At 48.1% G+C, this 71,367-nt stretch overlaps 1 protein-coding gene across 2 annotated transcripts; it reads left to right on the plus strand.

Annotated features, from left to right (window-relative positions):
- Window positions 1-5,876: 5,876 nt before the first annotated feature.
- Window positions 5,877-35,926, plus strand: OLFM1 (olfactomedin 1; the record flags this gene model as incomplete). Of its 2 annotated transcripts, none has more annotated exons than XM_080356079.1 (6): window positions 5,877-6,687; window positions 18,576-18,725; window positions 24,057-24,212; window positions 26,547-26,766; window positions 32,438-32,544; window positions 35,049-35,926. In XM_080356079.1, 6 exons carry the CDS (start codon window positions 6,622-6,624, stop codon window positions 35,721-35,723), a joined length of 1,374 nt encoding a protein of 457 aa, XP_080212205.1. In that variant the 3' UTR covers window positions 35,724-35,926. The 2 variants fall into 2 exon arrangements, with proteins under 2 accessions (XP_080212205.1, XP_080212204.1); XM_080356078.1 differs by lacking the exon at window positions 5,877-6,687 and adding an exon at window positions 16,625-16,774.
- Window positions 35,927-71,367: the final 35,441 nt, after the last annotated feature.

Consider the following 71,367-nt stretch of genomic DNA (forward strand, 5'->3'; position numbering starts at 1 on the left):
TCCATAAAATGAAATGTGTGTGTCACCATATGTAGGCAGCATAATGTGGACTCAAATTAAATAAAAACATTTCAGGGTATATGGTCCAATATGCAATCTGGGCCCTGGGAAATGCTGAGATTTACTCTAAAGTTCTTAGCAGTTGGCTAAAACGCTGAACCCAAAACACTGCAAACTTGTTTTTTTAGCAACATAAGCTGTTGTCTGCACTTCCCTCCCTATGAGCCAATATTACTTCTGAAAATTCAGGAATGTATTTTCTTTTAATATTTCTTTTTTAATGCTCTGGTTTTGGTGGGTTTTTTCTTGGTCTGAGGCTTTTTGCATCTTTCCAGCAATTACAAAATGTCTGAGAGGGCAGAACCCCAAACAGCAGCAAATACTGTTTGCCATCTAATAGCTACCCTCCAGAAATACCATGGAAACTCTTGGAGAGCACACCAAAGCCCCCTAAACCACTCCAATAGCCTGTTAAAATAATAAAAAGAAAGAGGTAAGCTCTGCAAAATTATTCTCACCTTTTCCAACTATTTTTTGACCACTGAAATCTCTCCCAAACAAGGGGCTTCTCAAGCAAGGATGCGCAATTCAGTGCTATTTTAACAGAGCTCAGGCTGCTGAACTGCACAAGGCAATTTTCCCTGTGTGATGGGGGCTCGTCGAGTCTCCGATGTTGGTTGTTATCTTCCTTGGCCCCATTTGTTAATAGGAAAATGTGATTTAAAGCGTGGAGTCCCTCCAGGTGACAGAAACACCAGGAATATGCTGGAGGTTTTGCCTGCTTGGGTAGTGGCTGAGTTTTGTTATCATGAAGCATTGATCCTTGTGTGAGCTCAGGGCTGCTGGGAAGCTTGCAAGCCCTTGAAAATCTGCTAATGTGGATTTTGTTTTCTTTCAAAGAGAATATATCAAGTGCAAAAAAACCCTACTTTAAAGTACCGGGAAGGAGGGTGATGTTTGCACAGGAGCACAAATTCTGCCCTTCTGCATCAGGTTTGCCTGGCATGGGGTTTTAATTCTGTTGCTCAGGTCCTTGAATTATTTGGATAAAGAAGAGGCCAGGAAAGGCACCATTCTACTCTTTAAAAGCTGGAAAACAAAATTGCCAACTGTGAAGCTTGGACTGAAGCATTTGATGAGGGGAAAAAATACAACTGTACCAAAAAGCAAAGGAAAACATGATGTGGCTGATGGTACTAGCTGTGCAACCATCTGGAAATTTTGGATACACTGGTAAAGACTTTGGGAAGTCACTGGGGCACAAAGGCAAAATGCCCGTGTGCTGTTTGCACCGGGGAAAGGGAACTCAAGACAAATGACAGGGAGAAGACTGTCACCAATCTGTTCCTGCCTGGGGCACTGCGGTTGACAGCAGACTTTGCCTTGGGGTTGTGTGAGAATTTGTGCGGCAATGGGGAAAGAACTCGGCATCTCCCAGAAATCGGGGGCACGCAGCTGGATGTCACTGAGACTGGATGTCACTGAGACTGGATGTCACTGAGACTGGATGTCACCGAGACTGGATGTCACCGATGCTGCTGTCTCACACATCCACCCACCGCCCCGTCCTCTTCACCTCTGCCAGCCACACGCTGATTCTGTGCACCAAACAAAGCGACGAGCTGCAAAACGTATAGCAAAAAGTCAATCTGAATGAGGTTTGTTTTCTCTCTTGTCATTAGGTCTGTCTTTCCTAATCCCCCCACCACCACTATTTGTCTTCTTCACCTCCCCATTTCTTCAGGGGCTGTGTTATTTCTCCTCTCTGGTGGAAAAGGCTGGTTTTTACCATTCCTCGCGCACGCTGCTGCTTTCTGACCTGTTCTCACTTGGTCTCCCTGAAGCATCAGCGGATGAATTGAAGTCTGGTGGTGTCTGCTCCTCAAGCCACTTCTGAGCAGGAAGGTGAAGAGCTGCAAAGAATGAGAGATATCTTCTCAGGAAAAAAAAAAGTATGCCACATTTTCAGATGTGTGTGTATCTTGCTTTTCTTGTCCTTTGGGTGCATTTTGAACCCTCGGTGCTGAGACAGCAGGTGAAAATGGATGGGAAGTGGCTTTGCCTGACCCCACATCAACAGCTCAAGAGATCAGGTCCTCAGAGAAGGAGGTAAATTCATGAAATTTGCCTGAAATCAGCTGAAATTTGTCTTAGGTCTTCCTGGAGCATCCGTACCTTGGGAGCAAATGCAAAACCCATCAACGTGACTGGGGATGCATTAAAGGGCCAGGTATTGAAGATGCATTCAGCTGGGGCACGGAGCAACGCGAAGAGCAGACTCAGGTGTGGGGACGATGTGGAGAATTCAGATGAAGTCTCCACGCGTGCATTGGCCAAACGCGCTGTATCAATGTGGTGTCTCTGTTGTGAGCGGACACAGCTGCAAATAAGATGTTTCTGGATGTAAACAGTCCATAGGCTCGTGCCAGATCACTTCTCAAAATGGGAAAAAGAATAAACAGCCTGTAAATACTTGTGACCCTGGGGCAACAGGACCATATATCCTGTCAAGGTGTGTGGTTTTTACTGTTCCATGACAATTTGCTTCGCTGTTCATGGGAAAAATATGTTGGTGCCGTTACCTTGGCAACTGCCGCATCGCGTTATGGTGATGCTCTGCCCGAGGTACGTGGAGCCCTGGCTTAAAGCAGCATGTATGGCTTCATGGTGCCTTTCCCGCTGGACAGGGAGCAGGGCTGAGCGCGGCCCCTCGCCAGGGATGCGCCAGAAGTTGGTAAGGAACGAGGAGGAAGCGAGTTAATTTAGATGTACTGCTTGGACCGCAGCGCTGTCTGATCATGGCCCACAGCCACTTTGGACTACACACGGTGTAAACTTGCAAGAAAATGGAGGTGTTTTCCAAAAGTGTTTCCACTTTGTAAGGGGAGGAAAAGGACATTAAGTGACCATGGGCAGGCTGGATCTACTTTGTTCAGGTGACTCCACCCTTCCTGTCCATATTAACATCTTCTACTAGACTGAGCCAATTTTCCAAGAAAGACCAGGATTTGCTGCCTTTTGGGTTGATGCCAGTAAAAACCAGCAATGGAGAAATTCACTTCCAGTATCTATAGCTGGGATCCTGATGCAGTTCCGAAGAGAAGAGGAAAAACTATTGCACAAGCAGCCATGGTGGCATTCCGGCTGCTGGAAGACAGCATCCTGCGTTCATCATCATCTATCTGCATGAAATCCACATGATTGTAAGTGGAAGATCTCTCCCCATCCATGAAGTTTGCTTTCTTTTGTTCTCTTAGCGTATCGGGGCTGCCAGAGTTGACTTGAACCTCGCAGCTCTTCCCAACACCCACCCTGGCTCCTGCGCTTCAGGCTGGGAGAGTCCCCTTCAGTGTGGGGCATCCCTGGACATCCCAGCAAAGAGAAATTAGGCAGTACCAGTATGACTATATGCTGCTTGGGGGGACCAGACAGACAACCCATTTCCCAGGAAGGAATTTGCTTTCCCATGGTTTTCTGCAGGAGGGACCCACCGCAGGGAGCAGCAAACAGCAGGGCAGGGCTTGAGGAGCATTTCGATACCTTCAGTGCAGCATCACCCTGGTACACCCGACATCAAAATTTCAGGGGAAAGCGCGCAAAAAGAGACAGTAAGCTGTTTTCGCTGATTTCGTACAAAAGGCAGGACGATTGAGCATGGAAATAGGTCTTTGGAAAAAAAAAGATGTGTCTGAAATGTGCTTTTCTGTAGGTAACAAAGCACTGTGAAGCTATTTTCACCGCGCCTGGAAGAGTTTTCATCTCAGAGAGGAGGAAAAGAGCAGGACCCCAGCAAACAAGAGGCACTTGGCTCTGGGATTTCAGGTGAGAGGGGACGGCAGAGCCAGGAAAGCTCCAGCCAGGGACACCGTCAGCCTGCTTCTTGAGGAGAAAATAGGGAGTTTTGTTCTTTAAATCCAGATCCCAGTAAAGGGCAGAGAGAACTGGGCCATATGAACTAAGGGCCACCATCTGGCCCTGTGCAGGGAAAGCAATGGATGGGGCCATTTGTTTTCCCTTTCATTTCTCTTGCTTTCTGTGATTTACACCCTGGGAGTGGAGCTCCGTAGGACAGGGCTCTTTCCTGGAGGAAAGACCGTACAGGGGCTCGAATTCAGTAACAAGGTTCTTGATATTAATTAAGAAATACTTAAAAAGATTAATAAATTAAAACAAATCGCAGAGCTGATGCTTTTGTCATTTACCCAGGTGCAAACTGTGAATATTACCATGAAGGTCAATGAAGCCAGATGTGTATAAAAGCAAAGGAGGGGGAGAAAAGAGATCCTGCTTTTGGGGATATGCTGTTGATGACTAGGAAAAGGTGCTGTTTCTGGTACCACTGTGGAAAACACGGGGAGTTTCTTCTGTTCTGAGGTCTGTGACACCCAAGCTGAATTCACCTTCCATGGTCTCAGCAACTTAAGGTGCAGCTGATCTCAGCATTGGTAATTTTTGCATGAAATAAACTCTTACTGCTCATTTTCTGCACCTCTCAAATCTGTGTTGAGCCCTGGGAGCTCCAGCTACACCATGGAGCATCCTGAGCTGCATCAGCCGCCTGTTGCCTTGTGTCACAGGGTTCAGAGGAAGCTGCTCAGGTGGGTTTTGAAGGCACTTTAGACCATGCTCCCAGCAGAGAAATACAGCCGCGTGTAGCTTGCTACTCCTCCCTCCTTCCCCTTATTTTTGGGAAAACTTTTTGTCCGACTGCAACCCCTGCCAGGGAGAAGGTAACACCCATGGTAAAACACAAACAAAACCACACACCACCTCCTAAGGCACCAGAGGCGGCCGTGTTCAAACCCTGTCACACCACTGATGCTTTTGGCCTCGTTGTGCAGCTCTTGATAAAGTCAAAGGGAGCGTAATGCTTTTTAAAGGTCCTCAGCTTTTATGGGCTATAAAGCATTGACCTTAAAGGGAGGTGCTGAGGGAAGTATATTAAAGATAGATGTATGTGGGATAAGAGGACATGCCAGCTTTCCCACAGCTGCCCTCTGGACTGCCTTTTTCTAAGATCTTTTTGAACTAATGTGTTGATTACCTTCCTAGGGAAGAGCTGCCTGAAGCTGCAGGTGCTGCTGAAGCCCATGCTCAGGTTCAGGGCAGCCTTCCCTTGGACATTTGCTGATCGCAACACATGGAAATCTTTTCTTTCCAGTTTGTCCTCAGCCATTTGTCCCCACTGAGCCTCAGCCTGGGGTCACCGTGCTGCAAATTTCCTGATTCTGCTAAATGTTGTGCTTTGGGATCCCAGGACCTGGCAAACGCTCTGGGTCAGCTCATCGCTACAGACATCCCATCTCCCGCTCCAGTAAAAACCAGTACCAGAGGACTTCAGAAGAAACCTTTTGCAATGAGCAATCGAGGGGGAAAATCCTCTTGTGGAGCCTCTGCTAATTTTGAGCATGTGGCAAGTGACTTGTATTAAATCATTCAATAATCGTTAAGAGAAGATCTGCATTACGTTTCTCACCTCTGGAAAAGGCGGATGACGCCATTCACCTGCGTTGCCAGGTACTAAGAAACTTCATAGTATTTACGAGATCCTGGGAAAACGATGGTTTGGGGAGCATTCGAGGAGTGTGTGTGAGACAGGAATGAGGGTAAACAATCCCTATGGATTTGGGAGGAGAAGGGCACAGTGTGGGGTGGGCAGTGTCCGCAGCCCCCCAGCAAAGCCCCCAGAGCAGCAGCAGAACCCTGGCAGGGCGCTGGGAGCAGGTGCAAGGGCGAATGCCCAGCAGAGCCAGGTTTAGCACCGACCTCCTGCCGCCTCCCATTCTTCTGAGCCTGAGCCTTGCAGTGGATGCCCCTCAGAGCCCTGTGTTTGAGAGGGCATCATTGCTTGGAGGTTGGTATTTTAGGGCGGGGGATTAGACACCTCTGACCCCCTCCAGCACCCCTGAAAAAGGGGGGGTGGGGCAGCCTAGCAGGTCCTTGAGCTCCCGGGAGGGAGGGAAGGGGTTAATAACCCCCCAGCCCTGGCCAAACCAGCATCCGCCGGCCCCGCACCGCCGCTCCCGAGGCTGCTTTTCCCCGGCTCCTTTTGCCGTCTGTAGTTAAATTTCCCCCGCCTCGGTTGATGTCACATCCTGTTCCACAGCCATCCCCTGCTAGTAGCCAGCCCTACCAATTCCTTCTTTTTTTTTTTTTGTTAATCCCTATCCTCTCCCCATCACCCCCCCTTTTCAAGGCAAACTTTTGGCAATAGCGGAGATAATCATTTCGTGCTCCGTTGAATTTCTCCTCGCAAATGTCTTCTGATCAAGGGAGCCATTAAAATAAAAAAAACCCAATTGCCAGAGAGCCAGCACCGGGAGCAGAGGAGAGAAACTGGGATCCCAATAAATATGCAAAGTGAAGGCTCTGCTGAGCAGATTTCTTGCATTGCTTCCTGGGGGTGCTGAGAGCCGCCTGGAGAATTATTCTGATTTTTTTGTTGTATTTTTTTTTTATTGCGTTTTCTTGTCTTTTTTATTTTATTTTTTTTTTTAATTTTTAATTAAAAGAATAAGAACAATAAAGGACTGAGGAGGCAGCGAGGCGCTCGGTGATCGGCACAGGGAGGCTCGCCCGGAGGTGATCTGTATGCAAGGTGCCTAGAACTGGGTGCGAGACATGCAACCGGCAAGCAAGCTCCTGACCCTCTGCTTCCTCATCCTGATGGGCACAGAACTCACCCAAGTAGGTTTCTCTCTTGCTTCCCCCCCCCCCCCCCTAACACCTCCCCCCTTTTTTTCTCCCTTTCTCCCCAACGCCATTTTCTATTAAACCTCGAGAGCACAAAAGAAAACTGGAGTGGGAAGCTGCAGCTTTGTGCCCCCATCCCAGGGCACCCCCCGTTTGCTCAGCCCACAGTGCAGGTGGATCCTCGGGGCCTTGGAGGGGGAGAGCAGGTTGGGGGGGGTGCTCAAGAGACCGGACCCCAGAACTGGGGGACAAGGGGCTGCCCCAGTGTGGTCCCCCCGGGGAGTTTTGGGGGGGACACCCCACCTGCCCGCCCCACTTATGGGGCAAGTTGTGATGTGGGGCTGGGGGGCAGTGGGACCCTGGCTGGGGTTCAGCGAAGTTCGGGGCTCCCTGTCCCAGGTCCCCGCAGGGACGCAACGTGCGAGTGCGGTGGCGGGTCCCTCCTCGTCACCCCCCTCCACGCCAGCTCCTCATTTGGGGGTAGCTTTGCTGATTTTAGGTGACATTTAAATGTCCCTTGATGTTTCGATCTGTGACAGGCTTGTGGGAGAGAGGAGCATTTTATTTATCTCCCTCTCCCCCTTCTACTTTTTTTTTTGCTTTTGTTGGATTTTAATGCTTGCAGTGACTGTTCTGACCCCTGGACTGAGTGAGTAGTGGGGCTGGGGTGAGGAAAGGAGGCACACAAAAGCCATCTCTTGCAAGTGGAACTAAAACTCCATTTGACTTCTTTAAGACAATTGGGGAGAGGGAGGCAGGGAGCTTGTCTTTTGCTTTTTGGGTTATTTTTTTTTTCCCCAGCCACTCAGGAAAGGAAGAAAAGTAATTGCAAGAGGATGCTCTAGATTGTGGGGTTAATTGTGATGCTGCCTGGAAGCAAAAAAATAAAGAAAGAAGCTATAAATAGGAGAGAAATGGAGGCTTCTTAGTGTAGGAGCAATTAGCAGCTGGGCTTTCATCCTGGATGCTTTATGTAGATTTTTTTCCTTTCTCCTGCTGATAATGGTCTCTCCTGTCACTGCCCTATTGCTGAAGTTTCAGTAGCTGAAGCCTTTTGGCTTTGCACCCTCAGAGTATTTCTGCTGCCCCCAGCAAGAAATGGCTAAAGAGCTGCCTTAATTGCATGGAGCCCTCTGGAGAAGGGATGAGAAGGTAGTAATTACGGGGAGGAAGGAGGCAATGAAATCCAAGAGCTATGTGGATGAGGAGGGGTGGGAAGGGACCAGAGCTGCGAGTGAGTGCCCAGGAGAAGCCCATTGTGTGTGAGGATGCTCCGGGAAGGCGCATGCGCCGCGCTGGACAAAGCAGCAGCGGCCGCCAGCATTGCTTGGGAATCAGCAGAAAGGGGCTCCTGGCCATGCAGCAGCCCCATGGCCAGCCCAGGGCTGTGGCAGAGTCATGGTGGGGCCAACTGTCACCCCCCGTCCCTCCAGCCTCCACTCCTGCCCAGACCCATGGATTGCACCCATAGCCTGGGGACCCGGGTGGTGTCCCCTTTCCCACGGCTGTCGCCATCCCCATCGGCCTTGTCAGCCTCCATCGCTCTGCATTGGTGGGTTTTTTCAAGGACACAGAGTTATCAGCTCTTGTGCCAAGGATGCTGCTGTGCTTGGCTACTTTGCCTTTTCCTGTATTTTTTTGTTGTGGTTTGGTTTTTTTTTTAGGTGAATGCAGCACTCCAACTTTTCACCCAACTTTAAATCGGGGTGGGGATGGGGAATCAAATCTGCTCTGAACACTGCAGGCTGACTTTGGCAGAGTTACCTCCCAGCCCATCCCTGCCCACTGACCCCAGGTTGGGAGCCCCTGCTCAAGCCCTGGCTTTGCTGAGCTGCCTTCAGCTAGAGCTGGTTTCTGCTTTGCAGTGTTCACCTGGGCTTTGGTGCCAGCAGGTATCCGAGTCCTGCCAGCCATGCAGAGCTCTCCCGCCAGCGTGCCTGCTGCCTCGCTTGGCACTGCAGAGCCCTTTCAGACTTGTAGCATCTCGTTTCGGCAGCACAGCTGCCAGATGCAATCCCCAAATACGCCTTTCAGCCCAGACACCGCCCAGCTCAGTGTCTTCCGTGTTTAATTCCGTGCCGGATTCACATCTCCATCACACGTGGAGTCTCTCCCACTCCCTACAGAGATCTCGTGCTGGGAAAGGAGGGATCGAGGTTCAAGGGAGAGAGGTTGCTGATTTAGGCAGCTTTCCCTGATGATGCAGAAGCTACAGCCGTCCCTCCTTTCCTTCCCTGCAGTGACACTGCCAGGCCAGCACAGGAGAAAAGGAGAAATGGGGAGATGGGCGGCTGTGAAATGGGGCTGCAGGGGGTGAGCACGTGGCTCTTCTTCCAGCTGGGAGCTGGGAAAGCTCTGCTGGTGGAGGTGAGGGAGTTGTCTTCAAGGTGTTGGTACTGCAGCATCCTCTGATGGGCCCCTTTGCAGGGGGGAATGGGTGCTGGTTTTCGACTGGGGGCACAGGGGTGACGCACACACTGTGGGCTGCACCCCCACGCTTGGTCGGGGCTTTGAAACCAGCCTAAAGTGGGTGGTAGTTTTACCTGTGAGAAACAAGGGGGAGCTGCCCCTACATGCCCCCCAACATCCCAGTTCTTTGCAGATTTCCCTCGATCCCCCCAAGTGCTCCCAGGGTGGGGCTGCAGGAGCCCCAGCCCCAAAGCAAGACCTGCACCAGGCTCTGGGATTTCCCCAAGCAGCCAAAGGTTTTCTGATTTGTTTTGTGCCTTGCCTTGGCTCTCCACAGGTCGGTGATCAAAACCCGAAATGACGTGTGGGCTGAGTGGAACGGGCTGGTTTTGGGGTACAGCGGGGTTTTGGGGTGCAGCACCCTCACTCTGGCTCTGCATGCAGCTGGGGGCTGAGGGCTCCCCGGGCAAAGCGCGGGGCTTTCTGGCCTTGTCGTGTTCTGGATGAGACCCAGGACGGCTCCTCTGCAGCCGTGGAGGAGCAGAGCCAACTTCTGCTCTCTAAGGATCTGCCTGTCACGTGCAAAAAGACGGTGCTGCCAGGAGGGCAGAGGATTTGGGCTGCTGTAGTAAAGCCAGGGGTATCGGCAGAGGGGGTCTTGGATGCCATCTACTTGTCTGTCTGTCCGACCTGTCCTTTTGTCATGCTTGGTGCTTGCTGGTGAGCTGCTGGGGTGTGACCAGTGAAAACCTCATTGCTTTCCTTGAAGTTTCCCAGGCGCGGAGCAGGGCAGCCGGTGCTGTGACATCCGCTTACCCGGTAATCATTGGAACCACATGGGAAGAAATACCTTCCTGGAACAGGCAGTTATTAAACATTTAGGGCTTCTAAAATAAATAAATAAAAATTCCATTGATTTTCCTGAAAAAGGACATCAGGTCCCTCTCGGGGCTGTTTTCAGGAGAGCACTCCCCTGCCCCCAGCCCCATCCAGTCTGGCTGTGCTGGTCCCCTCCATGCATGGGGATGTTCCCAGTGCCCCATGTGCTGGCTGGGCTCTTCCCTCCCCTGTCAGGGAGAAACTTGAAGGATTAAGCTGCAAATCTGCAGCCTGTAACAGGAGGCAGCTGCCTCATCTCATAAACCAATTTGTGTCTTGTTTCACTAACTTCAGCTTTAACTAATAAAAAAGAAAGGTAATTTTCAGCCCTGGGTCTTATTTATTACTCAGGTTATCCGGCCTTGTAATCAGTATTAGCATCACTGCGTAAAGTAATACAAAACTAATTACTATCTGAGTGAGTTAGACAGATGAAGGCTGTAGACTGCGTTGACAGTGGAAAAAGCTAATTCTTGAGTTATGAGTGATAAGTGTTGGCTTTGCTGTGGTGAAGCTGTGAACAGAAAGGAGCAAAGCAGGGACACCCAAGGAGTGCTCCTCTGGGGTTTGTTGCCTGTGGGTGCCTTGGTTGGGCTCTTTGGAAGACCCAGGTGGGCAGGGAGACACCTGAGAGGTTGAATCAGTGAAGCAAGTCCCCCAAAAAGCGGATGATGCACTTGGGGAAACTGAGGCACAGGGCCTGAGACATGACTTAGCGCCAGCAAATCCCACTTGTGGGGGAAGAGCACCTCAAAATCTTGATTTTCCTTCTTTTGTAGACTATAGCCATTGCTTGCCACTGCCCTCCCAGCGCTGAGCCCAGGACCCTGCTCTCAGCCTCCAGATGGGTTTTTGTCCTGGGTTTTGGCCCTGGGAACCATTCTCCCGTGCTCAGGACCCAGGTCCTGGCTCCCAGCCTCCAGCATTCAAAACCAGCCAAAATGCAACAGATCTCCTGGAAGGATAAGAGCGGGGGGACGGCTCGTGCCAGCCCTGGGGCCAGGAGCGCAGCAGCGAGCGCCCCTGGAGCGATGCCGTGTTTTCTAGCGAGCAAGATGCGGAACAAGTTTTTCAGTGTAAAGGCACTTTCTGACTGGAGGCGTGTGCGACTGACCCAGGGAAATACGTCAAAAAAATCATCATTCCCAACCAAAACATCCGAGTAACAGGAACCCGCTGACATGCCAACGGAACCTGCGCCGACTTTAATGGGCTCTGATCTTGCCCAGAGGCTCTGACACGGATTGGCACTCGCTGGTAGAGCAGGAGTTTCATGTCAAGAGCAGCTTTAGCTAAACACAGATTTAGCGGAGTGAAGACCTGCAAAGGGGATTATTCTGTTCTAGTGTAACATAAGAAGCGTGCTCCTTTTGCTGCAGCGTTTCCACACACCGTGCGGATGACAAAAGGGAATGTTGCAGAGTGTTTGGGGTGTAGAAGAAGTCCCAGTGTCCATAGTTTGGGGTGAACTTTCCAAAGCGTGTTGAGGTGCCTGACCCTGAAATGAGGCAGCTCCTGGAGCTGAGCTCAGCACCAGGCACAGGTGGTTTCACACCAAGTCCCACCAGGAGCTGGCAGTGACCTGCAGCATCGTGGGCACAGTTTCCAAAGCACTTTGGGGTCTTGAATTGCTGTTTTCTTCCTTATTTTGCTTTCCCCACCTGTCCATAATGGGAGAGGAAGAGTTTGTTCTGCCTTGGTACAGTGCTGAGGTAACAGTGTGCAGCTCCAAGACTGAGGCTTGTGTGAGTGATGGTAGCACAGATAGTGGCAAAAACAGCCAAAAGGACAAGGATATTTGGAGGTTAGAGCCAAAAATCAGGGAAATCTGGTACCATTTATTCCTGTGACAGTCGTGACCTGCTGAGACAAATGCCCCACAGCAACTGCAACAGAAGATTGTCGCATGCTCCAGAGGTGATGGGTACAAAGTGTATGTTCCTTAATGAGATGAAGTTGCCCACACTGCCTTCTGGGGTAGGTGGGGGTGTCTCTGCTGCCTGGCACCATTCACAGCCCCCGGCTGAGTACAGGCTGGTGCAGAGGGATTTCGGATACCTCCTGCCACAAGCCCAGGTAATGAGGAAAGTGAGGGAAGGGGGTGAACGTTTTCTGAGTTGAGAGGGGGATGAGAAATGTCGTCATTCACTCAGGAACGCAGCAGCACCGGGTGATGGGGCAGTAAGAGGGACTGGGGCAGCATTGGTCGGGACTCCAGGAGGGATGAAAGGAGGCAGTGGAGGCAGAGTCCTCCTTCAGAGCCCCTCCATCAACTACAGAAGGGAGATTTGGAGAAGAGTCAGTCTAAGTGAGGAGGATTCCTGAAGTGACACAGAGAGGTCCTTCTGGAAGGGACAAGACCTTTCCCGCAGCCCCTGGCCAGAGGACACGGCACATCTCACGAGGCTCCAGTGCAGAGCGGAGTGGGAAAGAGCTGAGTACGGGCTGTCCCAGGCACCGGAGCAATCCCAGGACTGGCCTGAGTGCCCTGGGAAATTCCTGAGCCCTGTGCTCCCAGGACAGGAGCTGCCGGCCCTGGGAAGGTGCCTGGGGCACTGCCCTCCATCCGACAGCCAGCTGGACGTGTCCTCCTTGCTGGAGATGTCAGGTCAGCTGAGGTGCCTCCAGCGTTTACTGAGCCAACTTGGAGCAACAGCAACATTTGAGGCTGTTAAAATACAGGTGTATATATTTTAAAGCAGGTCTTGTCCTCTCACCATGCATTAAATAGGAGCGCTCTGACTAGGGTCTACAGACACCATCACCACCTAAGCTTGGGAGCAACAGAAACTTCAGCACTTCTTCTCTGAACCAGCCAGGAGAGGGAGACAATGACCGTCGTGTCCTGCGCACACACACAGAGGAGTTGGCCATGTTTGCAAACCTTGACCCTTGTAGGGCTCCTTCAGGCAGACAGTCCCATCTTACCTTATCACTTCTCAGCAGCAGAATTTTCCACCAAGTAGCTATTTTGGAAGACCCTATTATTTGCTTTTACCTCTCATTCCTTCTCATTCTCTGCTCAGAATATATGCACGCAAATAGCATCCTTTGTTCCTTAACAGTTCATCTGTTCCTGCTATTTACTCTCTGCAGGAGAGGCACCGAGAGGGCACATTTGCAGCCCCAGCTCTTGTGGGGAGGGCGACTGTAGCAAATGCATTGGGACAAGAAAATCTCAGTGACATGAGGAGGTTTTTTTGCAAGGCAATGCCCTGGGCATTGATCAGGAGAAAGGTGAATTCAACCAGCTCAGCAAAACTGGTACTGAACAGATTTCTGCAGATGTTACAAGGAAAAGTTGCTCTTTTTAAGGACGGATCCTGCTTCGCTCTGGAAAGGCCCATCAGTGAATGCTCTCATGTCAAACAGTGTCATCTGAGTCTCCTCCTTCTTGATTTTGCTGGCATTTCTTCTGATTTGCTATAGCATGAGTAAGGGCAACATCAAGTTCACGTCCCTTCTGGTTTTTTGCTGCCTATGTTTCATACTGTTGCCACGCTGAGCTTCTACAAGCAGGGAAATCATTAGGGTAGGGAAGAGGTTTCCATGTTTGCACATCACCCACTTCAGGCGCTGAGATGACAGAGGTCATTTTCCTGCTTGATGCCCGTGACCCAGCACAGCACGAGGTGACCGGCAGCATCGCATCGCACAGCAGTCACCAGCACCTCTTCCTGCTGAATAACCCCTCATCCCTAAAAAACTGAAATAGTGGCATTTCTGGGAGCCTCTTTTTTTGTCAAGTCTCTGCTTGGGACCGGCTGATGTGGGCTCAGCTTGTCACGGGCAGCGTGATGTGCTGGGGACGGGCTATGGCTCTGCCAGCACAGGTTGTACCCTACGGGCTCAGGGCCACCCTGCTCCCTGGACAGGTCATTAATGCATCGAGTCACTGAACTTTCTGAACAGGTATGAAAGAACAGTTCATCTCGTGATGTCCCTGCCTTAACTCCCTTTATCTTATCAGCAAAGACTCCCAAAAACGTGCTGCTTTTGCCTATTTCATAGCCACTGGAAGCAAGAGGAGGGAAGAAAATCACCTGGATTTCTCTCTCCCCCGTTGTTACGCCACAGCCCGTCTTTCAGCTGATGTGAAGGGTTTTGCTGCAGGGATGTGGAGCAGCTCTCCTGACTGCTGCTGCCTCCCCCCCACCTGCACGGACCCTCTGCACTGGGCATTGCTAAAATACTCCCAATAACGGGCCCCCTCCTTAGCAGGGACTTGTGGCTGCTGCTCCTCTCTCTGTGCCTCACTGTCCCCGTCTGCAGAAGCTTTAGTCATTGCAAAGCATTTGAAGGGCATATGAATTAAATTAGCTGCGTGCACTGGTAGGAAATGAGTCTTTCGTTAGCCCAGGTGGAATCCAGAGCAAGGCAGAGGAGTGCTTCTTACCCTGCTGAATACCATTTTAAATAACAACGTATCCATAGGTCTAATTGCCTTTGTATGTGTTTGGAGTAGACAAATAGGAGGGACAAACTTTACTTACAAACTCTGTTTCAAAATGAACATTAAGATGATATAAGTGCAGCACTCAAGTGTTTTATATGGCATGAAATCAGAGAAGCAATCAGGGTCTCAGCTGCTACAGTGCTGAGCACAGCAAAAGCAACTGTTAAAGCAGAACGGGCTGAACTGGAACAAAACAGGGAGCTGTGATTTATTCTAAAAGATTGAAGCCATCTGAGGCTTTTGCCTAAAGACCTTGTTCCTACAACCACAGCTGGAACACCTCCTTGGTGCTGACCACCTCCTCAGGCACAACGCAGCACAACCTGATGACAGTTGTGCCATGCAAAGGATGCCTGGGCTGGCTGAAGCAGATTTCATGGGCTTCAGCTACTTTGGGACCCCTGAGCAGAACAGTGTCACATTCAGAGGGCAGGAGTGTTTTCTTAATGATTTCAGCAGCAGATTGACCTGTCAGCTGGCTGACTTAGCCAGATGAGAGCTGGTCTGGCTGGTGCAGGTGGAAAGGGCAGGGGTGATGCTGTTTGAGGGTGCTGGGAAGTGAAGAAAGGGAATGGCATTTCATGGCTGCAGCCTGTGACATGCACCAGCCACTGCCTCGCAGCTGCCAGCATCTGGTTCTGCCACCACCTTGTCGGGGGGACAGGATCCAACCTGGTGTCAGCACTCATACTCAAATTCATCTCTTTTCCTCCACCTGGTGGACTTGCTAAATTTGCTTCCAGTGCTTTAACAGAAAGTCCCCAGCACTCTCTGCAGAACCAGCTCCACTTGGCTGCTACCTGTCCCTGCTCCCTTTGCCCAGAGCAGCAGAGCCGGAGGGTGCTGGGATGATCCGAGGTAGGGCTAAGGTCCTGTTAGGGTTTGCCTCAGAGCTGCAAAAGCCACAGAAAGCCAAGAGGCTTTTTTGAATTCTGGGGTGGGATGCTCTGGCAGTTTTGGATGCTGTCCCATCTCCCCTGTCCATGCAGCCCTGCCAGCTGGGAGCAGGGCAAGAGCAGCTTTAGGGCAGGAATGGGGCAAGAGCAGCTTTGGGGCAAGAACGGGGCTGCCAGCTGCAGTGTAGAGTTTCTGGGTGTTTTGGCAAGTGTATTGCATCCCTCGTGCTGATGGAGAAAGGCTGCAGAATGTGGTGAGGAGGCAAGAGGAGATATGGGCGATGCTCTGATGACCCTCAGCCCGGGAAGACCACAGGCTTGGGGACCACCATGTGCCCCGACCTGGGTCCCACGTCTCGTGGGTTTGTACGGGAGTGGCGCAGCCTTGCGTGCACCGCAGCGGGGAATGCTGCTCCCAAACCCCCTGCCTGGCAGCAGTTCCCTTTGTCCCCCGTTCGCCGCGGCCCCTCCGGACCGAGCATCGATCGCTCCCGCATCGCGCCCGCTCCGCACCGCGCCCGGCGGTGCCGCCAGCAGCCAGCAGGGGGCGCTGCCGTGCCGCGCCGCAGCGGGGGGCCGCCCCCCGCCCCCTTCTCCTCCCTCCCCAAATCTTTGCCGCCTCCTCCCAAATTCTTTTCCTCTCTCCTCAAATCTTTTCCCCACCTCACCAAAATCATCCATCTCCCTAAATCTTTTTCCTTTTCCCCAATTTTTTCCCCTCTCCCCAACTTTACTCTCCCTCCCGCAAAGTCCTTTTTTCCCTCTCCCCAATTCTTTCCCGTCTCTACAGATCTTTTCTCCTCTCTTCCCCTCCGCTCCCCTTCCCCAAATTTTCTCCCTCCAAAAATAAAATCCCTCCCCTAAATTTCTCCTCCCGTCCGTTCCTCCCTCCCCAAATCCCTTCTCTCCCCGCTGCCTCCCACCCGCCCTCCGCAGTCTCTCTGGCTGGGCGCTCCGCGGCGCTCACGCCCCCCCCTCCCGCCCCTCCCTCTTTTCTCCCTCCCGCCCCGGTCCCGTCCCCGTCCCGCCTCCTGCAGCCGCTCGCTCGGCTCCGGCTGGGGCGCGCCCGGCGGGTGCAGGGGAGGCAGCACCGCTCCGGCACCGGCGACACCGGCACAGGCACCGGCAGCACCATCGCCAGCGCCGGGCAGGGCCGCGGCGGGGCGGCGGCGGACGATGGGCCGGCGGCGAGCGGTGGCGGCGGCCGGGCGGCTGGTGCAGCCCGTCCCCAGCGGCATGGAGCCCGGCGCCGGTGCAGAATGAAGGGTGCTTGGCGCTCCCCCCCGCAGACATGTCTGTGCCTTTACTCAAGATTGGAGTCGTCCTCAGCACCATGGCCATGATCACTAACTGGATGTCGCAGACGCTGCCCTCTCTCGTGGGGCTCAACACCACCAAACTCACGGCGGCCACGGGCGGCACCTTGGACCGCAGCACGGGAGTAAGTGCGGGGAGCGGCGGGCGGGGGGCGCCCGGCTGCCCGGAGCATCCCTGCCTACCGGGGCGGCTGCGCCCCGCTCCCCTCCGGCCGCCCGGTCCCTCCTCGCCTGGGTGTCCCCCGGGCTGCCTAAACCCCTTCTTGCTCCCGGGAGCTCCCTGGCAGTCTGGCTCCTTCGCTGCCACCTTCCCCCTCCCGCCGGCAGGCCCTGTAGAATCCCCCTCCGGCTGCAGAGAGAGGCAGAGCCGTCGCTGTTTGGGGTGATGATGGGGGGACATCGCTTGCAAAGTGCCCCCCCCGGGATCGGGGCGGTGCGGGGCTGCAAGAGATATGGGGCTGGGCTGGGGGCGACACGGGTGCCCCCCGGTGTCTTCAGCCAAAGGGTTGCAAAGTTTCCCTCGCCGCTGCTTTGCAATCGCTGGGTAAAGCAGCTTTGGGACAGCAGGTGCGAGATCTCATTCGCGTCCCAGCCTTTAATCAATAGTCGTTAATGGGGTGCGAAATGCAGTGAAGTTGCGGTGTTATTTTGGTCGTGCCGTATGTTTCCTGTCCCTGTTTCGCTGGAGGGCTGGGACGGTGCCTGGGCTTGCCACGTTAGCTGAGAAAAATAATCCGTTCGTCTGTCTTGCCTTAGCAGGGAAAAATGGGCACCTTTTGCCTCCAGGCTGTACGCTTGTGCCTTCTGAAACAGCCAACATATTATAGCTCTGCAGTTTTAAGACGAGTATTTAATGTAGTGGTTCTGCTGGGTATGAATGAAGCTGAAATTTTTTTCCATGTTACAAGGGATTATGAGACCCATTATTTCGCCCCCCGCCCCGGCTTGTTTTAGCTAGAGAATCAAATTGCGTGCCCAGCCGTCTCTGATAGTGCATGTCTGTCAACATGGGTATTTGCAAGGTTATTTGTAATCAATTGAAATAGTGAAGAGAACGTTTCCTTTCTGGTTGGCAAAACAGTGTTACCTTCAAAGCAGTCAGAGGTTGAATTGTGATTAAATTACGTATTTTGCAAAGTGCTGCGAGATCAAAGGAAAATTAAGATCTGAGAGGTCTGGAGAGCACGAGGGGGACTGGGGAACGTGCTGTGCTTGTGGCTGGGCTCCCTTTCTGCGGTCTGTCCTGAAAGCTCAGCCTGAGATGCTGGTCCTACCCTCTGGACCACATCCCTTCCTTGCTGGTGTGCCTGGCTGGGGCTTTCCCTGCCCAGGACCCCAGAACATTGGCAGGGAAATGGTTGTTCAGGTGAAGCTCCCCATCCCCAGGAGAGTCTGGTGGAGAAGGGGGAAATATGACTCCTGATGTACATTTGCTCAGAAAAGCTGGTTTTCCTGCTGCTCCGGGAGAGCTCTGCAGATACGCCGTGATCGCTGCTCAGCCCTCAGCCAGGACACTGTATCCTCACTGGTAGCTTGGGTACATCCTTCTCATGGTGCCAAGGAGAAGTCGAGGGGTTTGCAATGACAGCGGGTTCCCCACCACGAGCGCTCGGTTCCTTACAGCTCACTACAACCCTTGCTACTTCATGGATTTCCTCATGTCCGTACTTTCCCACCGACATTGCCATATTGCTTCGGTTCTTGCTCTCCTTTTCAGACCCTTCTTTTCTTTGTCCCCAATCCATATTTTTGCATTGCAAGTGAATTCCACCAGCTGGGCCCTTGGAGGAGCCTCCCTTTGCTTCCAGCACAGCTCCAGTATCTGCCACATCCCTGCTGCTTCCTCCACTCAGCCCCATTCACCTCCTGCCGCCCTCACCAGGCCTCCCCTCATTTACTTAACCCGTTTTTCCCTGTGTTAATTAGGTGTTGCCTACCAACCCAGAGGAAAGCTGGCAGGTCTACAGCTCTGCCCAAGATAGCGAGGGACGTTGTATATGCACAGTGGTGGCACCTCAACAGACGATGTGCTCGCGTGATGCCAGGACAAAGCAGCTGAGACAACTATTAGAAAAGGTAACGGTTGAACCCTTCTGGGAAAGGTGGTTTGGTTTGGCATGATATTGGGGATAAAAAACTGTGCTGAGCCTTGGTTTGCAGGGCAGACAGACCCCTGGGCCAGCCCCGCTGTGCTGTAGCTGTCCCCATGTAGTGGGAAATAATCCTCTGCAGTTAGGAGGATAAACCTCTAAGTGTTTGCGAGGCACGGAGAAAAAGGGACTGTGGCCTAAGGTCAGGTTAAAACTGCTGAGATCAAAGCAAAAATATTGAACTACATTGCAAAAAAAGATGTAATTTACTATTTACTGCTTTTTTCATTACGCTAACACAAGCAGTTTCAAAGGATGAGCCTCAACAAGATGAGAGAAGATAGAATTAAAAACCCAAAGCCCCTGCATTCCTAGCCAAGCTGATATTAAAAAGGTCAAATAAAACAGTACAAGCTGTCGACATCAAATAGCACAGAAATGACAGTTAGTGGTTTTCTTTCTAATGCTGACATCCACTTGATTAGTTTTTAATAGTCTGCTGTCCAAAGAGATCAAAGAATCTCATTAGGGAAACATTCCCGATAACAAGAAATTTTCCAGATAATAGATTTCATTGAAGAAATGCTGTTTCATGTGAAACGCTGCTCTTCTCTTTAAAATAGGAATGGACTCCTGTGCTTGAGATTTAATTATCCCTCATGCCCTAATGCTGTGTTGGCATGTGTTGTGCATGACAAAATAATTTTTATCCCACTGCTATTGGGAAGTTGATGTATTAGTCACTCATAACAATATTAAACCTACACTTAACTCATTTTCCTATGTGATAAGGACAATAAAGCGAGGCAGGAAATGTTTAGCCCTAAAACAATCCTTCGGTATGTCAGAGGCTTCTATAAATAATCCCACTCAAGCTTTTATTTCTCTAAGCAATAACAGCAATGGGTCCAACAGCACATTTGTCTGAGAGGCAGCAGGAATTGTATCAGCAGCTGACACAGGCGTCCGAGCGCCGTCGTGTTCCCAGAACTACTCGTATGCATTAAACAAGCAGGATCTGACCCAATGCCCTCTGCTAATGGACAGGCGAGCTGGGCACACGAGACCTGGGGTAATATCGCTTCCCGTGCGGAGGCTGAAAGTGCTCAGTGATTTTTTTTTGCCTTCTGCAGCTCTCTGGCTGCCAATAAAGTGAGGGAGGAGCGGAATTTCAAGGCATGTGTTCTGGGGATATGGTACCTGCCTGATAATCCGTCTGCATCTCACTCCTACGCTAACCTATATGAAAACCCCAAAATAAAGAATAGGCTCTTAGTGCCAGACAACTGATCTTGACGAAGGCTGAAATTATAATCCCTATAGGAAAACGCAATAGCAGAGAAGAGCTTCCAGCTTCCCAGGAAGGATTTCAAACCTGAAAACTCCTTTCCTCATCTGGTATTTTAACTCTAGCTTTGAGATGGGAAAACTTGCATCTCCTGATTTCTCTCTCCCAGCAGACAAAGCAGCATGATGTGTCAAAGAGATAATTGTGTTTAGGTTTTTCAAAGGAGGAGACCTGCATTTCATCTATGGAAATAATAAGGTGTTGCTTTTACGAGTGAGAGAGAACCTGCATTTTTATGTGTGTGGTGTGTGTGGGTACACAAACCAATTACAGCATCTTCAGTGGAAAATCTCTGCATGGAGGCTTCAGCAGCTGAATGTACTTGGAGGCTCAAAGCTGCCAAGACCCCGTTGACACTCAACACATGGGCACAGGCACAGAAAGTGCAGCTCATGCTGCTTGCGAGAGAATCCTGGGTACCCCGTCAGTGTCAAGAGCAGGCGGTGGAGGGGACGGGGAGCCAGGGCCACCGCACAGCCGGTGCAGCCCTGGTGTGACACCACGGTGCCTGAGCTCATCCTTGGCTGGAGTGCACAGAGTCCTTCCAGCCTCGTGTGTATCAGGTGCTGAAGCCAGGGCTTGGACCACATTCAAGCCAAGACATCAGCTAAATCCTGGTCATAAACAGATTATGTTTTATCTTCAAACAGTTGGGTTTTGTTTGGGTTTTTTTGTTGGTTTTTTTTTTTTTGGACCTGTTATCTGGAGGGCGTCCTCCTCGGATAGTTTAACCAGTTTTGGTTTCCTGCCAATCCTTGTTCTTTGCCAGCACTGATTTCCAGATTAAACAGTTCTTTTTGTTCCTTTGATATTCACTTTGAGGTGTATATAGGGAGGACACCGACATTTCTTCTCAGGCTTCACTTTGCCTTCTGCAGACCTTATAAGATGAACTTTTCATGTCTTGGTCCATCAGCTGAGTCCGTCTCTCTCCTAATTCTTCCTTTAGACCATGAAAATCTGCCTCAAGATGCCTCATTGTATTGCTCCACCAGTTTGTGTGGATACCCAAAGCTAAAGATTCATCCCAATTCAAACCCCCAAAATGGGCTTAGAACAGCTCTTTTGAGCTGACCCACCGGAAAGCCTGAGCAGGGTTCTAACCATGGCTTTGACCGTCCAGATCTTGTCAAACCAATACTGACTCTCCATTACTCTGGTTTAATTCTGAAACAAGATGACAAGAACAGTACTGGAAGTTTCATTTGTATCAATTTTCTATTTCAAATGCTAAAATTAACTCTTCCCCAAGACAACTGCAGGTATCGCTCTCCCATTAGCTTGATGGAAAATGAGGTTTCATGTTAAGAGTGCACATTCCACCGATGGAGGCAAAAAGCATTTTAGCTGATATTTGAGGATAGCAGTTAATGGATGAAGCTGAGGGAATTTGAGAGACAGTATCCTTCAGTCTTGGTTCATTAGAGCACTTATGTACACGCTTAAGTTTAAGCATGAACAGGCTCATTGAAATTAATCATGTGCCAAAGTACTTTGCTGGATCAAGGGCTTAATGTGCTAATGAAGGAAAACAAGTAGATCTTCAGCTGATGAAGCACGCATTACTGTCAGAGATCAGGAGTGATGGAGACTGACTTTGTACAAGTCTGGCCAGAATCTTGCCTGATTGAAAACAGCATGGGCAACAAATAGCAAGAGCCTGGGCTTGTAAAACACATCCCTGAAATAGCACAGCAGCTAATTTTAGGCGTCTCGGTTTAGAGGAGGCTATTTTCCTCTGCAGGCAGGGGAGAGGGAGGCTCTTCCAGAGGTGATTCAGATCAGAAGCTGGAGTGAGATGCTGTGATTCATTTCCTAGCGGAGTCTGTCTCTCCTTCCCCACCGCCCAAAAGGCAGCGTAAGGAGCCCCTCGTAGCCTCACTCAGCCCCTGCGGGGTCACATACCAGCGTATTGCTACAGAAATGCTCTTTTCTGATTACTTGCAGCTTGACCTTTAATTAGGATTAGGCATTAGTGGAATAAATGTGGCCAATTTTGTACAATCCCTACAAGCCATTGCTATTCCAATCAGTTGGAGCAGTTCTGCTGTGTAGATACTGCTTGATTCAAAGGAAGGTAGGCTGGATTACTAGGATAAAAGTATCTGCAGACAAGTCATGCTTGTCTAAGACTTCTATTCTCCTGCCTCGGGGTAGAGAGAGGTCTTCAAACTCCTCCCCATTCAGCCCAGGTGAATTAGCACCCAACCATGTCTGCTGGGAGCTTCTGAACCCCTGGGATGTTTGCTCTTCTGCTCTTCAAACCAAGAGGGTCTTGTTCTGCTCTTCCCTGCTCCTCACATCTCCCTGAGCAGGTCCTGGGTGGCAGTCAGGATGGGTGCTGGTGCATCTCTGAGTGATGGGTTGGGACTTGGAGACTGAAAATAGCTTCACCTTTGCTGAGGCAGACCATCAGACCCCTGGAGCAGTTGTACTGGTTGTACAAAATGTTTCCTCACTGTTGGCCTTTGAAATATAGGTTGTCCATACATTTTTAATAGTTCCCTGTAATAGTCTTCCTGTCGTTGTGCATGAGCAATGGGCATTTTGATCCCTTCAGAGATGCACACACCAAAGTTGGCATTTGACCTGTGCTGGTTGCAGCGAGTGGTCTCTGAGACCCAGCTGTGTGTGCGTGTCCCACCGTCCCCTCGCTCTGTCACTCCAGGTAAGTCACAGCAGCCCAGTGTCATTTGCTGGAGGCAATATTGCACTTGCACCGTTCTTCCCCCATCCCAGCTTGTCTGCATGTGGCTTTGGCGAGGATGGAGACAAGAGTGGTTGTGGCAGGATGGGCTCTGCGAAGCATCTCGGGGTGGATCTGCAGAGACAGCACTGGCTCACGTTGGGGTTTTGCTCAGACACCCACAGATGAAGAGTCTTGAACCAGGATGCCTTTAGTTGGGGCCATGACGCAGCAGCACACTCAGATGCCTAATTCATTTTAAACACAAACGTCATCCCTCCTGATGCTGACCGTTTTATTTCTGTGGGTATCGCGGCTGTGGCAGGAGCACCAGTTGCAGGCTGAGCCTTGTAATATATAAACCATGGTGCAAACACAACCATTCTTGATGCAAAGACCTTAAATTACACCCATTGCTAAACAGGTGATTAGGTGCTTGCTTAAGTCAGAGCTTCATTTACCTTCTTCTAGCCTGAAAAACCAGAGAAGGGAATATAATAATAAATCAGATGGCAGCCAGCCTTCAAAACCAGGTCAGCCTAGCTATCGTTTCCCTCTCTCCTCACACCTTTTTTCTCACGAGGAGCCCAGCCAACCTTCTTGCATCATTCCTTCGTCAGGGCCAGATGGGCGCTGTGCGGGGAGCCGTGGGGATGCGGTGTCGGTCGGCTGGAAAAGATGCCGACTCGGCAGAAGCGCCCAAGCGGGCAGGTACCGGTGGGACCAGCCGGAGCGGGAGCTCCCGCGGTACTTCCCAGCTTCCAGATACCCTCACCTGCAGCTGCGTTTGTTGTGGCAGATGCTGTATAAACAGTAGGGCTGTTTGGATAATGAAGTTTTTACTAGCTGGGAGTAAAGTTTGCACTTAAGCAATCAGTAAGTGTCACTTACGTGCAGGAAGGAATGATGATGTGCACCTCAGAAGTGTTTCTTGCCATCAGATGTGCTTCTGCTCGACTAAGAGCCTCTCATGCCATCCCAGCCTCTCGGAGTCCATTGAGAGTGATGCATTTTAGCCTTGACTGCAGCCCTTATTTGCATGTGCGGTCTTTAAATTATTCTCTGTAGCACAGCAGAATAAATGTTTAGGAAACCAATTTGCTCTGTTTTAGAACGTGGGGTCATAATACCATGCGATGCTGTTGATTAACTAGTAAATAATGCATAGGCTGATTGCCCTTTAGCTTTGTTGACTGTGTAGGAAAAGGTTAACGTTCAGCATTAGGATGCAAGCGGGGCTGCCAGAGAAACACCTTCTCAATGAGTCCCTTCTCGTTTGATAGGTGCAAAACATGTCCCAGTCGATAGAGGTGTTGGACAGGCGGACTCAGAGAGACCTACAGTACGTCGAGAAGATGGAAAACCAGATGAGGGGACTGGAATCAAAATTTAAACAAGTGGAAGAAAGCCACAAGCAGCACCTGGCAAGGCAGTTTAAGGTATGTCTGCTTTCCAGTCCTCTAACGAAGCTGTGGCCAGGGGTTTGGCATGGTGGACATGACCTTGGTCCCCATCAGCTCACGTAGCTCTTGGTCCGGTCGTACATGGTGCTGGTGGCTGCCCATCCTCCTCCCCAAAGCACGGCCAGATCCTGGTTGTGCCATCGCATCCTCAGCCACAGAACATTGTTCTAGAGGCTAAAAACATAAATCTCTGCATTCCCATCCCCATGAACCACTTGAGTGCCCCACACAGGGCGATGTAGGGTGAGATGGGGTTTGCGGGGAGACCTCGGGGCAGCTGAGGTCAGGGTGGGGGGGGTTCCCTGTTTCTTGGGGAAAAGCCCATCCTTGGGGTGGTTGTAGCAACGGGGCGATCGAGCAAAGAAATCGACTCCCCCGCAAAAAAATATAAACCCAAAAGTACAACCATTGCAACTGTCCTCGGGCTGGCAAACTGCACATCTCAAGGATGTGCAAACGTCCAATTTTGAAGGAATGGTGCTGGCAGCAGAGCCAGCACCTTGTGATGGATTATATGTGTTTTGTCCTGGTGTCATGCAAACGAGAAGTAAAGAGATCAGCCTTTTAAATGAAGCAAGCAATGGTCAAACTTTTAAGAACTTGATTGAGAGCAAGCAAAATTTCCAAAAAGAGGCTGTCAGCAATATTTGGAATGTTACATTTTAGTAGTGCTGTGGGTTAATAGATATTAAAAAAAAAAAACTAGAAGATTTCTAGTGAAATTTGGGGACATTTCTGATCAGCGACGCAGCTGATTCCCATCCTCATCTTCAGGGAGCTGCCCGGTTGGCTGGTATTCTAAAGCAGAATTATTTTAACTGATGTGTTAAATACTGAAATACCAAGATAACATCAGGAAAAGCTGGGAAAGAAGGTTCTCAAAACTTGTCACCAACTCCACCTCCTCCGCTCCCCATCTCCATTTACTGCAGGACCCTAAATTTAGCTCTGCAGTCTGGATGTCAGGACCATCTTTCTGATTTAAACATGAGTTTCTTTTTATTTCTTCTTTATTTCTTTCTTTTCCCCCACCCTCCATCCTGATGAGTTTAATCCTCCCCATTGCCTGCCAGGGAGCTTGCACCAAGAAATGCAAGTCAATAAGAAAATAAATCGATTCCCCACATGCAAACAGCAGGAGGGAAAGCCTCTTGACTTAAATAGGAGGGGATGGGAAGGAAAGAAGTGAGGCTGAGGAACCAATTTCTGATCCCGTTCACCCCCGAGCTGCTTCAGCAAACAAATGTCGCAGCCCTGAGCGCGGTGAACTTGGCCACTGTGCATTGATTTAAGCAGCACCAGGTATCCTGTGTATGCTAACATGCTTCATTAACGGGTAGGTGCATGCATATTTATGTCTACTCATTAGCTGCTGGAGCAAAGCATCTTTAACAAAATGCTGCATACCGTGCCTTTAAATGAGGCCTTCATTTAATTTAAAAAAGAGAGAAAAAAAAAAAGTCTTCGTTTCTGCAAAATAAATTTGATAATTACTTTGATTTTTATGTTCTTTATAGCATGCCTAAAACCAGTAAGGAATTTTTGTCTAATTTGCTGCCAAAGCACCATTTTAAATAACAGCCACAGCATTTTGTTTCTGCTAATGCCAGCATTAAAATGTGAGGGGTTTGGAGCTCTTGTGTCTTCTTTTTTCTCTTTAGTTCCGTAAGAGTATTTGTCTATGAATGGCTATCTATATAAGGCAGGTTAGTGAGCTAGATCCTCAACAGTATTTCATTTTCTTGCTTACAGGGCTAACTTAAAAGCAAGTTTTTTCAATGCTGCAGTGACTGAAGAAGCAGTTCACTCCCATGTAACCATGAAAAGAGGGCCACAGAGCATTTTGCACCATGCATTTATTTTTTTGATTATTTTCCAAATTAGCACCATATCTCACTAAGGAACCTTGAACCACACAGCCGAGATCTTCCTTTGCATGCAATTGTAGATGCATTTCATGAATAGTTTGAAACCCTTGTCAATGCATATATATATTATTTTATTTTATTTTTTTGGAAAGAAAAAAAAAAAGAACTCTTTGTGTATGTGATCTGAAGCATGTAACCCTAAGATGTTGCATTCTAAAAATGACAAATAAAGGCCTTTCCCAAATATTTTGGTGTTCTGCAGCCTGTTTAATATGTTCTTTCCAATACATCATTTGGACCAAAGTAATAACTAAAAATAATTTTAATTATAATAATTGTGGGATATGAACATTGCACTCACATAGGAAGCAACCAAGTCAAGGCAGAGTGTTGCAGATTTTTGCACGCATAGCACTGAACCGAGCTTATTTTAACCTTGCAGGCAATAAAAGCGAAAATGGAGGAACTTAGGCCTTTGATACCAGTGTTGGAAGAGTACAAAGCCGATGCAAAATTGGTATTGCAGTTTAAAGAGGAGGTCCAGAATCTGACGTCAGTTCTAAACGAACTCCAGGAAGAGATTGGCGCCTATGACTACGAAGAGCTTCAGAACAGAGTGTCAAATCTTGAAGAAAGGCTTCGTGCATGCATGCAAAAATTAGGTAGGCTCAGAACAACATGGTGGCACTGCCTAAACACCATCGATGTTAAACCCTGCATCCCGCCTGGAGGCAGAGATGCTAGACTGGACATCTCCTTGGGCCTGGCCTGGCTGGAAGGGATGAGCTCGCCCAGCCAGGTTCGATCCTGTAAACATTTATGCGATAAGTAACATGAATCTTGGGAGTAGTCCTGCTGAGGATTACTGGCATGACCAATGTTGCTTATGGCGTAAATGCTTCAGGATCAGGCCCTTGGCACTAGGCATGTGACATTTTGCAGCGTTTGCATAAGTGGAGGGTGAAACGTGGTGAATTCGTGGCCGATTTGCAAATAACACTTATGCAAAGCAAACACATGCACCCATTTTGCTTATGCATCAATGTCCGATCTTATTTGCTAACTGGACCTGGCGCCTCAGCAAAGGTCACTGTGCATCGCTTTAGGTAGCGGGGGTGGGCGTGCAAGCTGTGACTCGGTTTCCCTTTTTTCCTTTTCTTTTGCATCTTGCAAATCCCTGTTGAGAAGAGCATGGTGTAGCCGGTGTGGGTTTGCGGTTTTGTCCGGATGATGCCATGTGCAGGATATAAATTCCTCCCCATCTCTCCTGATCCCCGAGGGAGCCCCTTCCATCAGGCCAAGTAACCAGCAATGTGAGAATGCAAGAGATTCGTCTGTAATCTCATTCAGAGAGTATTAATTGACTGAAGCCTGTGGGTCTATGGTGGGGAGACACAATTGTAGCTAAACCCAGCATCTGACCCCAAAGCCGGGATGGAGAAGGGGAAGGAGGGCACTGCCCTCCGCAGCTGCAGATCTCCCCACCATTCCTTGGCCTAGTTCTGGCTTGATTTAATTTCTCCTTAAATTATTGACTTTCTTGTTAAGCAATTTAGACAATCTAAACACACTAACTGCTCTGCAGTCTATTTTGGAGGCACATATGAAATTACACTCTCAGGTAACTTCATGGAAGATCAGGTCTCATCTGAGCACTTTATATCCTTGGCAAGGTAACACTGTCTCTCTCTCTGCTGCTGGGATTGCTTTTGCTTGTTTGTAGGTGCCTGCACACTTCTGTAAGCAGCCGTCTTCCCTAGATTTCCCCTCTGCATTTCCATCCTGTCCTCTGTTACCTTGTTACATCCCTTATAAGCTTGAAACCTTGGAGAGGAAAGCGAATTTCCACGTAAGCCTGGATGCTCAAAGGTATTTGAGCTACAAATGTGCAGCGAGTCATGCACCGAGATACCCCCGGGGAGCTGCCTGGGCAGCAGGTACAACCGCCCCTGGCCGAGTGGGAGGGCAGAGCCTGATTTCTCATTTATTAACGAGCGCTGATGTGCCCAGGTTTGGTTCGGGAGCAGAATGGGCTGAGGCAAGCTGTGCCATCGCTTTCTGCACCGTGTCTGTGGTCCCTCATGCTCTGATGGCCACAGGGAAGGCAGCAGAGTTGGGGATGACAGGGAAGTCCTGCCCTTGTCCTCACCCTCTTGAATTCCACCCTGAAAGCTTAATGTGGACAGAAATGATCAAGGTTATAATGACGTGGTGCATTCTGTGTTAGCAGTATGTAAAACCTGGAGCTTTGTTGCATGGGGACCATACCAGCATCTCAGGAATGACAGTGGGTAAGGTAATCAGGGTGGGGAACAGGCCCAGGAGTGTCTTGTTGACCAAGGTCAACAAGGTGCAGCTCCCAGCAGCTGCCGTCTGTCAGAACATCTCTTGAAGATGAGGAGGAGCAGCAGGTGATGGGTACAGGGAACAGCAGCAGGACCAGGGATTTCAGTTGGAGCTGGAGAAGTAATTCCCCAGGGATAGTTTTTTTAAACAAAACCATCCTGGACCCCACAGCCCCTCTGCATCTGGCCTTGGTGGAGCTGCCCAGCCCAGGCTGGCTCCACCAGAGCCCGGGAAGCTGTGATGATCCTCCTGCAGACCCTGGGCAGACTTTAAGAAGGAGCTCCCAAACCATTCAGGACCCAAAAAACCCCAGAATTTGTTCTTGGACCATTATCCCCTTCTGCTCTGGGCTTGTTACATCCCCATCATGCTCAGGTCCTCCAGCTGGGACATCCACCCCAGGCAGTAGCCCAGGTAAGGCAGCTGGAGGCAGCTATGATGGTGAGCTCTTGCAGGCAGCTTTTTATAGAAATAAAATGGGGGGTTTTTTAAGTCTTTTTGAGGCTTTATTTGTGCTTTTTGGCTGTGCCACTTTTTTTCCTTTGGCTCTCCCTTTGACCATGGTGTCAGGGGAGCTTTGCTGCCTCAAGGCATTGCAGCACCCCTGGGTGCTCGTGGAGATGGACGCAGAATCTTATAAGGGTTTGCCCAGGAGGGTGATTTATTCAGTGGCTTAGCAGCAAACAGCACGGATTGAATTTCCAATGTTGTTTATCGCTCCGGAGTGTAAACCAGTGAAAATGGTAGTTAATTGAGTTAAATTCGGATAACAGCCTTACAGACACTTTACTGCCACATGATGAGGCCCCGTTTGCTGAGGATTGCTGTTGGCTGCACATTATCTGCTCGGAGGGATTCACTGGCGTTTCAAGTAGCACGTTTTAGCTTAGATTTGCTCCTGCATGAGCCAGCAATGCTGCTTATCTGGTGCTTGTTCACTTGCTAGAGCTCAGGGTCCAGCTCAGAGTGCCCAGAACGGGATCAGGGAGCTGCTGCAATGAGCACAGGACAAGGGAAGGGGAAGGGATGTGTTCCTGTCCTGTTCACCTCTCCCCAACCTCCGGGCAGCACTGATGCTCGACACTGCAGCAGCATTTTCCTTAGACAAGGTCCTGTTTTGCATTTTAGGTTCCCTAAGCATTATTGATGGATCAATAGTGAAAACACTTCCTGACCCTGGCATGTGTGTGGAGGGAAAAAAAAAATCAATAATGGCACATTCAATCTGTTATTCTGTTTACACTCTTAAAGATCACTATTTATACAGGGATTTTAACGTTTCCATTAACGTTCCTAAGAGGAGCCTTGGAGGAGTGGAGAGGTTGTCGCTCCTTGATTCAAGGGGGAATTTGACTCAGCTGTGCTCTACAGGCTCATGTTTGCCTGATAGCACGAGCTTGCCCAGACTCTTGGCAAAAAATCTCAGCCCACAATCCTAGTGCAGAGATGGGGATAGAGCCCTGACAGCCTGTCCCAGATAATTTGGGGATGGGGGATGCTCCCAGCTGGGTTAGCAGAATTGAGGGTAGGACACAACCCAACTACTGCAGCCCCATTGCTGCTGCAGGGGGCTGGGGATGGGGTAGGGGGGATCAGACCTCACCTTTGTGGGGAGCCCCAGCAGAGAAGGTGCTCGGCTGCAGCAGCATCAGCACAAGCAGAACTGCAGAGTTCAGAAGGAGACGGTGCTGGTGTCAATGTGGTGGTCGCGGTGGTGGATAAATTGCTGCTGAGCTGCTAAACATCCCTTGTGGGCTGGATTTTAGGAGAAATATGGAGCGGGGGTGTTAGTATCCTGGGAGGGTGGTAGCGCTGGTTTTAGCTGAAGGGAACCGTGTCTTCTCCTGCTGGAACATTCCTGGTGTGGCTGGAGAAGGGGCTGTGTGCGGGGTGGGGGGGTGTTGCTGCTCTGCAAGCTGCAGGAGGGCAAGTCAGGATAGCTGGCTGGGTCTGCCTGGAAGGTCACTTGGGAAGAGGCCGATTTGTGCAGTTTTCCAGGAACAGGGACACACAAGCCCCCACAGGCCATAGATCCAGGGATGTGAAAAGTGCTGAGGAAACTGGAATGAAAACAGGTCTTGTGTGAATGCCCCGAAAGCTGCTGCTCACAGGCTTCCCCGGTGTCCTGGACTCATGGATGGGCACGAGGTTGCACTGTCCTGTCTCACGTTCATCCTTGAGTGACCTGAAATGCCCAGAGCATCCCATGCTCCTGCCATCCCAACGGGAGAGCACGTTTGCTGCGAAAAGTTGTCCATCCCCTGAGACCCGCAGGGACCTGGCTAACAAGAGACCTTAAAGCGGTTGGCTCCAGCATCCATTTGAAACCTCCCCCTGGCATGAGTACCTGTGATAGATTTACACCAGGAAAGAAAACACCTTGCCCTGTGTAAGAGCAACTCTCTTGCATTAGTAAAGAGCTATTGTTAATGTGCCTCCAGCTAAACGTGTATGGGGTGTAGCCTCACTACTTGCAAACAACATTAGTTTACTTTTATCAGCTGCTGTTTTGTTTTTTACTTTTTTTTTTTTTTAATCCATCAGCTTTTATACAACTGTTCTCTCCAGGGAAATGGATGGAAAGAGATAAAGTGACAGCAATGTAGGGCTGCGATAATGGAAGGCAGCGTTGGGCAGATCTGTGATTAGAGGAAGGCCAGTCCTCTGCAAGGGGAATTTGCAAGACATTAAGCATTTATTATTTTAACCCATTGCATCCCTTTGTCAATACCAATGCCTTGCTCAGGAGATGCTGCTGCAGGTCCGCTGAATGTGTCCAGGTTTTAAACGAGTGCTCCCATAACCACGGACCATCCAACACCAGCCCCCGGTCCCTCCTGTGGCATCTTCATCTCTTCGCCTGTCGTTCCTTGGTGTATGTGTACTAAAATGCTGGTGCCGCAGGAGACCAGAATGGCAGCTTTGCCAAAACTTGGGGATATTGTTGGAAATAGGAACTTGGCTGTACCTTTGATGCTGAGGCTGTAGCGTTGCAGGTATCTAGTCACGGGCATCCCCAGAGGGACGCTGGGGTCAGTGTCAGAAGGGAAGGGAAACAAGCTGCCAGCGCAGTGAGTTGGGAGGAGAGTTGCGCTGTTTCATCTCGTGTTTAGGGCTTAAAAACACAGCCAGGCACTCAGCTGGGCTTGTAAATGTGCTGACATGCCCACTGAATTCAATGGCGTGAAATCAACAGTGTGAAGCACCTAAATATGCTGCAAAACCTGGCTCGTGGCGCTGCACGGGTGCTCATCCCTGTTGTGGTGATGCTGAGGATGGGCAGGATTCTGGAGGCAGCTCCCAAGGGAACCCTGGAGCCCCCCCACCTCCTGCCCTCCGTCCTCTGCATTTGGGTTCCTCAAACGGAGCTGGTGGAGAAGACAGGAGGAGGCTGGTGAATTCCTCAGTGTCTCCTAAGTGCACCAACAGATAGGGAACAGAGAAGGTAGCTGGTAGAAGCCAGTAAATGATCTTTGCAGGGAAGAGATTTATGTTGTATATAATTTCCCACCTTGTTTTCTTTTTCTCCTTTGCATAACCTATAACAAATGCATGTTTCCAGCAGGGCTGGAATAGATACGTCTGTCTTTTTATCTTGGCTGCACCCACTCTGTTATAGCAGAAATGAGCAGAGCTATTCAGCTAATTTCCCCACCTGGCTGCTCGACCCTGGCTAACGCTTCTCATTTTCTATTCCGTGACATTAGCAGCAGGGCTGGTTTAGGAAAGCTTGTTTTCTTGGGGGCAGTGTGATAAGGATAATTGTTATTTAGAGGCAGGAAACAAACAAAAACATCCGACAGTTGTTCTCTTAATTACCTCGCTTAGTTACCTCTAATTAAATAAAAAACTGAGCTGCCCATCAGCAGAGGAGAGCAGTGGGTGGTGGTCAGTGCCAGTGCCCATCATCGGGGCTTCAGGGCTGGCAAAGACCCATCACCAAAGGTGCTCTGACGTGGTGCTCACCAGCCTTGCACTCTTTTTCAGCTTGTGGCAAGCTGACGGGAATAAGTGACCCGATCACAATTAAAACCTCGGGGTCCAGGTTCGGATCGTGGATGACGGACCCTCTTGCTCCCGAGGGAGAGAACAAGGTAAGAGCGTAACAGCTTCATCCCTGTGTTCCCACCTCCGCGGATGTGGCTGAGGTCATTGGAAACTCAATACATCCAAGCACCGAAGCCCAGGTTGTGCCTTGTGAAACCTGTGGGAGGTCCTAATTCATCTCGGGGGGGGGGATCTGCTGCAGGAGGGGGCTGAGCATCCCGCAGGGAGGGAGGATGAGGAGGGCACTGAGCAGCCCCGTGCAGTGGTCCCTTCCCAGGGCAGGTGACACTCACTGCAGTGATGAGTGTGTGTGGTCTCAGAAGCGTCACCACAAGGTCTGTGCTCCTGAAAAATCAAAAATGGGGTTTCTCAGCTGGGTTTGGCAGCCAAGGAGGAGCTGGGGCCAAGCAGAGGGACCCATGGTCCTGGTCCTTGCTGCTCTTCTGCTGCTGATGTCTCCAATAACATCATCTGACTGCATTTGTCCTCCATCCTCATTATCCTCCTCCTGCATTGTTGTGAGGCATTAACTGATTGCAGCCAGAGAGAGATTTGTTTTGCTTTGTTTTGGCCTTTTTGTTTTTCCCATTCAGACCATTCCATTTTGATCCCAAGGAGGTAGGAAGCCAATAACTGGCTGAAAATCAATCCGGGCTTCCCATGACTGATGGAATGGAAAATATCTCGAGTGTTTCCTGAGGATTTGCAGGCAGCAAAACAAAACAAAAACCAGAGAGCTTGGCTGCATGGTAATTCCCTCCTGCATGCAGCATCCTTCATCAAAGGATGAAGGCAGCAGCAAGGGCTGTATTGGGGCATCTATTTTAAGAGCTTTGCCCCATGATCACCTTTCAGTAGCTAAGAGAGGATGAGGGATGCTCTGGAGAAACCACCCCTGGGCTTGGCTCTGTTTTCCTGTGGATGTGCAGCAATGAAGCAGCAGTGACTTGACATGTTGGGCTCTTTCCCTCCAGCAACTGGTTCCTCAATACAAAACCTCCATATTTTACAGTTATGAAACAAAACTTCATGTATAGCCCCAATACGATCCTAATTATGAGGTGAGATGGGAAGACTTTACCCACATCACATCTTGTTTTGCTCAAGAGAGGGGACTTGTCCCCTTTGGGCTGTGCAGCCCTCAGCGCTGTTAATAACGTGATTTATACATCTGTGAAAGGAGAGTCAGACCTTTGGCAGCTGAAGCTGGTTGATCAAATTCTAAAGATCTTTCCATGTCTTCAGAGATTTTTGTCTCAAACCAGTATTTTTTAATATTATTTTTTACCCATACCTTTTTTTCTACAGTGTGTTTTTGTTGTGAGAGTAGACATGCAGTTTTCTCTGGACCGAAGCTCAAGCTTCACAAGCGTGTATGTGTATATAATATATAAATATATAGTGAATTTTATTAGAAACACACAGTTAAGTGAACTTCCTTGCCTGCCCTGCAGAGGAGGGAGCTGAGGATGAGGAGAGATGGGTAGGTTTTGTGTCCATCTTATGTTGCTGAGCCCCAGGAGGTGTTTAGTGGTTCATGTGGTCATCTATTCATGTCATGAAATCATTGAACATAACTGGGGAAAACTGGAAACCTTATGGGAGCAGCCTGCTCTTCTAAGGGACCCTGGGGACAGCCAGATCACAGAGACGACACCAACAGATTTTGCAAGGGGTTTGCAGAAGAAGTTTGCACTACAACATTACCCAATTCGACATCCTTAAGCGCTTTCCTCTTGTTACTTAATTTACTTTTCGTCCTTCCTAAACAGTTTCTACAGAAAGCAGCTATCTTATTTTTAGGCAATAACTTCATACAGAATGTCACTCACTGGCTGGATATTTCATCTTGATATTAACTGCACAGCTTTGTCATTTGCCTCGGAATTGGTTTCATATGACAAAAGCTTTTTTTTATGGCGTCTAGACAGTGTCCCTAGTGAACTGGCGCTTAAATGATGATCTAGAATCTCTCCCCGATCTACCGATAGCAACATTTTGATGTCTTTGTTATATTTTAGTGGCCTTGGTTTCAGCTTTTGATGCAGAAGTGTATGATTTTTAAACCAATATGGATTTTGCCTGAATTTCCTTGACAATGAGCGATTGCATCCATCACTTCTGCATGCCAGATTAATGGAGTTCTGGTGTCGGTTACTGTGTGCCACCTCGATGCGGCTTATGGGAAGTAAAAGCAGTATCAACATAATAATCCGGATTTAGCCAGAGAAAAGATGTTAATTGTGCCCTGGAAGGGCAGTGACCATCATGTAGCTCTCCCAGGGAATCGCTTAAGCTCCCATGTTCCTGCACAGATACCAAGTTTCCCCCCAGGAAAGCTTTGCTATTCAGTTGATTTCTCGTTTGATTCTGGGGTTTCCAAAATCGGGTTTATTTCTAGGCATCACTGGAAGGTGCTGGATATATTGTTTTCCAGCAGGATGGATTCCTTGCTCTGGATTTTGCTCCCAGTTGAGTTTCCAGGGTGCTGTGCCTGGCTCAGCTGGGTCGCTGCTGTTTTCTAACCCCATGTGTTTCATTGCTTGCCCAGGTCTGGTACATGGACAGCTACCACAACAACCGCTTTGTCCGTGAATATAAATCCATGGCAGATTTCATGAATACTGACAATTTTACCTCTCACCGTCTCCCTCACCCGTGGTCAGGCACCGGTCAAGTGGTCTATAACGGCTCCATCTATTTCAATAAATACCAAAGCCACATAATTATCAGGTTTGACTTGAAAACAGAGACCATTCTCAAGACTCGCAGCCTGGATTATGCCGGCTACAACAACATGTACCACTACGCCTGGGGTGGCCACTCGGACATTGACCTAATGGTAGACGAGAACGGGCTGTGGGCTGTCTACGCCACCAACCAGAACGCTGGCAACATTGTCATCAGCAAGTTGGACCCCAACACCCTCCAGAGCCTCCAGACCTGGAACACCAGCTACCCGAAACGCAGCGCCGGCGAGGCCTTCATCATCTGCGGCACCCTCTACGTCACCAACGGCTACTCGGGAGGTACCAAGGTCCACTATGCCTACCAGACCAACGCCTCCACCTACGAGTACATCGACATCCCCTTCCAAAACAAGTACTCGCACATTTCCATGTTGGACTACAACCCCAAGGATCGGGCCCTCTATGCCTGGAACAACGGGCACCAAATACTTTACAATGTCACCCTCTTCCACGTCATCAGGTCTGATGAGTTGTAGTCCATCCTTGTCTAGAAACTGATTTAGAAAGCAACAAAAAAAAAGGGAAAAAAGGGAGAAATTAATTAAAAAAAATACTAATATCAAGGAAACACTCTTTAAATAAGTAAATATATAAACAGCTGCCAAAATTAAGACCAATGTCATGGAGGATTATTCAGCCTACACCTGACAGATCAGCATTACCTCTACATTTCTAGAAGCCTGGCCCTGTGTTATAGACTCACGAATAACCATGTACTTGCAGCTGGAACTGCACTTGAAGAACCACTTAAGTTTTGGGGTTTTGTTTTGTTATGTTCGATAGCAAACCTGTAGTACATACTAAAGAAGTAAGGCAATGACTGTTGAAAGTTTATCCTTGGGAGACTCGCTTTCTTCTGTGTGTGGGTTGCATGGACATTTCCCCAGCATCGCGGTCAGCTGTGATGGTTGTGTGATTTGTATTTCTAAGCAGAAAACGCTGACCCGTGAGGAGCTCTCGCTGTCTGAACAAGACCTATCACAGGTTAGTTTTCTTCGCCTTCCATTGCAGCTACTGTCTCTCAACTGTGTTCTTGTCACTTAGATTAACTGTGCTGAGACCCGAAGTAGCTCATGGATCTGTGTCTTAGTAACTATTAAACACGATGGTTTAAGTATGTATTATGAACAAGTTGTTGTACCCATATTGTTTGAACTTATGTATTCAGCAAATATATTGTATAATGTATGTCTGTTATTTACCAGAGGTGGCAAAACTTTGTATGTCCAGTTTATGCAATGAATGTTGTAAATGCAATGATGTAGTTTGGATTAATAAATGATGGTTTTGTTTCTAAAAAGAAAAAAAAAGATCAGTGTTCACCCTTATACACAGATAACCAATTTCATGTTGATAATTACAAGAATATTCTCTTACTGTTATACTATCTACATAGCATTATGGTGGTTGGAAATCGCTTCTGTGGAAATCCTGTGGCATCAGATTCCCACGGGAAGCCCAGTTTATGGAAGTGAGAAGGTAATTAATTTTTTTTAAGAGGCAAACTTTGTACTATCCACAGTTATCTAAGGAACAATAAAAATATTAGGAGACTTCCCTGCTTTGTTTATTGTCTTCTCTGTATGAATGACCAAACACAGGGCAGGGGTAACAGGAATTATTGGGGAGTCTTTTGGCTCAGATTTCTCTCCATCCCAGAGTCAGGCTGTGACAACATTTGGTATCAACAGTGCAACAGGTGGAAATTGCGTCTGTCACCTTCATTAGAGTTGGAGACACGGTGTCTCGGACCACTAGGTGCAATGGCATCATTTTCCTTCTCAAATGCGTTGAGTTCTTATCATCCTGAGTTTATTATAATCTTATGCTAGTAAAAATCTCCTTCCATGTATTGCAGCTAGCACTGTGACACTTATTATCATTAGTAACTATTACTGTTGGGGCCTGAGCACTGAACACAAGCATCCCTCTTCTTTTTGCCATAGCAGGGACCTCCCAGCATTGCAGGATGCTGCACACACCTTGGAGCAATCCGAGCCACTTTTCCAGCTGAACAACCCTGAAACCCTTGGTATTTTGAAGCTTAAGACTCTGGGCGTTAGCATACTCCTCTCAACCACCGTTAATAAATCCTGTGCTTCCCCATTGTCCCCGTGGCAGGGCTCATTCTACTGGGAACCCAACACCAGTAGCTTCGTTCTGCTGTCACTGGCTGCTGTGAGATGTGGGGTCCCATCTCTCTGGTGGGAGATGCGGGGTGATGCTCGGTACCTCTGCAAGCTGCAAAGGGCTGGCTCTGGTGTCATTAGACCCTTGTTGCCTCCTTTCCAGCCAGAGAAGCAGGTGATGGTGTTTAGCACCACCAGACGTGTGGATTTTTCAGCCAAGTGGTCTGTGAACAGCTGTGTTCGCTGATGAGGTTCAGGCTCCAAGCTCAGCAGACGGATGCATTAGAGCCCTTGGAAGGAGCGCAGATCACTGAGGTCAGGAAATTTAATATAAGCAATTGGTGACGGCTGCAAATTGCACACGTGGATTTCAACCTCTCGGCCGCAGCAGAAGGTCCCTGTTGGGCTTTTCAGCAGGAGTAGAGGGGAAAGGGAAAAAATGATGTAATGTGGTTTCCCAGAGCTGGATTAAACCACCGGCAATGAACGATCCTCCACATGTAGATGTTTGAGCCTGTTCCACGGGTTTGAGATATTGCCCTGTGTCAGCACGGCTCCTCTTGCTGGAGCGGCAGCTGGATCCAGAATGGGGACAGCTCTGAGGACTCGTTTCTTTGCTACACGCCATAATTCCAGGGCTCTGGACTGCCAGGTTTGTGGAGATCTTTGATATTTAGCAGTGGTTTTCCCCCACAAGAAACTTAAAAAAAAAGAGGCTAGATACCCATGGTGTAATTGGCAGCAGTATTGATCTTCAATGCACAAGAGAAATCTGCTAAGCCAAAAAGCTGTAAGGCACCTGCAGTCATTTCTATTTAATTAATGTATTTCTTCAGTGCAAGCTCATTTAAGGGGAGCACACTGTTTTTCCAAGATTTAGAGCTGGATCCAGCGACCGCTGCAATCGATGGGATGGATGCCGATGCTACAACATGGACGGAGCTTTTGTAGCCACCCGAACCTGCTCCACGAGCGCAGGGGTGAGATTATTGTCTCAGCAGCTGAGCTTCTCATACTCTGTTTCCTGCAAGCCCTGAGCGGGTTCCTCTCTGAGACTTCAGTGGGTGTTCACAGAGACTGTCCCAGCCGATCTGCCTGGTTTGGGGGAGATGCTTCAGGTAGATCAGAGCTCATGGTAGGACACCACCCAAACCTGCCACTCCATGCACCAAATCACCCAACCTCAGCTTTGTCATTAGGTAAGATCTGAGGACAAAAGAACACGTTGGCTTCAAAACATTGATCTGCAAAAATAAATTGAATTACAGAAAGGCAAAATAATGCTGTTTGCTTTAGGGCACAGCTACATTTAGATTCTAATTTTCATAGTGCAATTCATTTAATACAAGGCTCAACAGCACAAAATGTCCTTGAACATAACAAAGACAGAGAAGCTTTCCTGCAACTTGTACCCAAAGTTAATGAGATGAGAAAAGCTCTTTAAGGGGTGTACCTTTGTCCTGTTTGCCTGTAGTGCAATATTCTATAAATGGATGCCATATGGTCATGTACTTAATGGTATGTATTACTTTTCAAATGGATGAGCCATTCAAAGACAAGTACGTCCCAGAGGATTGCTTTCTATAGCCTGTGACTTAATTATTTGGTGCACGAGGCTTGCTGGTCCAAATTTAGTCACGGGATCCAGTGACTTCAGAGGAACATCTGACCATACTTTTGCATGTGTGCTTATGTGTTGTTAATATTTCGCAAGGCCTTAATTCAGAAGATATTTGTGAGGGTTTTGGCTGGATGCAGAACCCAGGTTCTGCTCCCACCCCCATCAGCTGTGCCATCTCCCAGCTCTGTAGCTGAGCAAGTCACTGCACAGATTTAATTCTGCATGTCACGACATTAGAGTCCGATGAACCGATGCTCTCCAGCGATTTTAACTCTGCCCTGGGATGAGTGGGGTATCTGATGGGGTTTGTTTTCATTCCTGCAGCTTACCAAGCAGTGGTCTTCTTCTGTCCTTCTCTCCAAGACAACCCCCATCCCTGGAGCCCTCCTGGCCACCCCAGAAGACACCTCCCCAGCTTTTGGCCACGGTAGGACCTGAGCACACCTACATGCCTCCCAATCCTTTTGTCACGGTCACACCTAGCAACGTGGGTCCCTGGTTTTGTATGCAGGGCAGAGCCTGCTTTTTGGGGCTGACATACAGAAACCGCAGCTCATCCTTCCCCCACGGGTGGCAAAGCCCCTGGGAGCAGCACTGGGCTGTGAAATGCAGCTCCGAGCTGTGATAGCGCTTGCACATACTGTCCCATCGAATTAAATGAAGCTTGTTCAGCACCTGGCCTAAAACCCAGGCAGAAATACTGACTGTTGCTTAGCATCATCACAACACCGAGAGCTAAAAATTTTCCTTTCTTCCTTTGCTGTTACTTCTCTGACCTTCATTAGTTCTGCAAGCACCAAATGTGGAGCCCATATGGAGACAGTTATCATAAAAAACTGAATCCTGGCCCCTTAATTAGCTCCTCATTATCTGAGAGCTCCATATTGAAGCATTAAGATGTTGCAAAGCAATTTGTTGAGTTTCCAATTAAAACTTTTTAGAATTGTTGAGCCTTTTAATACTTTGTGTTTACAAATTGCCTTGGACCTACACCAATACACACATTTTCTGCACTGGGGAAATATAGCTGAGGAGCTGGTGGTTATTAATATAAAATCCTTGGTTTTAATAAAGTCATAAACCATGTCAATGAAGCTGCTCTTTTTATACCTGATACAATAGAGATGACTCTCTTTGAATGAGTGCAGAAGAGTAAGAATCATTAAGAGGGCAATTATAGGCTGATTTCCTAATAACTCCACTTCTGCAGCACTGTAAAAACAAATGTGCACATCCCTCTTTATATTAATTTACTCTGAATATTTTCCTACCAGATGACAGTAGATGCTGAGAGCCTCCATATCTGCAGGGGTACAAAAGGAGTTAGCAAGCCTCAGCTCCTTTCAACAGCACTTTGCAGGATCAGACCCATCATGAATAAATAAAAGCCAGATGGGCATGGATTATATTCACTGTATTGCACAAGCTGTTAGATGGAGGAATGCACATACGAACACAGGAGAAAAATGGGTCTCTCCTATGAAGCACAGAGCCACAGAGGCTTCACCTGGGTTCCTTGCATGAGTCTGTGGCCAGAAAATGTGGAGGCGGGTGGCTGATGGATGAGCCCAGGGCTGAGCTCTTCCTAAAATCTGCAAGAGCCAACATGAAGCAAGGGGAGCAGCAATGGCTCTGCTGACCTGCAGAGGGATTGAGTGATTTGCTCAAAACCTCTTAAAAATGGTTCCCAAGCCACCTGGAAGGGATGGCCATCTTCACATCGCATCCGACGAGTGTAAAGGAGGGATGCAGCTTGTCTGCAGCAGGACAAGCACCAGCCCACAGAGCTTTAATGAACCCCAAACAGCTTTTCCTCCTGTAAAATAGTCCCCAGGTCCTCCAGACTGAATAAGTTCATGGCCATTAAGAGTCTGTTGTATAATCATCATAGGAGAACACGTATCACCGAGTGGAGATGACCGAGAGCAGAGGCTTTGCTGAGCTGAAAGGAGGGATCTGCGTGAGCCGCGACAAACAGCACCGAGCCGAAGCGACGTGCGCTGGGCTTTTGTTCTCAGCCTGTGCCGAGGACTTGTGATAATGTGGTACTTATGTTCTTTGGGATGTTGTAAAGCCGTGAGCTGATCTGTATTGAACATGTCATTTGTATTCCCACGCTGTTTTTTAAGCAAATCTGTCAAATAAAACCGAAAAAAAAAGAAGAATGAAAAGAGGAAAGCAAAGAGTGATTACATAAGGAATTCTCTGCGGCTTCGTGGCTTTGCTGTCCTCCAAGTGATGGTAGAGATGACCCTGAGAAACAGCTTTGATCTGGAAGAGAGAGGAGCATCCCAGAGCCCCGGGTGACACCCAGACACGGGCTCAGGGCCACCTCCAGCCGTGGTGCTGCTGCATCTGTCCATGGGCTTGCAGCAAATCACCTCCCTCTCGACAGACAAGGGCTGAGCTCTTTCTCGCCCTCCCTCTGGCTTTTTGATCTGGCTTTTAAAGACTTCATCACTTTCAGATTTTCTTTCCCATTTTGACACTTTTTGAGAATTCAGCTATCAAGAAAAAACGGTGTCTACAGGCAGATCAGCACCTGCAGCTGCAATGTGGGTCCTTCCCCAAACACACACAGTGAGCCCCCAGCAACGCGGGCAAGGCACCTTGGGGAAAGGAAACGTAAATCTGCCATCTGTGGCAATTTAGCATTTACCAGTCGTATTGCACGAGGGTACTGTCACTTTGAATGAATGTTAAAGCGTTTCCTCCCTGTGGCCTGAGCAGTATCCTTTTCCCATTAAATTGGCTGTGGCGTGCCATAATAAAATAGACAAACTGTGGCTGCGAAGGGTCACTCTGAGGGGCTGACATGAACTCAGGGAGGTCCCCTTTGGAAGGAGGCATTCAATTAAAGCTTTATTGCAACTCTGCAAGGGTGAATCTCAGGAGCTGTGCTGGGATTTTTAATTGGCAGCTGAGTACAGATTTGCTGGTGATCCTGGCTGTGAACACCATGCAGGCGTCTGGGCTCAGCTGTGGCAGCAAGGTCTGGGGACAATTCACTGGTGGCACACATATGTGGCTTTGCTTTCCAGGACACACAGCTGGGCGCTGGCTCTTCTTTGCAGATTTTTAGGACCAAAACCCCACTCATCCTTGAGAATAAACCAGGCTCTAGAAATGCAGGGTGTACTGCAAGTGGAGATCCCAAATTTCTGCCGAGCATCCTGAAGTATCTGCCACATTCCCGACACATGCACCACTCAAGTGCAGGTGCTTGGAGCTGCAGCAAAGACAGAGCAGGGTAAAGCTGTTGCAAACGAACGGGGCTCTGTGCCCAGATTTTAGCCATAACACTTTCTTTCAAAAACTCAATAAACCGGTGTTTTGCGTAGGGAAAACTGTCAGACTTTTAATTACCAGCCGTCGTTACTGTGTTATCATAATGTGAGCGAATAGAAGCTGCTCTGCAGCTGCCAGATGTTCACACTCCTGCTCGTTACAGCAGCAATGAGCTCAGTGCTGTCTGGACCCGGCTGGGAGCCAGGGCAAGGAACCCGGGCACGCACAAATCTGGGATAAAGAGCTGTAAAATGGTCCAGCCTTTGGCATAAAAATAGCCTCTGCAGTTAAACCAGGCAGGATAAAACCTGCGGAAGGGCAATCAGCCCTCATGCACCAGGGCACATGATGGTTGTCAGCTAAGGGTCAGGAAGAAATTTGTCCTGGGGGTGATGCGATCTAATGGACTGTGTTGGGAGACGAAATGCTGATGTGCTGCTGCTGGAAACGGGCTACCAGACCTGGGAGTCTGTGGTGTTGTTCTAATACGGTTTTGCATTTTAAATATTAAATGCAGTATTAATATTGTAATCACCATCTGTTCAATCAATGCTGTAAATACTCCGTTATGTCAAACACGCAGGCGCTGCAGAAATTGCTGGGGCTCTGTCTGGTAGGACCCTCATAGGTTTGGCTGGTTTTGGTTTTCAGCCCAGGTGCAGCTGAAATTCCACAAGGGAATGAAACTGATGGCAGCTCATTAATTCCCTGGAAGCACTAACGAAGGGGCAAGGTGGAAACACCAGGTCACTGGTGCCTGAGGAGCACACCCAAGGGTGCCCTTCAATGAAGAGTGAAAACTGCCTGTTAGCAGAGAAGAAAAAGTACAAACCCAAGGAACTTGGATCGCTTTATCCCATAGCAACAAGCCTGTTCAACAGGAGGAGCGTGTTCACAGCAGAGCCCTAAAAAAGGAGCTGTTAAAATAAACATTGGCATATCTCACACCTCCCTCTTCCCTGAAGGATGCTCTCTGGAAGCACATGTGGACAAACTAGGGAAGGGAAGAGAAGGAAAACAGTGATGAAGGGGAAGATTAAAGGTACTCTAATTAAGTGCTGAAATTAATCCTCTGTTGTCTTTCACTACCTAATATGTTTAATCGTTACGGCTTCTCTGTTGTTCACTGATGAATCCAGCAGTCTCTTCCAGAGCATCTGGTCATATTATTCCCTTGCTTAATGATGGCATAAAAAACCCCAAGCATTTTCTGCGGAGTTTTTGCCCTACATACCGAACGGCAGCTTGCAGGCAGGTAAGGGAGAGGCGCTGTACGCAGAGCCATGCTCAGCCCATGCCCCTGCGAGCCAAGGTGGACAGTAGGTTTGGGGGGGTTCTCTGCTTTCTGTGTGTTGCCTTGTTATGTGGAGGGATAGAAAATACCCCATTTTTCTTCTATGAACTGGAATAAGATTCCTGGAGGCTTTATAAGCCTGTGCTGGCTTACTCAGGACCTCCTGAGGTGGATGATATGAGCAGGGGGGGTCTCTGCTGTGGGTGCAAACTCCCTTTGTGCAGGCACAGCTGGGAGGGTGCCCAGGCCACTCAGAACCCCCCCAATTTCCTACGTGCATGCATATAACTTCACCATCGTGTCGCCTCCAGTGACACCACACAATCAAGCAGAGTCATGTATGTGTGTGTTGTTCTTCAAGGAAAGGCCAGGGCAATATAATTTTGGAGTTAGCATCACACTTGTGTTTGCATCTCTTCCTCTGTCCTCTCTCTTTTGTTTTTATCTTTGCATCGGAGCAAAGCAAAATACCAACATGTCACCGTCACTGCAGAGCAAGTGAAAATGCGACGTGATTAGAGATCGGGGCAATAATGAGGCAGTTTATCTTCCCTACACATACAGCACTGGATGAACCACCAGGAAATAATAATTTTTTTTAAAAAAGCTTCAATAAATCATATTGTCTCTGCTGCGGAAGTAATAATGCCTGCAAATCCAGGTACAGGGAGAAGTTTGCTGTGACAACTCCTGAGGCTGCAAGGGAGGCCAGTCCAGGCCAAGTCACCCCAATGTCCCCAGCTGGAGCTGCCCCCATGGGCAGGGGGCTCAGGGAATGGGGGCGCAGGGGACACCCAGAGCCAAGCGAAGGCCTAGGAGGTTCCGTTCCTACTGAATTCACTGCTGTGCTAGAGTGTGGACTGTTCACTTATTATTTTAGGAGATTTTTGCCCGTTTAACTCTTTGCAATGGGGTTGTTGGCTGGAGGAAGGCTGGTTTGTAAGGGAGATTCAGCAGGCAGCACATGCCATGTGCGGTTAGCCAGGCTTTTGTGCTTCTCCGTGCTAAATCACAATCTCTCACTGCACAAATGCAAAGAAGCTTTGTGCAAACCTTAAAACGAACTGCGTTCGGAGGAGCAAAGTCTGGCAGCAAGCTGGGCTGGACAAGGAGATGGGAGTGGGTACCTGGCAGCCGGGCAGGGGGAGAAGGGTGGTTTGTCACCTCAGGTAGGACACCATGTCCCACCAGACACTGCTGGGGGTGGCACAGCCCTCCCTGCCCCTCTCACAGCCCCATCTCTACAGGACAGACCTCCAGGTTGGACACTCTTGCATAATCATTGGGCTGAAGAAAAACGACTGATAACGACTTCCCACTCACATGTCCAACCCCCTGCCAATGGCTTCTTGCCCTGGTGGAACAGAATATTGTGAGACTGCCATAAATAGGTAGCAATCAAATAATACTGCAACCCACTCCCATCTGCTTGCGAAAAACCCTGTCCAAGTGACAGCAAGAGCGAGCTGGGAAGAATCACTGTATCCTGCACTGTACCTTGGGCACCGGCACCTGCTGCATGCTTTGCACCTTTCCTGAGCTGGGAGGGATTAATTGCTGGTTGCAAATGAATATGCTGGAGTGCAGACATCTGGCTGACAGAGTCATTCCTTTTCTTTATAATATGATATTGGCAATGTTATATGAAAACATCGACAAAAAATGAAGCCAGATACTGGGGGAAATGTGTAAAACTTTGTAATTCAGACTTGCATGGCTTTGAATATGACCGCATGGGCTTAGCTTATAAAACAGCAAGAGATCGGTTCTTCTGCTGGAAAAAAAAATCAGTTCAGCAAAAATCAGCTCAGAAGTCCCTTTGTAGCAGCCACACGGACACAAGCTGGGGGACAGGTCACCCTTGGGGTCCTGCCTGGGAGATACGGGGCATCCACCCATGTCCTGAAGCAGATCAGGATGTCCCAGGACCCAAATGTCCCCTGGTGCCATCTCATCCATGTCCTTAGGGTGGCTTTGCAGGCTGGGGGTGAGCAGGGTGTTGATGCACCCACCACACCCCTGTGTTTGCCGGTGCTGAGCTGGGTTTGCTAATGGGGTGGTGGATAAATGACTTCAGCTTTGCAAGGAGCAGCTTCTCTGCAACTCCCAGAGGACATGGTGCTTATGCTGAAAGGTGAGAATGGTCCCCCAGGGCTTGGGGCGCCTCTCTCTTCTGGGGTGATGAGCAAAGGCAGGGAAAGAGGAAAAAAAGAAGTTAATCATAAGCTTTTCAATCTGCTTTCTCTGGCTCTTCTGCTTGACAAGTTGTAGGGGTCCTGGGTGAGGGGTGAGAGCAACCCCCCTTGCCCTCCCCTGGCTTTTCGGAGAGATGGGGCTGCCAGGAGCTGGTGCTGGGCAGAGACCTTGCACGCGTACAGAGTGCTGATTCATCTCGCTGCCACTTGAGACAAAAGAACATCTAATTAAGTCACCGGCATATAAATAAATGTACAAGGTATAACCTCAGGAGCACAGAACAGCACTGGAAAATCTCAGTCTTGCACAATATGCTTTTCCTCTTCTCCGGCAGGGCTGGAGCTCACCTCTGGGACTACTCCTTTGTTTAGAAAATATCAAAGAATGGGATTTTTGTTTTTCTTTTGCAATATTAGTTTTTACATTAAGATGAAGTTGTTTTCTATTTCCCTGCAGATCCGCTGTGTCTCAGTTACACCACATCTTTGATAACCCTCCAAAACTAACTCAGAACAGGGTCCAGTTTCCAGCTCCACCAAGGGGTGGGTGGGTCTGCATCCCTTTTGGGAAGAGATTGAAAAACAACAGCAAGTCCAACAAAAGCGGTAAACAAGTAATTGCCAGGGCTGTTTAATTGCCAGCACCCTTTGGTACTAATGGTAAAGCTGAGGTGCCTGCAGCTGCAGGACACAGCACCAGTCTCTACGTTTTAATTAAGCCTCATTAAGTGGACTTTGCATTTTGCTCAGAAAGTGTCAGATTGCAGCTTAGTCCTGCAGCGGTAGTTGGGACTGTGCTAATGTGAGCCCAGACTCGGGGCTGGGAATTATTTGGGGTTTTTATTCTGAAATAGCACAGCTTTGGGATGGAGTGATGGAGCGTCCCCCAGTATCTTCCCAGGGTTTGCAAACCACTGGTAGTTGCTCAATGTTGTTTTCCCAGCTTGAGCAGGTGGCCGAGGCTGTGTCAATTCTCCACGGGCCATTGGATGTGCACAAACATCACCTTGTCTCTCCTCACCATCAAACTATGCATCATTATTTTTATGGCCCTTTTCCTATTTGAGCTCTCATCCTTAACAACCTAAAAAAAAATAGGCTTTTGTTGCATTTGCATAAAAGCTGTGGTGCTTTGAAGCATCTAGGTGATTTGTTTTGATGGCATAATGAGGTTTATAAATTACCACCTTGGCCAGGAGCTTTGGGTGTTTATGAGGAAGGAAATCCCTTGGTGTCTCCCCTCCACATGGGGAGCTCATTAGGGTTTTTAAGGTGCCACTTCTGTTCTCTTAAATAACGGGGGGAGTCCTCACCAATCCCTGCCCTCCCATGGGGCGACCAGGCTGGTCCCATCCTGCTGTCCTGGAGAAACTGGTCTTCATGGTGTGGAGGTGGTTGTCCCCTGCTGGAAGAACCAAACTGATGCAGCCGGCTCCCAGGATGGACTTTCCTGTCAAGAATCATATTTTTGAGACAGCAAAGCACTAATCACCTCCAGCTGTTTGACTGATTAAAAAAGAGAAGAGTCTGAAAGTTCTTGCATTGAACGTGAGTAATAATAATGTATCCCTCTGACTGCTCCAAACAGGGGGCTGGAGGATTATAATTAAACCTGTAATCTATGCACATCCCCCACTGCTTTCCATTGCTTGACAATTTTCGGGGGTGATGCTGCTCCAGCCCATGTCACGGGCCCATGCTGGCTGTGCAGGAGCTTTTACTGTCCCAGTCTCAGAGGCATCTGCCTAATTGCACCAGCAATGTACTTTTTTAATGTGCTTTCCTACATCTGATAAGGTCAAAACCACCTTGAGGACAGCTGCTCTGCTGTCTATTTTGGCTTTTCCTCTTCGGGATCCAGGGAGGACACAGCTGCTCTGACCTTTTACATAAACCTAGTTAAAGGTGATAAAAAAACCACACGTGTATTTCCCAAAGCACTTTGAAGGAAGTGTCTGGCATGTGTTTTATTTGTACTGCCAAATCTCCCAAATAATCACTCACGGGGTTGCAGGACTCCTGATTGATTTTCGCAGAAAATTAAGTAGAGAAAGGCTACCTCCAGGAAGAACATCCCTGTCTCAAATTGGAATTTAATGGCCAGAAAATGGAAGGAAGAAACAGCAACCAGCCGCCTCTGTGGTCATCAGCAAGGCTGGTTTTCACTCCACTTGTTTTTTTTTGAAAGTTGAGACTGACACTGCGAAAGAGATGAAAAATTAAGCCGGATTTTCTAATGGGTCCACGTGAGATCTGAGTTCAGAGTGACCACATTGGTGTGACTTGGTGGAGACTCCCATGGGCTTGGCCATGTCATGGATGTGGACTGGGAGCTACAAAATGCTGCCGAGTCCCCCATGAGGCCCCTGCTTGGCTCAGAGCCCGGCTGCTGGTGCAAAAGGTGGCGGATTTGGGAACTGGTGCCTGCAAAAAGCTACACTGACCCATTTTCCTCTGGATGATGGATACAGGGACTGGTAAAAACTCCATAGCAACTGGATGTGCACAATTTAATTATGAACTCTCCATGGTGCTCCCTTGCAAAGATAAATGGATCTGGGATATTTTCGCCTCTTGTGGCTATTAAAAACCCTCTATATCTAGAAGGTCCTATCCCACTTTGCGGTGTGCCAGGTAGTGGGGCAGCTTGAAGAAGGACAACGCTTTGGATAAGTGTGTCTAGGACAACATGTGACGTGTCCTTCCAGGAAGGTCTGTGAGCCTGGGGAGTCACCACGTGGCACCACAGGGCATGACCTCCCAAGCAAAGCCCGTGATGGGGATGCTCAGTCCCAGTGGTGGCATTTCATGCTCATTTACCGCAGTGCAAGTAATAATATTGGGTGTAATGGAGAACCCTATAACCCCATCCCAGATGTTAATTCCCAATAGGGTGGCAGATCCAGCAGTGACATTGAATCTGTGTATCAGCTGTGAAAGATTTGAGAAAGACAAGACGAGAAGAACTGTATTATTGAGACTATTTTTTAACATTCGAGTTCTTTCCTAGTTGTCTTTTGTTTAAGCCCTCCACAACAGCTCAGGTCAGCTCTTATTATGTTCCAGCTGTCCCTCCTGTCCCCTGGCACAGAGTATTGAGACACAGACAGTGAGAACTTTTAGATGGCACGATAAATAAAATGATGCTATTATTAAAGCACTGTCCTGTTTTCTGCTGCCATGGTATCTCTTGTCTTGTCTGGCTTATTGCTGATGGCTTCTGTCAGCCCAGTTTGCCTTTCTCGGGTGTATGATTTATGGTCCAGGGAGACAGAGCAGAAACATGTGAAAATTGCAAATGAGGTGTCGGGAGGAGCACAGGCAAGAAGACAAGACGTGACTATGATGAGGATGTACAAATGGGTCCTTCTCCCACTACCCTCTGCCAGGGTGTTCAGGACAGCATGCTCAGACAACCGAGCAGCTTGGCTCCAGGGCCCCGCTCTATAATTCTGAGCTGGGAGAAGTAAAACCTGGAGCAGTGACAGCGATCCCTGTCTCTTCCCAAGGTGAGATTACCAAGGTGAGCTTCTCTGTGTGGGGTGGCATCTGGTCCTAAAGGTCCAGGCAGCAACCCCCAATGTCCAGATCCAGCAAGAATGTGACACCCAGCAGCCAGATCCTCAACTGCTGCAAATTATTCTCATTCCTTCTGCTTCAAGGAGTTTGTCCCCTTTCATCTCTGTTCCTCTGCAGCCCAACATGGTTTTTGTGTAGGCAGGATATGCAGCCACGCAGGAGAGAAACCACAGGCTGCTGCGTACATGAGGAACCTGTCCTTGCTGGTAGCGACGGCAGCTCGGCAGGATGCTATTTTCATTACTGTGTCTGAGGCTTGTGATAATTGAAAGCTGTTCCACTCGGTCCTGCAGCCTTCCCAAACTCCAGGCGCCTCTCACGCATCCTTCCTCCTGCCAGCTCCAAACCTGGAAGGAATGTTGAAGTGCCAAACAAACAGCCCTGGATTTTTGGTGCCTTTCGTTGTGCCCTCCATGAGAGCGGGGCTGGGAAGGGGTTGTGTGGGACCCTCTGCAGAGCTAACCCAGCTGTGTGGGTATCTGTGTGGGTATCTGTGTGGGTATCTGGGGAGGGAGAGCACATCCAAAAGATTCCCTGTAATCCTCCCCAAAATTCAGGGAGAAGATGAGAAGTGGGGATTTGGGTTAGTTTGAAAGGAAAATTAAACCAGTGAGTCGTGTCCTTGCACTGAATGGCAAAGGAATTCCAAAGGCTGTTTTGAGGCAGATGCTGCTTCGGTAATCTGGTATTTTGGCCAGTTATACACATATGTACTAGTCCTGCTTGGATTACACTTCTGCACCAAGGATTACAGTTCAAATACAGCAATGCTTTTAATGCCTGGAACCAGGCAAAGCAGCTGATGTTAATGTATTTCAGGAGTGAAAACACAGACGGAGGTTTAGTCATTATAAAGTATGATGTAGGATTTTAATGCAAGTTGAAGAAATCAGACATACTGGTACATCTCCAGCTATGTATTTTTCTTAGGCCATACCACCCACTCATTGATCAGTTCTAGATTCTAGATAATTATTCCAGGGAAAATCAGATGAGCGGATCTGCTCTGGAATATCAATGCAGGCGCTGTGCTCGCCCAGGGACTCAGCACGCCCTGCCAGGCTGGGAATCCTCATTAGTGCCCTTGTGATCTACCTGTCTGTGGCCCAGTGGAAACTTCAGTACAGGAGTCACTGCAGATATACCAACAAACACCAATATGCATAAGTTGTGCAGAGGAACCAGGGAATTCAGTTGCTTTGAGATCTTGGTGCTGTGTTTATGCCAGTTTAACATGTAGCTGAAAAGGCAAAGGTACTGTCTATAGGTACATGTATAAATGTGTATCTAAATTACATTTAAAGATTAGATGATTTAGGATGCCTTAAAGCATCGCTATGAATTGCCATAGTTGCATAGACAACCTGTCTTCTCGTTGGCAGGGCTCAGGATGCAGGTAGATGCCAAAAACACCGCACACGGGCAGAACAGAGCAGTTCCCTGGCTGGGAAGGGGTTAAATCTCTGCAGGTCCCCCGCCCTGCCCCCTGCAGAGAGGTGCTAATTGCCCTGGGCTGAGCAAGCGAAACAGGTGACAATAAGATGGGTGGGGACGACGGATAATTAGCAGCTACTTGACCCGAAGCCCTTAAGTACCCCGCCCCGGCTCAGGGGCCCCCTCCCGCGGGTGGGAGCTGCCACGGAGCCGGAGCTGTGACGGACCTGAGGTGGGGACAAGAATTACGGTGTCATCCATTCGGAGGAGTCGGGCATCCCGGTGAGTACCGGGTGACCCCGGCTGCGCTGCTTTGCTTTCCTGCCTCGGTACCCCTGTAAGGGCCGGGTCCCACGCAGGAAGGTGGGCAGAAACACGAGTGGTCCTTGTTGCGAAGGGCGCAGACTCTCCGGAGCCCGGGCTCGGGATTTGCTTGTGGAGGCTGTTGCAGGGAATCACCTGAGCCTTCGGTCCGCGTTTGGTGATGGTGTGACAAAGGGAGAGGTGAATGTCACCTCCTCGGTGGAAAAGTGGGCTGGTTTCTCGCTGTTTCGGGTGTGCCTTTGTTACTGGGGTGGTTAGAGGAGGAAGCCACCAAGGGTCGGACTCTGTGGTGCCAGGCTCCAAACCCCCAAGTGATAACCTGTGTTAACCACAACCCTTGGAAGCGTTAAACTAAGCATGGCTATTAAACCCACTCTTAATTTTAATGTGGCTAAATATTTATATTTAACTCCTGCTCAGGACTTAGTATTAGGCATTAGCTGGAGTGGATTGCTTTCTCCAAGTGTTTCGGGTAAAAGATTGTTATTTTTTCTCAGTGATTCTTTAAGATACTTGTAGGCAACTTGGTGTTTACTTGCAAGTGTGGTTCCACATCCTCCCTGGACCAATAGTTTCTTCCGATGGGCTGTGGGATGTCACAAGAATCAGCTGTATGCTTGCACGTAGTAATATCTGGCAAAGCTTCAATAGTCTCCATCGCTGGGGCCAGACACCCTGCTGGCAGAGATCAACTGTGCTCAACTGAACCTTCGGAGAGCACAGTGCTTTTATTTCATCTCTACTTGCAAGTAAAAGGAGCTCAGAATGGCTTTACCGTCAGAGAGTGAAGTGAGTTCAGTTGAGGACTCTGCCTTGAGTTATCTTGACTGAAAATCACTCTGGGTAAACTTTCCATTTCAGTAGATTTAGGAAGGCAGAAATTAAACTGCTTGGGGATTTTAGATGGTGTCAGAGGTTAATAAAATATTGAAGAGGCCATCTGCAACTCCCGGATGGATGGGAAAACAGAAATACCAACTGGGCAGCTTACCTATATGCCAAGAGCAGGAGAGATTGCTGTCCTGTTTAAATGGGCACTCATTCTACAGCACAGGGGTGTTTCCAGGAGAAGTGCACATTTGATGGCTGGGATGACAGAGGATAACGGGGTGGATGGCACAGTTTGCTAGGGTTTTACCTTTTGGTTTGTTTTTTTTTGGTGTGGTATTTGTGAGTGCCACCCTCAGTGATGCGCAGATGAGCATCAGCCCTGGGAACTCTCTGCAGTGGCTGCATCCTTGCACAGCCTGCCACAAAGCAGGACTCATTCTCTTGCTATAACTTTATCTAAGCAGACTGTGGTTACACACATTCAGTTAAAGCAAAGGCCCAAAGGAAACTGTTTCCCTGTAGATCTAATGTTGGTGTGGGACAAAAGAAGTTGTAATGAGACTGTCCACTCTGAGATGCTGTAATCCTGCATACCAGGGCTGCTCAGGGCTGTACTGTGTACCTGATGTCTTCCTGCTCAGGAAGACCTTTCCCAGGGGATGCTCCATCACCCTTTGGTAGCAGAGGGCAGATGACACTGAGAATAGTATTGGGTCCATCTAGTGGAGTTATTAGGCCCAAGCAATCTGAGAAACCATACACAAATTAAGTCATTAATTGCAATTTCAGCCTTGGCAGTCTGGTTATGAGGTGTTTCTTTCCTTTTTTTTTTGCTAGAGAAAGAACTAAAAGCTGAATCTAGTGCTGGCAAAATGTGATGCACTCTCAATTTCCACATATGAGGTGGAGAATCCCTGGGAGAACTGGGCTGCTTGTTCCTGCTCAGCTTTAGCTACAGTCAGAGTTGAAAGAGCAGCTCTATTTGCAACACAAAGAGAGATCTCTTTCAGTTTGTGTGTTTGCTTGATGTGGCCTAGGGCTTAGAGATCCCACCACAGCCAACCGAGCTGCTCAGATCCTCCTGGAACAGGCAGCTATAAATGGTCTGTTTTGATATGTAAAGGTGTTAAATGGATAACAAAGGAAGGAAGCCAACAAATATGCTATTGAAAGTCCTTATAGCTTAGGGTTTCTAAATGCAGAGCTGAGCATCAGAAGTGAAGCTCCAGCGGAGCTGGCAACAAGGTGGCCGACTGGGACCCTGTCCCCTCCAGCCACCTCTGCTGGGATGGGGCTGCATGTGGGACAGAGAGGGGGAACAGCAGTGACACAGAATTAAGTAAGGAAACATGCTGCTAGGTTGAAATCTTCTTCACATGAGCCACAAGGCAAGGTTTTAGCAAAATAACCAGGTTTTCCAGTGTGATGGTTTATTTATTTTCTAAGATGGCTCTTTACTAGGCAGAAATCAAAGTGCTTCTCCTGAACTTACACTTTCTGTTACACACATGCAGATTTTGCTGTGGCAGGGGCATCAAATCTGGGAGCCCGGAGGGCTTGGGAGAGCCCAGCTGTCCCAGGAGAGACGGAGATGGGAGCTGCTCTCCTGCACTGGTCCTCCTGTTGGTTCTGGTGACAGTCTTGGCAGCATCTCTTCCAGCTCATGAGTGTTTCATTGCACCTGTGACAGGTTTCTGGAGCTCGGTAGAAACCTTTTTGTCAGTTTATAATTGAAAATTGCAAGTCGTATTTGATTCTTTTTGGTTTTGTCACAAATTCCCAGCTTGGCAATTAAGGGCATTGTCTTCTGCTTTGCTGGGAGTATTGCATGCCTTTCTCAACCTGAAGTTGACCTGGGTTTAAAAGGCAAGTCCAGCCTGAACTGATCTGTTTGGTGTATCCTTTATTGCATTTTCCTTGAGAAAACTGGGGGGGTGGAAAAGAGAAATCCCCAAGTAGAGCCCTTGCTCCTCTCCATGGAGCTAGAACAGGGCTGCATGTTGCTCTGGTTTTGCTGAACGCTCCCAAGTGCCTTTTCTCTGCCTTCCTTGCAATCAGGTGTCTAGAACACATCAAATCTGTGATACTAAATGAGCTTTTCTGTTCTTCTCCCCAAACCTTTGTTTTCCTGCCGAGCCTGGGATGCATCCTCTCTGCTTGCCTCCAAAAACAAGGCTGGCAGGCTGCGGAGTCCAGGTGTTCATGTTTCGCCTCCAAAATGATGCGTTTTCTTTCCCACAGAAGCGGCCACCTGTTTCCCAAATAGCTTGTAGACTTCCTTTAACCTTTTCAAAGTCCTCACTAGCGGGGCCTGCTCTGTTATTTCCAGATCGGGTTGGCATTTTAACAGGAAAATAGCCTTTCCTAAGAAAAAAAAAATCATCATTTGCAGCAGCAAAAATGGATTTATTGAAGAAAAGAATGGATCTTTGCACTGGGGGAATGGGAACAACAGCTCCTTGGTGCCTACTGGGATGCTGTCTGCTTCACTCTCTGCCTGCACAAGAACCAGCCAGGTGCAAACTGGCTCCCACAGAAGAGATATAATTTTTCTGGAATGATTTTCTGTAAAATATTCCACCTTTTTATTTTCTGTTCGAATTCAGAGCCAACAAATACAAGTAAATCAACTCCAAATATTTCCCCCCTCTGTATTTCCCCTAGGGCTGTACTGTGATTATGTGCAGATAAATAAATTAGATTAAACAATGGTAAGTTGTCCTGAGCTGCCTTTTATTATCAGAAAGTTGCGTTGGCAACTAGATAATTTGCTGATGTTATTTTACGTGATCTTAGTTCCCGCATCTCTTCATGAGATTATTCCAAACGTTATACTGGTGCATTTAAATTAAGCATGAAAGTGTTTTAGGGCTTTTTGCAATGATTATTTATTTATTTTATTATCAATAATAAATTTAAACCAAAGCTAGGAGTCCTCGCTTCCAAGGACAGTAAAATGCAGAGGGAAGAAGCTGGTGGCACATAAAACCGGCAGCTCTTTAGAAGTAAAGCTAAGCCTATGGAAAGGCTGGAGAGAAACTGAGCTCAGGTTCTGGGTTCTTCTCCCAGTTCTTTCTGTTTTGAAGCAAATGATTATTTTCCCTGGGCTTTGCAGCCATTTGTAATGAGAGGAGGATGGTCTTTCTCAATGTTGTACTGTTGTTGTTGCGCTACGGAGAAGTACTTAGAAGCTTTTGGTAAGACTGGTAGAAATTCAACCCTTTTGTTATTATTAAGGACAAAATTTTGGTTTTCTGTAGAGAGCAACTTTTGCAGCCACTGCTCTCTCTTTGCTGATATCTTTATGGTTTTTAAGTAATTACATTTATATTGAGGTGTTGTTTTTAAGTGATTATTGGTTTTGTTTTCCATCCAGACTTTTCAAGGGGAGGGGAGAAGTAGACACAAACCACACCTTCCCCTTCAGCTCTACCTGTTCTAGAGTTGGATCAATATTTCCTTCCCCAAATAACCCAACATCCTTGTGGGGTGTCTGCCCTGAGAATCAAATGGTGGAGGTGGAGCAGCTGTGGGGTGAGAGAAGTTGGTACAGGGGTTCAGGTGGCCATGGGGAAAGGTTTCCAGGCTAGAAATGTGGGGGTTTTGCACACTCATTTTCTTTGCATTACAACTGGGCAGCTGGAAAATGTCCATAAAGATGCTCCTTGGGGAAGTGGTGGATGTGGGGGATCTCGGGGGGAAAAGAAGTCTACTGGGGTCTAGTAGGTGAGGTGGATGGGCGATCAACTCAAATGGGTCTGGAGCTCATACTCCTGCTCCCTGCTCACCCATTGCCATGCTAGCTAATTGAGCAATTGATTAATTGACCAGGGAGATTATAGCCTGCCTTCCTCTGTGTCTTAATTAGACCTGCACTGCTGCTCCGGTCCTGGCACAGAGTTTCCAGCACCATGAATCTTAGAGCTCTGTTACAGCGGTGATGACTTCCAAGGAAAAGGACGTTCTAGTTTCCTCCATAAGATGGAATGAATGTAATAAGTGAAAAATCAATGCACAAGATTAACTCTTATATGGATGGTGCTGATGTGCATCAAGAATTTCATACCTTGTGAGCTGTGTGCAGCTGGGTGGGTGCTTTCCTGGCCACCCAAAAAGATGACCCTCAAGTTCCCAAGTGGGAGGTGAGGCCAGTCCCTCTGACAGGTATCGCATTTGAGCAGGACAATGTTGACATAAACCTTATTTCCCTAAAAGCTGTTGGCTGTTCGGATCTTCCCTTCCTGCGCACTGGCTGTGTTACCACACGTTTGCAGCTCCGGCAGGATTTGTAATGAAACACCTAATATATTATGACAAGTAAAGGGCTTTGCGGCGTGGTGGTTAATGTTCTTTTCCTTTCACGTGTGTGGCTGATAGATCCTCTGCCGGTTTGTTTCTCAATTACTAGGTACAGTTTTAGTGACAAGGATGCTGTTTCTAGCGTTTCGTAGTAGAATCCTTATTATAATAATTATTTAAAATTAGAGGGTGAATGGAAATGCTCCTGACAGTGAGGGATTATTAGTGCTGATTAAAGCCAATGGCGGTACAGGAAGGTATTAATAGACTGCTCTCTGCACATTTTTCTCCCAGCCTCCTTCTCTGGGCTTGCGTACTTTGTTCTATTAGTTCTGTTGCTTTCCAGGACTTTTAATAACATCAGGACCTTTGCACTCCCAGCTGTGGGGTTATTGCAGAGCAGAAGTCACCCAACTTGCCAATATTTCTCCTGCAAGCTACTGGGTTGTACTGGTTCTCTGCAGCAGCAATCGCTGTGCTGTGCTTGCTGCACTTGTGGGTCAGCACCAGTTTGGACCAGAGCACTGCAGCTTCAGCTCCGCATTGTTTGGGGTTTCTTCTTTTTGCAAAATTTCTTTGAGATGCCATAGACACATCACACACACACTTGTCCCATGCAACCACTACCGCCCGCTGCCACCGGGTTTGAAAAGGTAACTCTGAATTAGTAGGGCCGAACGCACATTTGCAAGTGTAACTTGCTGATTTCTTCGCCTTTTTAATCTGACCTTCTGTGTTCGCCTTCTCTAAGTTGAACTAGAGGCACATCTTAAGTAGTGCCATGTATTGTGGATCGATCTGATCTAGTGACACCTTTTCCTTGTGCAATCAGTGTTATTTTCTCAGGGCAGGAAAGCAGACTCGCTGTATTTCATGAAAGGAAAGGCTGTAGCCCTGTCAGAGAAGACAGCAGCACTATAGTCCTGCCGAGGCAGGAGGAAATATAGAATAAACTCGCTGCCATAACTGGGGAAATCTATAATACAGTCACTGCCATAACTGGCTCCTAAATAAAGACCAGGGGACTGAATCATCTTGGTGCAATGTAGAAGAACCTGTGTAACAATGTGCCTGGTGCACTGCAGGGATAAAGGGTCAAATGGTCTTTGTAGAAGGGAGGGGATTAGATGGAAGATCCAAGTTGTGGTGCCCATCAGAGCTGGGCAGCAGGTGGAGAAAGACAACAAAGCCATTTCACTGATCGGGGTGGATTTAATTTACTCTGTGTTGGAAGGACCATGAGAAGTGTGGGGCGGCAGGGCTGGGGTAGCAATGTGATGGGTACAATGCAGTGGGTACCTGGGAGCCTTGTGGAGAGAGCAAAGTGTGCGGGATGGGAGGGAAAATGCTCTTGGGAAACGGAGCAGCTCTTCTGCTGTAAGAAATAGCAATCTTCATGCACTGTTGGGCACGGGAACTTTTTGCCAGCACAGGGAGGGCAGATTTTTCCTTTCAGTATTGACTTCTGCTGAGCAGGTTTGCATTTTCCTGCAGACAGGGGAGAAGCTCCAGCCTTGTTCTTGCTCCAGGAGTCCAACCTGTGTCAGAACTGCAGGTTAGGAAGGACCCTTATCTATCTATCTGGCTATTTTTTGGTCTCAGAGTTGAATGAAAATTTGACACAGAACCAAATTGATAACAAGACATTCTGATGGCAGAGATGCTTAAGATAAACCCTGAGATCTCCTGAGCAGCAAGAGCTGCTTCTCAGGAACTCCAGGGCTTTGCTTTAGAGATAAATTGTGTGTGCGCATGTGTGTATTGGTGTGTGTATATATATATATGGCATCATGTAAAAGTCAGAGGATGGGTTAGGAATCATAGCTATTAAAGCCAGGAATAGTGACTGAACAAGAGTCCTTGAGTGGTACAATCACTCACACAAGGCTGTATCAATTGAACTCTGGCTCTCTATCACTTTAACAAGTCTGTAAGCCAAACATCTTACTTGTATTTAGACAGAGATTTGTTCCAAGCACAGATGCTGCCTGGTGAGAATAAACTCAAAAGTGTGGTTAATGAGTAACAGAAGATCCTTTTCTTCATTTTCTTTCTTCTTTTTTTCTTTTTTTTTAATTCCCAGCCTGTGATTTTGTGGATCAGTATGAGGGATGGAAAAATACCCTTCCCAACCCAATGACCATTGCTTTTAAACCGACTTTCATTACTGTTTCGGTCTGCTGGAGCTGAGATGTGGTCCAGGATGTGACCCTTTCTTGCCGCAGACAGTATGGGCATGCAGGTGTGGAAAATGCGCTCCTATTTCTGCAGACTTCTGAAAAAGGGCCATTCTGTGTATTCCTTGCAAGCTATTTACAAGTACAATTGTTACCTCTCATGCTGCTGTTTGGGTAATTCAGGGCTTTAACTGGCTGGGGTCCAGTTTGCTCAATAAGATCCTGAGTTTTTGGTGTTTGGTGGTTTTTGTGTATATTGGCAGGGGAACACTATGTGCTGCCACTGCTGGAGATCACAAAATAAAGGTGAGGCATTAGCCATTGGGGGGGAATTTGTTAAGCCCAGATTAAATGCCGTTTGTATAGGAAAGCCTTGCTGCAGCAAAGCCCCATTACATATCAGTGGAATGAGTTATAACGTTATGGAAACTCAGCCTGGTTAGTCAGGTGAAGTTACTGAATGGAAAGAAAGAGCTGATCCCCCAGAAAAGCAAATTAAATCTTGCAGTCCACAGTAGTCCTGTAAATAGAAGGATGCTCTGCAGCCTCCGTCACAGAGGGGGCGCAAAGGGAAAAGCAATGGGAAGGGATAGGGCAGATACCTCCTGGTGCCTCCCAGAGCAGGAAAACAGCCCTTATACTTCAAAAACGCTGGTATTACAGCCATGGGAAATGCAAGAGTCTGAGGAAAGCTGCTCTGATGCTCCTGGAACGAGGTGACATTTCTCCAAGGTAGGATGCCTCCTCTTCCAAGTGTCAGGCTGATTGACGCTCCTTGGAGACAAACCAGGTCTGAGCGCTCTTTGTATGAGTTGCACGTGAGCTCGCTGTCCCAAGCTGGCTGCCAAAACTCTTTGTCTTGCGGTGTGTCTGTCCTGCCGCCGTGTCCTCGGGGCTTTTCTGAACCTCCTTGGCTTGTCTTGTAGCTTTAAAAACTGAAGAAAAAATCAGAGCTGACACCAGAGATCTTCCTCGAAGGCTTCTTGAAATCCAAATTAATGATGTCACCTGTGATGGTCTAGAGCCTGACCTCCAACATTTGTGAAAAATAGAAGGTTAAAAAAAAAACCACCTAAAATTAAGTTTTGCTCACAGAGTTTGGACTGTGTGTTTCCATCCTCCACCTCTCCACTGTTTTTAAGGTCTCTGAAAATACTCGAATAGTTCTGTTTGGCCAGCCATTTTGCACGTAGAATTTCTGAGGAGGGTTCTGGGTGCCTTGGGTGCCCTAAACCAGAGAATTGGCAGAGGGGTGATGTTCTCTGGGGTTGAAGCTCAAATTGGAGCCCTGTGAGCCCTGTGGAGAACTGTGGGCTGAGCAGCCCTTGGGGATGAACTGTCCCTTCTTGACCCTGTAGACAGAGCAGAGATTCCAGCAGCACTTTTCATCCTAAACCTCCCCAAACTGGCCCAAATTCAGCAGTTCCTCTGCTTTGGCTGGAGCATTTGCTGTCTCAGGAATCAGGTGTCTCCATAAGCTAGGATTAAAAATAAATTATTAAGCAAACAGCAAATTTCCCCTTCCTCTCAGTTCTACTTACTTGTGTATATAATGAAAAAAGGAAATCTACACATGTTACCACAGTCAATCCCCACCACCCTGTGCATCCTTCTGCCCTGCAAACATACCCTCCAGGGCAGCAACAGCCTCCAGGCTGCAGGAGGCTTAAACAGAAATGTATCTGTCTCTTCCTCCTCTCGGCACTTTCTGCATGAGAGAACAGTTTTTCCCCCTCCCCCCAGCCTGGGATATTAATAAAAAAACCCCTGGATTCTGGCCAAAAAGTCTGCCTCCATATCTTGCTGGAGTAGATTACTTGTAGCTCATCCTTCTGTGCAGAAATGGCCCAGCAACACCTCCGGATAACTGCAGCCCTTGGGAAATGGCTTTTCTGGGCAGGGGATGCTGGGGAGACAGGGGAGAAGGCAAAGGGAGGGGTTGGATGAAAAGGCACAACAGTGGGTCAAGTTGTTTGAGGACCAGCAAGGATGTTGCTCTGTCCCTGCTCAGTCCCTTTGAGTTGGTGTTTTGTGCTGCTTTGCGGTTTTATTCATATCGTTCCTGTAGCACCATCTTCTCTCCTCCCGGAGTAAAACATATTGCACAGCTCAAGTTGTCAGCGCTAATGTTTCCCATCTGCAAGAACAAAAGTAGCAGAAGTCAGCTCCTTCGCCCTTCGAGACTCACCAGTTATTTGCCACAAGGAATGGTAGAGATTACGATCCGTTAACAGGAGGATTTTTACCTTGTAGTGGGAAAACCACGTAGGAGAAATTAATCTCTTGCATATTTTTAGCAGCTGAAATGAAGCTTTAGATGGATGTTCTCTGCAGCTCTACTCCATCACCCTTTTTTTGCAGGTACCATCAAGGAATGGACAGTAGAGCTGCAGCCAGTGATTCCCTGGTGCACATTCCCTGGTGTCCCTCTCCCCATCCATCCACGTGCAGCATTTCAGAAGCAAGAAAGGTCAAACTTTGAATTGGTGGCTGAACGTATTTACCAGTCTAACACAGGAAAGCTGCAGGATTGTTGGTGTTGAGAACAAGCTTCAGATCAAAGGTTTCCTCCCAAAGAGACCAGTGGGCACGTGTGGGATGAGGGATTTGTCATCAAGGGCTGACCTTGCCACAGAGCAGGGGGAGCTGGCAGAAGAGGGAATATTTGTCTTTAGGTCTCACCTCCAAAAAACAACTCTGGAATGACTTCAGAGATGCTTTTAGAAAGCCTCATTCATCCCATGTGATGATAGAAGGTGGTTTCCTTACACACATCCAGCAAATGGGATTTATTTGCTCTCTAGAAGAAAAGGGAAAGATAGTTCACCAAGTATGTCCAAGTTTTCCACAAGAGAGGAAGATACTTCAGTTTTGCTCTGTTTTTTTACAAGTTCACTGCTCTTCCCAAAAAGAAGTGATGGGCTTAAAATAGCAGCAGAAGAAATTCTGGAGAAGAGATCAGAGAAACATCTGTCAGGAGTGGTTTTGGTCGAGCTGATCTTGCCCAGAGGCAGGGAGATGGGCTCAATGATTTTTCAAGGTCCTTCCACCCTGTCTCCTGTGACTCAGAATAACCATCTGGAGCCATTTACTTCTCTCTCACCCCACGGTTCACTGTGTTTAGATGACAAAGGTCTTCATCGAGGTTTTTTAGTTAAATTCCTGCAGTTAAACATTATGAAAAGTTCCCAAAAAGGCTTTACAGCTCCATTTTCCCCATTATGACAGACCATAGGCCTTTGAGTAAGGTGAAGTCCTGCCTTTCACTCAAAGCATGAGAGATTGATTTTATAAACATATATAAGGAGAGAGACAAATATTTTGTATATTATGTCTCTTTCTCCAGGGTTTGATTTGTGATAAGTGGACATAGATGAACAAGCAGGGTAGAGACTGGACCACTGCAAAAGTCAGGGCACAGGCCAATTAAAGTGCAGCAGAACTGAAACTTCAGGCGAAGTGGCACACTGTTCATTTGTTTCACTGTTTCATCAGCAAAATGCCCTGAAAGGTTAATGAAAGTGCCAGGCAAACTCAGCCAGAATGAGCGTTGAGAGGCCAGATGACAAAAACAGGAGCTGACACTTCCCAACAAGCTCAACAGTGAGAATTTGTTTAAATGTAATTAGTTGGTATAAAAAGGAACAAAAAAATCCCTCTGGAGCCAAGGCCCTGTGACTATTTGCTGTGCCTTTAGATTGAACCAATACATCTCTTCACATTCAGCTACAAGGGAGGGCAAGAAAACATTCATTCTCATTTCCTTGGAGAGATGGATGAAGAAGTGTGAGCTGGTGGCTAATGCTGGTGGCAAATGCAAAGGGTCACACCATGATCAACCACTGTCTCTCTCTCTCTCTCTGACCTCAAGCAAGTACTCAAACTCTCAGCATCTGAGGTTGCACAAGTGTCAAGGGTGCAGCGTTAATATTCACAGGGCAAGCTGTGATGTTTTGGTATCATTTACTGAAGAGCGCTTTGGCCCCAGGTACCAAGTGCTCCAGATATGCACAAATTGCTGTTGTCACCAAGCCTGGCAAACCCAAACCTTGCTCCAGCCGTGCTTCACGGGGGTGTTGAGATGCTCACAACCATGTTTTCCACATGAATCTCAACCTGACTTTTCCTTTGTTTTTAATTAATATCTCCTTTATTGATTTCCCAGTGAACCGCACTAAGAGAGCAAATCCTCATGACCATCCTTAAGCCTTTCTCTCCCTTCCCCTTATCTCTTGTTCAGCCTGTTTTGTTTATCTTTTCTTTTGGGCACAAAAATGTCCACATCCTCCTCTGGACACTCCAGCAATACCATTAATGACACCGCGTTGAATGACTGGCATGGCTTTTGGGGTACCCAGCACCCCAACTGGTCTCAGCTTGACTCCACACCACGAAGCACTTTCGAGCCAGAATCAGTCTCATCTCCAAAGCAACTTCTCTGCCCCTTGCTCTGTCTCTCCAAGCAAGGGGATGCACCTTGGTGTTTCTTTTTCAAGCTGCAAACCTCTTCAGAGTTCCTTGCACTGGGAAAAGCCCATTTGGGGTGGGAAAGGCACCCAGATCACTGGGCTTTGCCTGCTGCTGCCCAGGGGATGGTGGCTGCCAGAGTCACGGACATAAATTGCCTTGCCAGTGCAGGTGAAACGCTTGAGGAGCAGATGGCACAATCATTCTTCTCATTACTTTTATTGCCTTCAGAATGGGAGAAAAGCGAGTGCTCCAGGGGCTGAAGCAATCTCAGGCTGATGAATAGATGTTGGACTCTCTCTGGCACTGTGGCTGATGCTGTAGCTGGAGGAGAAGGGATCTGGGTGGCACAATGCAGAGGGATGGGGGGAGATGTGTCACCAGCTGGTGTCCCCTTGGACATGAAGGGTGAGGGGGGTTCCACTGGGAGACCCAGAGGATAGCTCAGAGGATGCTGTAAGCCAGGCAGAACAGTGTGGGGAGTGACACCCAGCAGAGGCTTTGAGGGAAGGCTGCTGCCCACATCTGCTGAGAATTTGGAGTGCACTGAGGAAAGCGCTTTACATCCCCTCCAGCATCACTGAACCACCAGTGAGGTGCCTTTCAGTGATGCTGTTAAACTGTGTGTTGTTAAATATTGAAATATAACGCCCTCTGTTTTTATCCTTGTACTCTCACCCTCTCTCCCCCTCCCAAGCAATGGACTGAAAATTGCATGTAATGGCCAGAAATTAAAACAATCTCTTTCTGGAGCCTTTCATCATTCTGTTCATCACTTCCGAGTGCCTCCTAAGGTCAAGAGCATTTCGTCAGCGCCATTCATCAGCCAGGCGTTTGGTGCATTATCTGGGACTGTCTCTCAGAGAAGCCAAGGTCGAACAGTAATACACCAGTGAGGTGACCTGCTCTTTACTTTTGGCAACGTTTTCTGTCAATGAATGGCCCTTAGTGAGCATTTAATTTAGATTTAATAAGGCAGCTAATGTTTGTTTAAAAGGACACTATACCTTCAAGGTATTTGTCATAATTGGAAGGAGGATATTTACCCGCACTGTTTATTAATAAACCCCTTAGAAGATGGAAATTGAAATTAGCTCCTTTAATGTTTTCTCTGGTATCCAGAGGGATGGTCCTTGCAATTACCAGAATCTTCACTCCCAGCCTGCACCCAGAACTGGTAAAACTGGTGTTGGGCCAGAGTCCGGGGTCTGCCCTGCTGGGAGGAGGGAAAAGCCCCACATTTATTTTGAGCCAAGCAGCATCTCTCCCTCTATTTGAATGGTAGGTGTAATACTGTGAGCTGGATGGTGACACCGCGAAGAAACTAAGTGATCTTCGCACAAGGTGCGCCACGGAATATCAAAGACTCATCATCTTTTTATTCCTCTTTGGATATGTAAAACTCTAAGACTTGAGAAAATGGAAAAGAAAAATGCTTTTATGTACTGTCTCAGCCAGCACCCTTGACAGGTTTGTACACCAGAGAAACAGAGCGGTGTCAAGGCTGCAGTTAAAACCGGGACACAGTCGTCAGTTGAGATTGCAGGCTGCGATACACAGGGAAATAAATTTGGGAGAGGCACTTCGCATCCCTGCCCGCATCCCTGCCCGCATCCCTGCCCGCATCCCTGCCCGCATCCCTGCCCGCATCCCTGCCCGCCATTGCCCCCGGGCCAGTTGCTTCCCCTCTGCGCAGGGAGAAATAGGATGATGTGTCAACTGAGAGCTCTGTTTTCCGTCGAGTCCCTGCCAACCCATCTGAGGCTGGGCTCTGCCCCACACCTGAGAGCAGGGCAAGGAGCTGCTCATTCTTCTTCTTTGCAAAGAGAGCAAGAAAAATGCCATTTTCCCCCCTAAGAATTCACTTGGTTTTAATCTGCAAGGCACTGTCACTAAGTGAAGAAACCATTGTGTGTTATCAGTATGTAAAAAAACAAACCCAAAAAACAGTGAACAAAACAACTACCCACAACTGATATTTAACTCTAAAATTATGTTGCCAAATACCAGGAATTCATCCACAAGGTCATTAGGAAGGGTCTTAAAATGAAACAGGTTGATTTCAAGCTTAGTCTTCATGTTGTGTTGTTTGGGAAGCCCCAACAGTGAGATGGATGCTGGTGGAAAGCTATTAGAAGTGGCAGTTCATTTTTAATGCCATTACCTTGACACACATCAGTTTTTAAACGAAGGGATATACCTTTTCAGATGATCCTGCTGTTATTAGGTGCTGTCTATTGCTTGGGGGGCAGAATAGGTAGAATTAATTCTAAATACGTGCTATAATGTTAGATTGATTTCTTTATTAGCACCTTTTATAGTCAGTTCTCTTCATCGCGGAGCTCCATCATATCTCTTGCTGACACAAAAAGATAGCCACGGCGTACTAAAATGAAGCCAATAAATGTAGAAATTTGTGAATGTGGGATATTTAATGGCGAATCGTTATAGATGGTCCACCAAATTGGGGAAGCGAAGACTGAATTAAGCCTCCCGAGATCTGACATCTTATTTGCAAGATAAAAGGCACAAGCAGAGGGCTGGGTTGGGGACTGATGAATAATTTGGAGGTTTTACTCTACCCTTCCTGGGTTTATAATAGTTCCTGCAGCCGTGGTCTGAATTGTTCTGAGTTGATGAATCACCACTGGGTTTCATCATATCTTCCCATTACGGGCAGTGGCGCAGATTTTAACCTTTCTCCCCTGGTTCCACAACAGAAATTGTCTCGCAGATCAGCTTGTACCCAGCCAGCATCCCAATGGTGGAAAAAAAGCAGCTACAATTTATTAGCAGCATCAGTGTATTTTACTGCTCGTCTAAGACTATCATTAATATTCTTTCATCACCTTCTCTACAGCTTTAAAACCTGCTTCATAATATTGAACTCACGGCTAACTGAGAACAAGCAAGATTGAACATTTTTGTTCCTCAGAGAATCCCTGTGTTTCCACATTTTGGCATCGTGTCATAACATATCAAAGGATGGCATGCAAAAAAAAAAAAAGCAAAAACAAAACCAGATTTCAGCTGTTTTTGGAACATTTAATTTGATATTTTCCCACTAGTGCATTTTCTCACTCCAAAGGTGAAATGTTTCGGAGCAGTTGATTAAATCGCCCCGCTGTCATCAGGTTCTGAATCAGTTTGAGATTAGTTTAGTATTGAAAAATAACATTTCCTTCCATCAGCAGGTTCCTGCTGAGGGTGATGCCCAGGACCTCGGGGCATTCGTCATCCTTCTGCCTGGCTCAAATTCCCTTTCTCTCTCTTTTGCATTTACAGAAGTGGTGATTTCCATGGGAATATCATCTCAGCCAGTGTTGCCAGCCATGGCTGCTGCTTTCTATGGACTTTCTGCAGCAATGGGAGCACATTAGCAGGTTTCTTCCGTGGTTCATGATGCTCCATGGGGGTGACACCGGTTCCCCTCATCATCTCCACGAGCAGCTCTTTGACTCTGCATCTCATGGTCACCCCTGTTTTGTTCTCTGATGAGAAACTCCTATTTCTGCTCAGAGATACCCCCATGGGGCTCCCCAGATGCATGTGCACATGTGGCAATATGGTGACTCTGGAGGAATGGAGGGTATACAGATGTGCTCTAGCATTGCTTGTGGTCCAGCACGTGCCAGGGGAATTTGGGGTCCTTTGGGGGGATTCCGAATGGTGGAGGCTGGAAAGGGCTCTGCAATGGCCAGAACAACTCTGCAATCCGGTGAAACACTGTGTTTTGTAATCTGTGTACTCATCATGTAAATTAGTGTCCTTACAGAGCTGCAACACATGTCTGGGTTTTAATTCTGGAAACGAACAGCAACATAGCAGGAAAGGGAATTCATCATCTTGAGTAATGGATTTTCTATGACTAATACACTTGCTCTGGCATTCTTCAAGGGCAATGTCTTGACTCTTCCTGCTCTCTTTTCCTCCCCTTGGGGCATGGAGGAGTGCAGCTCTCCAGCACTAACAGCAGCAAAATACTTTGCAGGGCAGGGAAATTGCACTTGGTTTTCCTGCCAGCAGCCCTGAGTGCAGCAGTTGCAGTAAAGCTCTGTGTGCTGCTTGTGTTCCTCTGGTTAGCTGAGCAAAATGCACATGAGGACAAAGAAATAGGTGAAGAGTTTTTCCTGTGTTGTGTAGTTATTGTCTGGTGTCCGAGGGAGGCGGATGGGGGCCTGCAAGATCTGGGTTGCTCTCGGCTCTAAACCAGCAGCTCGCGGGGGGTTGTTTTCAGAAGGAGTGAAGTGGAGCTCTGTGTGATTATTGCAGTAAAAACATCCTCCCTATTAAAGCCAGATTCCTACAACAAAATGCACATTGGTGGGAAGAAAGTGTTTTATCATCCTCCTTGAATGGCAGGAGGGGAGAGGGTAGTGGTGGGGTGGGCATCACCCAGGAGGGTCAGCCCAGTGCCTCTGTCCCATGGGGCTCTGATCGTGCCCTTCACCCCAGGCAGAAATCAGGGTTTGGTGTTTGAGCAGAGCCATGAGGGAAGGGATTTAATCCCTGACACGAGCAGGAGCAGCCACGGTGTGTTGATGGATGATCAGGGCAAAGCGCTGGATTCCGGAGATGTGGTCCATGCCTCACTTGGCCAAATGGTTGGATTTATCCACAACTCATTTTCATTCTGCGTAAAACCCGCGGATGTTGATACTCTTTGGCTTCACAAGACACGGTGCAAACGAGTTATTATTTGTAAAGCGCTGCAGGTGCTTTGGGTGAAAGGGAATGTTGTAATTGCAAAGCAATGCTATTAAGTGGCAAATTGGATGAAACCTTTTACTAAATGAACTGTGTTTCAAAACACTGCATTTGCGAAGACCGTTCCTTTGCAAATGAATCCACTTTTTAATGTTTCTTGCTTTAATCTTAGTTCTTAAAGAAGATTTACAGTCTCATCAAGTCCTGAGAGTCAATGTTAAATTATTGTAATTTATTCCACATTATGTTACGTTAGTTTTTGCCACATATGGTATGTTACATTAATTTAGTTAATGTATGCTAATTTTGTGCTAAATTTATGTCACAGTTCCCAGATAGTATGGCAATTGATGCCTTAGAAATTAATGTAATAATAGTAATAATTAATAGTAATAATATGAAGCTTTTGCCATTGCTGCTTTGTAATCTCTGAAAGCTCCAACTGAGTTTATTGCAGTTTTGTAGCACAACTCACCAGCTACTCAAAGAGAAAAGAAAAAGAACTTGTCTCTCCTTTATGGAGTCATATATCAGTCCCATAAAACACAATCCCAGTTCTTGATAGCCCCATTGCAGCAAAAATTGTTAGTCTCTGTGGCACAGGACCTCCGAGTGCAATAATCTTTTATGCTTGTAAACTTCACAACAGCTGGACATTAAATCTCTGGATTAATTCAACAAGTTTCCCTGTTTCTCTCCACCCAGTAACCAAAGGCTTTTTTCTTAAAGAAAGCACTTAATATTTAATGGCAGGGCAGGGCTCTGGCTCTCTCCATCCCCTTGGAGGGGTGTGATGCTGGTGTGTTGCTTTCCAGCCTGACTCCAGATGTGGATGCAACATCTGGTCCAGCTTGGAGGCTTCACCTTCCCACTGTGCGGATGGCAGCTCCAGAGGGGGTTGCGGAGAAGGGGAAAGCACCCACCATGCACCCCGTTCCCCATCCTGCCTCTTTCTGGCATTCATCCTTCACCCAGATCGGTTGGGATTTTGCACGTGAAAAATTTAACTGGTTCATTGTGGTGGGGGGAGAGTGTGGCCCCTTCGCTGGAGCCATCCAGCCCCTGCTCCAGGCTCCCCCAGGACCACTGGCATGCAAATTCTCCTGCATTTGTAAGGGCTCACAAACCCTGGAGAAGGCAAACACAGCCAGAAACACCCTGAACTGAATTTTCTGCTTAAAATTCCTTTTGTGCAAACTCTGCCTATTAAATCTGCCCTGTATTTATAGAGTTATTAGTGGGTACATTAATTACAACAGGCTTTGATTAAAGGCATGGACCGTAAAAGCAGATTAACGTTCCCCTGATTTTAAGCTTCTACGTGAAACTATGTATGCACCCGTTCAGAAAAACCCCGTTGTTTCAGGAAAAATGAATCCTGCACCTTGCTGTGGGCAGAGCCTGACCCCACCCCTTTAATCTCATGTCTCTTCACCACGCTGAATTAATGGGAGCTCAGAAGAATTTCATCTGTTGCTCTAAGCCCTTTTGGTGTTATTATTTAAGAATATTTAATCTCAAGGACAACAAGTAAATATGAAATCAGTGTCAAGCCATTTGTCCCACTTTGGTGGCTGAAATGCTGCTGTTACAGGTGAGGGAGGAGAAATCCTAGCACAGTTTGGGTTGGAAAGGACCTTCCCAGCTCCCCCATCCCACCTGTGCCATGAGCAGGGACATCTTCACCAGCTCAGGTTGCTCAGAGCCCCATCCAGCCTGGCCTGGGATGTCTCCAGGGATGGTTCATCCACCACCTCTCTGGCCAACCTGGACCAATGTTTCGCCACCTTCATTGTCACCGTCAGGTAGAAAACCCATAAAGCAGCAAAATTGCTCCTCATTTCACGGCAGAGAAATGTTTTTTCTTCTAAATATGATATTTGCAAACTATTGGAAATCTTTTTCCTCAAACCCCAGGCTGATGTGAGGAATAGATTTTGAAAATTTGGTGCAGGCAACACAACCGTGCGGGATGATGAAGCGAGCAATATAACTTGACCTGAGGCCCATGTCTCGGTAGCCCTGAAGAAACTTGCCTGGTGACAATGACAGTGATTTTATAAATGAATCTGTTTGTTATTGGCAGGCAGGCTGGCACTGTCAAGGGTAGGAAAATCAGACTCCCTTCAGACACAGTCCTCTCTGTTGTACAATGGCTGACAAATATTACTTGAAATATGTGTGTTGATATACAGCATCTTTAGAGCACTGTGGCTCACCTTCACATCTGTCATATTTTGGACTTCAGGCTAAAATATACCCAGTGTACAAACTGGTTGCTCCCTTGCCTGGGCACTGGGTATTGTGGGATGCTGGGGTTGGGTCAGATTTCAAGTTATTCATGAGAGGGAACCCTCCAGAAGTAGTTTGTTTTTCAGAAGTACAGACCAGAAGAGAGGCTCCTTTAACTATCTAGTCTAGAAGCAGCTGAATTTTCTGCACCTTGGCCAGTGCCCCAGACTCTGTATATCACAGACGTGGAGAGACAAAGACCTCTCTGGGTTTGCTTTTTGCTGCAGATTGAGGCAATGACAACACGGTCTCAAGCAAAAGCCTCCTGCATCCCCAGGTACTGGTCTCAGAGGCTGCCAGGCAGTGGGAGCTCTGAAAGAGCTCTCGCTTTTTGAGAAACCAGCTCCCAACTTCGCTTCATTTCGCTTGCTGGCAAGTCCTCTGATGGAAATGGATTGCAGCTCCTCCTGCCAGATGGTGATGTGAACCAAGGGCTGCAGACAGAGATCGCCTCTGGGCTGAATTTAAAATGCCTCAGTACATTTTATTTTTGTCCAGGATGCCTTTTAAGAGCCACTCGGCTCAGTGGCAGTGAGCCATCCTGCAAAGTCCCTGGGATGTGCAAGGGGCTCCTCCAGCAGAACCTTTTGCCGCAGCAGCCATCAGCAATGGCTCATATTCCCCTGGATGGGCTCGTATTCCCCTGGATGGCTTGTATTCACCCAGCACAACCCAGTGCAAACACTCCCTATGCAGAGGAACAGCTTTTCCTGCAGCCCCAGCTGTCCTGGGCTGGGGAACGACCAGCCTGATCTGGGCTCAGCAGATATCTACTGTGCTAAGAAAAATTAGAGAAATCCTTTTTTTCATTGGAATTCTTAAGAAATCTCTTAGCTTGTGCAGTCCAATGCTGGAGGACCCCCCAAGGGAGGGCTGGGAATGGGTTAGTACCTGCAAAATCACTTCTCTAAATGCTGTGTAAGTGGAGAGCCCTCCATGGAACAACCTGTCTGATGGCTGGGATAGGGGCGCTCATCCTCAGCAGTGCTTGAGATAAAAGGCCATTTATGCAAACCCACGATCTGTTGTTTACTCAGCTTTCTATATTCCCTGCTCTACCGCAGGTGGTATTTGCTCTTGAGCAAAAAGTTCCCTCTGAACGCTGGTCCCGCCATGAAGTCACGCGCCCGCATTTATGACATCAGTCGTTGCTATGGCGGCGGTGTCAAAAATTCCTCTTTGATTATTGTTTAAAGGGAATTATTCAGTATGTTCCAGATCAGAAGCACTAGGATCTCGGGATGTGCCTCTGAGCTGCAAAAGAAACTCAAACAAAGCCAAAAATAGCAATATTTGGATAAACTGGATGACAGCCAGATTGTCCTGTGCTCATTTTCCTGTCTACATTATTCACTGCCCTTTTTAAGCTGCAGGGAGCTAATTCAGTGTCTGAGATGCATCTTCCCAGGAGCTTTCCATGCCGCAAGGCACGAGCCTCGGCACGCAGCCACCTCTGCGTCGCTGGCTGAGCCATGTGCACGTG

Source organism: Nesoenas mayeri (assembly GCF_963082525.1).
Source record: "Nesoenas mayeri genome assembly, chromosome: 18".
Lineage (NCBI taxonomy): Eukaryota > Metazoa > Chordata > Aves > Columbiformes > Columbidae > Nesoenas > Nesoenas mayeri.